At 38.6% G+C, this 72,089-nt stretch overlaps 1 protein-coding gene across 1 annotated transcript; it reads left to right on the top strand.

Annotated features, from left to right (window-relative positions):
- The first annotated feature begins 21,123 nt into the window (after window positions 1–21,123).
- GNAT3 (G protein subunit alpha transducin 3) lies at window positions 21,124–45,153 on the top strand. The gene is made up of 8 exons (XM_062490831.1): window positions 21,124–21,241; window positions 28,747–28,789; window positions 32,728–32,869; window positions 36,277–36,434; window positions 40,237–40,365; window positions 43,800–43,929; window positions 44,120–44,273; window positions 44,963–45,153. The coding sequence occupies exons 1-8, from the start codon at window positions 21,124–21,126 to the stop codon at window positions 45,151–45,153; spliced, it is 1,065 nt and encodes a 354-aa protein (XP_062346815.1).
- Window positions 45,154–72,089: the final 26,936 nt, after the last annotated feature.

The raw sequence follows: 72,089 nt of genomic DNA, 5'->3' as shown, positions 1-72,089 counted from the left end.
ACTCCCTCCCTTTGCTGTGTGACCAGTGCTCCCCCACCTTTTTGAGTGGGATGACACCAAATATATTGCTACATCAAGAAAAATTAAGTATTGCTAAATTTTACAAAGGAAAAGAGAACATGCTGTCTGTGCCTTTCTTTTATCTCAGGTCAGAAGAAACTAACTTAGCAAGGAGAATCTAAAATAAATATTTTTTAATATTTAACTGAGCTTATCAAGAATAGTGAATCTGGTAAGCAACAAAGTGCATTTCTAATATTGCCTGTTGTTATTACATAATGCCTATTACTTTATCATATGAATAGCAAAGATAAATGGAAAATATAAAGCTATATGTAAATATAAAATATATTTTGATTTTGTAAAATAAATATAAACACATTAAAGCTGAATAAAAATGTAAAATATATTTTATTACATAAATATAAGATTTAAATAAATATAAAATATAAGTATAAATAATAAAAATTTAATTGGATTATACAAGTGAGACAATTTATGTGAAAAAAGTTATTTGCATTATATTATTGAGTATGTTCTGAAAATCTCATTACTTGTGTGTTTGCCATGTAAGTGGTGTGAATTGTTTTATGCTCCTCAAGAATCAAAAAGAAAGATAATTTTTTATTATTGTTGGTCAATAACTGCACATGTGGCAGGGAATTCTGAGATTTTTTTGACAGGCAACTGCAAAAAATGTGTGTGCACAACTTTTGGTCACAATCATATATTTAGAAATACTTATAATACATTTTTCATGATTGAAGTGAATGATTAAATATACATAGAATTCAATTTTATATCCATAATTCAAATATCTATATAGTGAACTTCTGAAAAATTTCCTTTGGCAATAATGAGCTCAAAGTGCTGCCAGAAAAAGAGCAGGACACCAAAAAAATGAGCAGCCTGGAGCTGTTCACCTGCTTGATAATAAACTGGAGAGCTTTTCATTTTCTAGCATCAGCGTTTTGCCAGTGCTCTGCTACAGCAGAAAATTATCAGCTTCTCTAACATGTCCTTTAAATTATTAATCCAGTGCACTATTTTCTTTGCAAAGTGACAGAATTAGGGTATGCAAAGGTTTGATTTTAGTGCCTTGTTTGCAATAGTGCAACATGGCCAGAAAGATCCTTCTGCGTTAAGGAGGGCAGAGACAATAATGTTCTGCTACATACACTGAAATACTCTAAATCAAAGTTTAGGTGAATTATTTAATATCGAATGTTTGAGGCTAAAGAACTCAATTCTTCAGTTTCCCAAGAATGATGGATTTCCCTCTGCCATTGGCAAAGGCTTTTCAGAGATCCAGAGGTATATCCATGAATTTTTCAGTGGCTGTGGTGGGTCACTGCAGTAAGCAATGTTTGCAGGGAACTGTAACACGAGTTTACTGCTGAGTCAGACATTTCAAAAAGTGTAACCCAGCAACTGCACAACTTTTACTTATTCTTAAAATAGGTATTTTTTAAAGGAGCACCAACTGAAATTCTCAACAGAATGGAACTGTGGTTATTATTGTAAAGAAAGCATGATAGGTGACTGCTGTGGCCTTTAAAGCAGCTTGCTTTCTGCGAAGCTTGGTGGAAACAGATTGTGCTGGGTCTCTAGCTGTGCCTCTGGGAGAGGCACAGGACTGCCAGCGAGCAGCTGCATTTTGTGCAGTGCTGCTGAGAACAGCGTGTCAATATTTGTGTAAACAGTTTGTCCTTGTTGTTTTACAGAGGGGACAAAAATTGTGCGGTTTCCAAGTGTGTCTAAATTTGAGCCTTCCTGCATCTTGAAGAGTAATCACATTTTTGAGGTAAGTAAGCAGGAAGTGGCTTCTAATCACTGAGCAATCAGGGGAAGGACCTGTGCTCTAGTAATGTGCACTGGGTTTGCTGAGCCATAGCTGAGGGAAATGCAGGGATGCCAGGAGAGCTGCTCCTCTGAAGCACTATGTGTGAGACCATGTGACAGCAAGGATTAACTACAAAGACCTTAAATCCCCTTGTATCCACCTATAGTGTAATACATTTCTCAAATTCGCTGTTGCGTTTAGTTACAGAGAATGAGGGAGAAAACAGAAACAACCGAGTGTTCTGTGACTGTGTTCTTTACAAATACATGAGCATGTTAAGCATAATTAAATAACTTCTGCTCCTCTTGAAGCTCCATCATGGAAGCAACCCTACTGATATTCTTGTTCCTTAACAGTTAAAGGCACAGAAGGATATTCCACACTGATACGGAGCAGATTAAAAGAAATTCCTTGGAGTGACTAAGATAATACAGTGTAGCAGTAACTCAAAAGTCCAGGCCAGGGTCCCATTTTTCTTTTTTAGAAAAGCCCTGCTATATTTTCCTTCAGTATCTTTTCAGACTTCGCTTTCCTGACTTGGACTTTTGTTTTCTTTACAAGTCACAGGAAATCTTATATATATATATATTTTTTTTTTTGGTGTAAGACTGCTTTCAAATGTTACAATGAAATTAGAAAACATAAGAACCACAGCAGCCTCTGTCTCAGTCTTGACAAAGCATCTAAAAAGCCCATAGCAATAATATATTCCTTTCCCCAAAATCTGTGTTACCCTGGGAAACTTCCATATTCCCCCCTTCTAAACAGAAAACCAAATCTTTCAATGTCTTTTTTTGATCCATTTGGTTTGGGTCTTTAGTAGGAAATGTTGTGTAAATGACAAAAAATCAGTGAGTGCTGGACAGAGGACTCTAGACAGCAAAAGGCTGAGTGGGTGCAAGTCAGAGGCAGTGTAAGGATTCATCTTGTCATATTTACAGAGAGCAGCAGCTCCACTAAGCACCATTCTGTAAACTGAAATGTCAACATCCCACATGAGTAACAACAAAGCAAAACTGGGAATTCCCTTTACAGCTGGAAATGGGTTTGGGGGTCTGGTGTTTTGGGGGTTTGTTTCTTTTTTCATTAAATCATAGCATCTACATTGCTGATACAAGAGAGAAGGAAAAAAATTCGCAGGCATAGAAATGAGAAGTCATTTGACTCAAATTGGGAACTTAAAGGGGTGAAAAAAGTATAACCTTACACTCTCCAGTGTCTGTTACTCCTAAAGAAGGTTCTTCAGCCCAGTGATAATTAAAAGACTGAATTCAGGAACTGTAACCTGAAAAACGAAAACTTAAATGTTCCGAAACAATCTGTTTAAAAGAAGCCACTATACAAGCCTGCCTGTCAATAGCTACAATATCATCAAAGTTACAGAATTATTTTGAAGACAAACACAAATACACATTTTTCATTAAAAAAGCAGATGGATAAGAAAATAACTTCTCACAGGAAGTATCTATGTTTTCCAGAAAATTTTAATTACTTCACTGGCTTCCAAGTTAGAAATCTATGCAAATAAATCAGAAGTGAGCAGATACTAAGTATTAGCCTGTATTAGTTTAAATCCAATTTCTATACAACTGGAACACTAAAACATGCTAGAAATTATACATATACATAATTTAAACAGTTCATTAATCTCTTTTGTCATTTTTATTGTGTTTGTAGTAACATAATATGGCAGTTCGTCAAAATAAAACCATCAGGGCAACTGTGTTTCTCTAAGTTAAAGCAATGTAGCCTCTCTCAAAAATACTTAAAGACCTAAACACAAAATTATATTGCTAGCAGAAGATGTAGGCACTGCTTAGGTGAAGCAGTAGTATGAAAAATTTAGATGAATAGCATTTGAAATTACAACTTTCACAAAGCATTTCAGGAATTGCATAAAATTATCCACTGTGAACTAGAAAATACGAATAAGAAGGAACAGCCAGAAATGCTGTTTAGTCCATTAAAGGAAAATTCCCCCAATACATTTCTTTTTGAAGAGCAATCTACAACTGTTGGACATAATGGCCAAAAAAGTTTTAGAAGCAGCATTCACTGATAAAGAGAATCACCACCAAGGCAACAGATAATCATCAGTGGGAAGTGGAAGTTCTTGATTTTGTTTAGAGCCTCCAAGATTCAAAGTCAGTATGTAAAGTGTATTCAACATTTATAAAGGCTTTTAAGCATTTCTGAAAATGTGGATGGATTCCAGCCATGGATGAATGGCTAGGGACACCAGTCATGATTACACTACTCAGACTTACTACAATCCACTTAAGTTTTAAAAGAGTGGGTTGGAAGTGCATTCTGGCTGAAAAATGTGCTGTAGTGTTTTATTTCAGTGACAGCAGTGAACCAGCAACACAGGACATATATTTGTCTATGAAATAGGGACCTTCTGACCATTTCTGGGTGCCAACTTCTGCAGTCAGAGGCACGTGCTTATGCACAAGGGCAAACACTAATAAGCTTTTTATCTTATCTCTGTGAATCCTTATACCCCTTTCTTTAACATAAACAAATCTCAAACTCAGGTACTGGACTGAAGGTTCAATAAGATAAAAAGAGTAAAAGGTAAAAAAAAAAAAATTAAAAAAAGGAGAAAAATGGGAAAAAAATCAAAAAAAGATAATTTGTACAGCGAAGAAAGGAGAAGGTGTCTAGACATTTTGGGAGCCAGTTGTTAAAAAGAGGTGTAGCAGGAACAAGTTCTAGGCAGGGCTTCCACAGTACAAAATGTTCCAAATGGAGCAACACAATGGTTTGCAATTTTTATAGAAATACCTGGTGAACTTCCCAAAAGGAAGCTCTCAACAGATTGGACTAATACCAATAAACCTTGACATAAAGAAGGCTAAATCAGCTCGAATGTAGACTTGCCTTGCCAGAAATATATTGTACTTGAGATAAATCAATGATAGCTTGACAGGCTGCCCACAGCCATTTCTGTCAATGTTGCTCTGTGAAACCAGATTGCCTTGTTCTTCTCTCTGACAGGCAGAGTCAGAAATCACACTTCAGTTGTGCAGGATATTAACTCACTCCCATTGATGACTGATTTGCCCACGGGCAATGTAGGCAGCTGCTTAGAAAAGCAGACAGAGAAAAAACCCCAAACATCTGTAGTTCTCCCCTGCCATGGTTTATGATAGCTGGAGCTTTACCAAGGTGTTTTGTCTCTCCCCAGTGAGTGGGCTGTATGTAGTGCTGGGGAGAAGGAAAAGAGGAGCTCCCTCCAGACCAGTCATCAGGCACCATCCTTTATTTCCCTGTCTCCTGGGAGTGAGCAGTAGCAGCAAGTCCATCTTGACACATTTTCCCACATTTTCCCACCACCTTCCTCTTCCCTCCTCGTAGGGGGAGCTGCTCAGCCCCAACCAATCTCTCTTCCCAGGTCTATTTCTTGGAGTAGCACAATTCAGTATTAGTTCCAAGGCTTGCTCTGTCTTTGGTGCATATATTCAAGTGGGGGAATTGCTGTGCTAGGTAAGGCTAGAATCTAGAAAGACACTGAGAGGCAATACGAAGGAAAAATGTGACTCCAGAAAAAATAAAGATTTTTAACTAAATAAATCCTATGGTTCCATTTCATTTCCTATGAAATACTTTATAGAACATACAAAAGGGGAGATGCAGCACAGCATGAGATGAGAGCAGTGTAATCTTATTTTCTCTGAAATCTCCCCTAGAGGATTGCATTACACTTACCTATCTAAGTGTAGCTTCAGACTTTTAATTTAATTCCGGGTTTCCATAAGAGGACATAACTGTTCTCTTCTATAGGAGACTACTTCTAAAAATCACCCTAACATAAATCTCTGTTTATAAATGTATTTATTATAGATGTGGTTTTGTTTGTCTGTTTCACTACTCTTCCAAACAAGTAAAATAAGTTGGTTTGGGGATTTCACTAGTTCCTTCCCAGTCTTCATACAGAATTTGCTATCCCATCTCTATCCTTTTCTGAGCTGTGTGATTTTGCTTTAACAGTATTTTTATTTTAGAACTATAGGCTATATTGGTGGGCTGTGGCTTGAGGTGTGGTCATATATTCACATCATATTATTCAAACATAAACCTTGGAAGTCCTTAAGTGGACCTGCACAGTGTACCCCGACAAGAATTTAGTTCTTTGTCCTCAACATTGTTCCTAACTGGGAGGGGCCCACATTGAGCACATCTGAACAAACCATTTGGGAGGATGTGGAGAACCCATAACGAGGCTGATGACAGAATCCCAAATTCTGCTGCTGCTGCTGCCACTGCATTGGAAGTCTCTAATGGAATACATGCTGCAGAGCTGGCTTCTCCTATTTTGGCTGCCTAACAAACCATACCAAAATAGTGGACTTGATAGTTATTCTGAGGTCCTGTGAAGGTGTGTACAAAAAAAGAAGTTAACACATTTCCTAGTATTCTTTTTTTCAATACCTAGTATGGGTTTACACTAAACTCCTTGAATTCCTCAACAGCATCATCTGGCAGAGGAGTAATTCTTCTGTGATTGAAGGTAGGGTTTCTAGACTGCCAGCACATCATGTAATTTGACTTACATTTTTAGAATTCCCTCTGTCAGAACACAGATAAACATCAAAGCCACAGGATCAGACTGAACTTGATTCTCTGGTAACCACATAGTTTTGCTGGTTACCTGAATGTTCAAAACATTTGAATGGGTATGAGTAATGGTCCAGCAGAAATGGGATGAGACTGCTGTGATTTGAGTAACTGAGATAAACAGGTGGTGGCCAACATTCTCTATTATCCATTCATGGGTACTGTAATATAAAACTCTTACCTTTCCTTGTGCTCCTTCTTCTTAAAGGAAACTCACATAAGTGGGACTGCTGAGGGAGTCACAGCCTGCAGAGGGTGGACTGACTCATTCTCTATCTTATTTCCTTTTTACACTGCTCTTCAGCCTCATGTTATCTGGATGCTCATAAGCACCAAGTCCTCCATTTCCGATCCAGTGCAGGGCTTTGGGAAACTCCCTTTGGATCCCTCCACTTCCTGATGCAATACCATGGAATTAAGGGAGAGAAGGTGAGGAAAATATATAGAAGAGGAAGCAAGGCAGAAAAAAAACTAGAAGAAAATGGTATGTGCATTTCTACAGCATCTAAGCACTGGGGAAGAAACAATACTGCAAAAGGTTCTGGTTTGTGGGAGCAGCACACAAGGCTGAATAGAAAAGATGTACAGCAATGCACTTCATAAACACTGCCAGTGGAATTACTGAAAGCTTTTTGGAAGCAGGGCATGTATTTATGCTTCTAAATATCTTGCCGATCAGTTAGTTGCCATCAGTGTAAGGAAGCAGCCCCTACATTCCCTGAGCTATTAGGAACCCTGGCATACATCACTAACCATGCTTTTATGCCTGGTGTTACTATAGCACTTAAATGCCCCAAGTGGGTATCAGGCCTTTTTCTGTGTGGAGCTGAGCAGAAATGCAGCACAAGCCAGTCTATAACTGGAAAATCTACTACTATGAACTATGAATATAATTTCTGACTGAATAACACAAAATATAAGAATTGCCTGAAATCTTTTTTGAGCAGCTCCACTCTTGCAAAACTCCCTCTGCAGGCTCTTTGTAATTATCAATCAGTGAAACAATAAGAGATGGAGGGGAAGGAAGATCAGGTACCATAAAATAAGCACGTCTCTCTATATATGAGGAGGTGTTAGCCTGAGACCTCTGTTTTCTATCACCGCCTAAGCAATGTTCTAGTTTTTATGAAATGCTCAACAAAAGAAGGAAATAGGTAGTAGTTAAAGTAGCTTAAAGTAGTTAAACAATTTCCTTACTTTAATAGCTGTTTTTGGGTCTTGAATACATCCTTAAAAAAAAAAGAGTCCTAAGAATTTCTGAAGTAAAGATCAATTCATATCTCCTAAGGCAATAAGGCTCACACAAGTTTGTATGTTCCTATTGTGAAAAACACACAGGATAAGTTTCAGATCACCTACTTTGGTGCCGATGAGAAACCTGAAGAACAATTAAGAATCTTGGGATGAATTAAGAAAATTCCAATATTCACTCTCCAACATTATGTAGCCCTGAATGTGGTCAGGTTCAGATTTATATTTTATGCCATAAGGTCCTTTTAATAATCTTGATCAGAGCAGCCATGGATATTTCCACCTAACTGTCTTCCTCAATCAAAATTTCAAAGGCAAATTTAACTCTCTAAAAAAAAAGGGGAGAAATCCTTATTCTTATTTTACCAGTTGTCAAGTACTAGCTATGAAGAAAAAATATGTACATTCTTGATTGCCTATCCACTACAGAGAACTGAAGCACTGACCTACAGAGCCATCTTACTTTATGATCTCCTTCTTAGCATTTTCTGTTGTTGGTAGAAATGTCTAAGCTAAATTTCACACTTGACACCTCTTTGGAGAGTTCAGGCACTCTTCCAGAGGTGTCAGGCTCCTACCACTGATTGCACCAGGAGCCTTGCTGCCCAACTTGAGAATTCTGACTCACCTCACAGCTCCAGGTCAGCCCTGCTACACACTGGGGTGGCTAATCCAGATGCTCAGAGTCATTTTGAATGGTCATTTGAGTCTGGGTGAAATCAGCAACTACATACTGAGGTAACCAGGAAATCCTCAGTTAATCTGGTCTAATTTCATGCATAGTTTTTTCTTTTTTATCTTTTTTTTTTTTTTAATATTGTTTTGTTTACTCTGGACTCTCCTTTGAGTCCCAGAATCCTGTCAAAAGCAATGAATGGCCACATATTTGGAGGCTCTAGGAAAAAGTCCTCAGCCTTAACAAAGTTTCTCATGTCCTTGTAATTTTCTTTAAAGTAAGTAAAGAGATATGTTCTAATCGGCCCTACATTAAGGCATACAGTAAATATTCCAATCTATCATTCAGAAAGGAAAGAGAAACAATCATGGGGATCTTTGTACATTGCCAAAAAAGACTATTTGGGGAAGAAGTCACTGAGCTAGATAAATTTTGTAAAGGCACACTAAGATTTATGCAAATGAGAAGAGAAATGAAATGCAATAATGCATAGGAATTCAAAAGCTTCAAAAGTTGCATTCTGTCTCCCTGCATTAAATATTCTGGATTTAGTTTGCCATAATGGTGTCTGATATGACACCTGACCTGAGCATTTGATTTCCATTTTCTTGAAAATGCATGTTTGGTATTTTTAGGCTATTATGAGCACTTTCACACTTCATTTCCTTGTTGGTTTATCTTTCAAACTTAAAAAAATCAGGCTTTTTATTTTTTTATTTTCACTGTGACCATCATTTGCATAAGCTTATTGTTTCCTAATGCCTAATGCAATTTGTCTTTGGTTTGTTACTTAAACACCATAACCCACTGCATATTCATTATCAATTAACAACAGAAAAACACATCTAAGCTGTCAAAACTGTTACAAAGAAAAAAAACTATGATCATACTTTCAGATTGCATTTATAACACTACATAAATACTTTAAAAATTCTATGTATTCCTTGCAAAAATGAGATGATAACAGATGTCAGTTGCCCATTACATTCAGCTGGTGTTTATTTAAAAAATGGTAATGTGAGTATACACAACATTTTGGTCTAGAATACACCTGAAATTTTCATTCGGGAAGGAGAAAGAAGACTTCTGCCTCCATTATGAACTTCTGCACTGGGCTCTAAGAGGCTTCTCTAAGAATATGATGAAACTGAAAGCCTTCCCTTGTATTATGAAACTCCACCTGTATTTCAGCCATGTAATGTTATTTCTGGGAAGAGCTCTCCTTGATGATGTTGACTTGGATATTATCAGTTATAATCCTTTCAGGTGTGCCTGTTATGACTGATCTGTAACTCTAAGACAGGCATCATATTCAGAAGATGTCTGTATATGCACTCTCTTCTTGCCCTTAGTATATGTGAAGAAATGAGGCTTTCAACATTTACTCCTCCTAAAGCCTTGTCTCTTTTTTTTTCCCCCGTATGATTTCCATGTACATCCACACAGACTCAAAGCAATTCAGAGCTCAGGCTATAGTAAAACAGAGATTGTTTTCTATAGTGGATCATAATTCAGTGCAGTCAGATACATGGTAACCAATTTTTTTTTGCTTGTGCAGTTCATTTATATTTATTTTTTCTGCTAGAGTAAACAGTTATATTTCTCTTGGTCTTGCTTTTTCGGTTTGGGGTTGTTTTGGGCTTTTTTTCATTCAGAAAGACATGAGTTCTGAGCAAATGTTTTTTATTCAGACTGCAAGATCATGAAGCAGGTAAAATGTATCACAGAGATGGATTCCATTCCTGGTTACCAGATAGATATAAAATCTGACATTAAACTGTCCTTGTAAAAGTGACATCAGGATGAATAGTTAAACTATCCAATTAATCTGGTAAAGGGAAATTAAAAGTGTTTTCTTGCATGAAGAATAGAGAAAAACCCAACCCCCCTACACACAAAGGATCTCTTGTCAACAAAAAGATGAATGAAGGTGTCAACACAGGGACATTCCCTGTCGCTCATTGCCCTTGGTCACCATTTCAGTTTGTGTTCATAGATCAGCCACAGGACTATTTTAACAAAACATGTGACTTTATCAATAAAATTACTACATCTTTTCATTTCTATTACAGCATATTGGAAATTATCACTAGGTTTGGCCATTATACAACCTTCTGTCATTTTTCCAAACTTTTTTTTTTGAGTACTCATGAATTTCACATGGGCCTTTTGCCCAGCAGGTCTTGGAGTTTATCAGGATGTCTCTGGTGTGGCAGCCTCCAGTAACCTCTGCAGGCAACTGCCAGTAACAAGTCAGATGTGTTCATGCACTGAAGTCTGGAAAAGCTCCTAACTTCAAGATTTTTACCCAGTGTTTCCCTAAAATGGGAAGCTGACCTTTGTCTCTTGGAGTCCTTCTGGACTTTGCTGACATTGTCATTTGTCCAACAACTTTGAGACAACCAGTTCATCCGTAGCTTCTGCACCAGCTACTTGCATGGGAGAAGGACACTATTAAAATTCTCCCTGGAGAGATGCTGAATTTAGACCAGTGAAAAAAAAAGCCAGGAGGCTTCTGAGGCAAAGGATTTTCTTTTGTGAGAAATATGTTCAGAAGAACTTTTGTGACAATATAAGAGAGACAAGAATTTTAGTATCCTTGCTGAAGGATATCCTGGCAGCAAAGGATGAGACCGCTTCATACTCTAAGTATGAGAAAAAAACTGAACTGTGGAAGTGTCTATTATTTTTTATTGCCTATAAAAATGACTGAAGATGACTTGTTCAGATGCAAGTTTGTACACTGTAGGCATCTGCAAAAAGTTGCAACTCATGTCAAAATACGCATTTCAAGATTGTAACATCGGGGACAGAATAAAGTTTTATTAACCATTCATTATTTTAATTAATTATAAATAAAGAGTACACATAACATAAAAGTGAGCAATAAATTATTACATATATACCAAAAAACTGCAAAAACTCTCTGTTTAATCAGTAAGTTACACACTTGACATGGAAATTGGTATGCTAGTCTCTGACCTACTGTATAAAAACACAACAGTATTTTTTTGATAAAGGGGTAGGGTGAAAGGGAAGAGAGAAAAGAAGGGTGAATTAAAGAAAGAAAGAGAGAGAAGGAGAGAGAAAGAGAAAATTTCAATAATTTATGCCAATCTCATATATGTGTGTATTTTCCATGTAAGGAGTGTGAATTATATTTATGTTCATCAAGAACCAAATAGATGGTTGGTTTATTATTGTTTGTCAGTAAGTACGCATGTGGCAGAGAATTCTGAGATTTGTTGGACAGGATATAGCATGTGCAATATTTTTGTTCAAAATCATGTATTTAGAAATACTTATAACACATTTTTCATTATTAAGGCGAATGAATAAACATATAAAGAATTCAAATTGATATACACCTTTTCTGAGTTGAGGTGATTTACAGTTTATATGACACACACATGCAAACCTCCCACACTGCAGCTTGAGGCCGTTTTCCCTTGTTCTTACACATTTTACCTGGGAGAAGAGACGACCTTCACCTGTTTGCAACTTCCTTTTGGGCAGTTGTAGAGAGTGATAATGTCCCTCCTGAGCCTTCTTTTATGCAGAATAATCACCCCCAGCTCCATCAGCTGCTCCTCAGTAGGATTGTGCCCCAAACCCTTCCCCCACTCCGTTGCCCTTCTTTGGCAAGAGAGGTTTACAATTTACCCTTGATGTGTAAGAGCATATTTCCCAAGATGATGATACAGAGAGGTTGTGAGCAGGTGGCTGATCAGAGCCTTGAGCAAAAAATGCTGGTTCTGGATACAGACTACAGGCAGGTCAATAATTTCACATTACCAGGGACCACATCATTGCCTGTTCTCTTCTGAACACAGGAATTTCCAGGTGCTAACCTTGAGAATTCTCCACAAGCCAGAGAAGAATAATAAACTGGTGAGAAAAATGGGAGAACAGCTTGCTCTCCTTTTCATTGGATAGTACATAGGATTTCATCAGGAGTGGAAGGGATCTGCCAGATGCTCACAGTACACTGAAGGATCACTTTGCTGAATCGGTTTTGTCTTCCTGAGTCACACAGGTATCGCCTTCCAAGCGCATAGATCGGGATAGATGGTTCTTTAAAATAAGCAGGATGCTGCAGGCATCTGAACAGAAGTGCCATGTCAGCTCCAGAACGTGTGACTCACGCCTATAGGAACTGAGAACAATTATCACAGTCCAGCTCCAGTCTATTTATAAACTGTCACTCTTTAAACCAAACAGTTGTGCCTTTAGTTGTGCCAATTTTGTCTGGCCAAGTGTATAAATTGTTCAGAGAAAATCATAAACACATGAAATTCTTTATTGGGACTGTCCTAAGACATACAAGCACAGAGAATCCAGTTCCAGGAAAATTGCCAGGCATTTTTGAGTTTACTAATATAGCAGATGCCTATAAATTCAATGTATAACTGAGGGCAGGAGGCAAATACTGAGTAAGGAGACGTTTCTTTCTGTCACATGCCACAAGATAATCCATGAGAACAGGACATGTGGAAAAGCAGCATGCATTGCTGAACCGTGTCTGTGAGGAACAGTTTAACTACAAAATGGAAATCTGAACAGAGTATGGAATTGAATACATGCCTATGAGACGTTTGATCACAAACACAGGAGCTCAGTCCTGTGGCATCTGTGCTTCAGTTTTAAAAACTGAGCACAGTTTTACAAACTGAGCAGGTACAGATGAAATATAAGACCCAAGCAGAGCACCACACTGAAGCACGAGTCATGACTGCTTAGCCAGCAGGACCGTGACAGGTATGTGAGCTGGAATCACACAGGGAGTGCCTGGCTTCTGACCAGCAGCTCAACCCAGAGGTGACTTTTCATCAGAGGGCAGCAGAGGGCATGCAGATAAATAGCCTGACAGAGTTGTGTGAAATATCAGTAACACAGCTTGCTAGCTGCACAGCACGTTAAAATGAGAGACAGGCACTGCAGTGACTTCTGAAGAAAATGTCACCCTGCATCCCATGAAAGGGATACCACAACAGATTTAGTAATACAAAAACACAACATCAATTGCCAGAAAAAACAAAACATTTCAGACATTGCACACTACAAACTGAGGTAATTCAAGTTATCCTACAGAGTGTCTTAAACACCTACAACCTTACCTTGCAGAATCTCTAATGAGAAAATTACTCAAACAAGCAAATACGAAAACAGACATTGTACAAAGAACAGAAAACATCTTTAGCTGCCAAGAGTACAAGATCTCAAAAGACTAGAATTTGTAACTTGGAGAATAAAACAGGAGGGATATTTAATTCTGGAAAAGATAGTCTGATTTGGAGAAGCAAAAAACATCACCCCTGAAGGTACAGACTAACGTGCATTCTGAAGTTATGGTGGTGCTCCCCATCTCAACATGACATTTTATAATTACTCAATTACATCTCTTTTTTTACCCTTTGTTGAAGGCATAGACCCACTCCTGTCTGTGATTTCTTAAGGAACAACACTTAGACACTAATGGCATTCACAAAGTGTTTGGCTAGTCTTGTAGGCTCGACCCTTTCCTTTGCACCTAAGTCCTGACCTGAATTCTTGTGAGAGCTGAGGTTTCAGAGGTTTACATTTTTCCCATCAACTTATTGTATGTAGGTGGAGTTCTTAACATATGTGCTTAGGATTTTCCTTCCCAAATACCCAGGGAGCCTGATCTGTGCTCAATCCATTCAGGAGAGTCATCAAAATATTTTGTTTTTGTTTTTCCTTCCCTATCTAAGAATTGAACATTTTGGGGTGGAGGCCAGCCTAGCTCAGGAAGAAATACTCAGCTGTTTAAAATTTCTCTAAGGGGAGTGGGAGCTGAGAAGAATGAGATAATTTCCCTTTTCCCTTGAACTCTTCCCAGGACATTGCATATTTTTTCTAGGGAAAGTGTCAGCTAGAGTTGTATTAATTAGAACACTGCTTCATAATTAGAATAGAATAATAATAAAAACATTATTAATCCTTAAAATTCCCAAAAAGTTGCATTCCCAATATTACCTCTATATACTGCATGGTTTGGGATGAGGTATGTCATGTCACCATCTCACAGTATTGCAGGATACCATCAAGACAGAAAGTCGTTTAGGTATTTAAAGACCTTTAAAAGTTAAGGAGATCTGACCATGGAGAAAGGCAATGTATAGGACTAAATCAGAGGCTAAAATGGTTACAAACAATGAAGATGATAAGGGACAACTTTTCTTCTCTGGAGAAGAAATAACTTTTCTTTCAGAAGTTACACTGAGCAAGATAGAAGAGTTTTCCCAGAATTACTTCAGTATTAAACATCCCTAGGAAATCTCTCTCTTCTGCCTTACCACATTTAGATGCCATGCTCTATCCTTTAAAATATTTAAATTTGACAAAGGTTTACCATGAAATGGATCTTTAAAATTGTAACAATTTTAAAAATTAGTTTAAATGATCCTCTCTAAAAACCTATCAAAATAAGGATCTTATTTAATTATTGTGTCCTGAAGTGTGAATGAAAGAGCAAATATAATGCAGATGTCAGCCAGCTTCCGTAGGTATGTAATAAAAGATTCCATGCAGAATAAAACAGGTTTCTTCAGATGAAGTGCATTAGCTCAGCAGCAGAACAATCTCTTCTACAGTAATTTCTGTAGGTATTGTTGCAATATGGTGACAGCTCTTATGGACATTTTGTGGACACTGTTCACACAGAATAGTTCAATTCAGCTGACATCCTGGAAATCACTCCAAGCTCTGCAACTACACACTTACATCCTTGTTAGCACTCGGAAATCAGATTTTATCCAGCCACCACACAGCTGTCAGTACAGAGCTGCATGCATTCTGATGAGGGGACCACAGTCACAAGTTTTCTTAGCTGGAAAAAGTCCGCCAAAAAGAAGAGAAAGAATGCTAATCTGCTGGGGGAAATTGTCTTTGTTACTCCGTAATTTCTGTTGCATGTTTGTTTAGCACTAAAAACAAAGGTTAAAATATTTGTTATTTAAAGGGTTCTATAAGTCAAATCAGAATTGTGTTTGCTTTTACTCTTCATTAATTCCTGGCTATCAAGGAACAATGGGACTTGATGAGTCAATATATGGCTCTACTGGGAATTGGAATTGTTCAGAGTGGGATGTTGACAAAATATTTCCCCATTGTTTTAAGCAGTTTTTGTTTTTTTGGTTTTTTTAACGTACCATGTTGACTGTTCACCTTGTACTAGCAGACATCACCCATTTTCCTATTAAGAGTCCCTTTTCCTTTTTTATCCTTTTTCTCCCCCTGCAAAAAAATACCAGATGCACCTCTTACAGGAATCAGCAGGAGAGTCTCGGGCAATCCAGTGGAACTACATGAGTACAAAGACCTCAAACCATTTTCTAATGCACTAAATCTTAGCTGTTCTTTTCCATTTTCTTGTGTGAATCAGGAATAAACCACAAGAAAAATTAAACTTACCATAGCAGAGAGATCATTTGTTAATCTTTGTAGAAAGGTCAGAGCCTGAAATATTTGCTGTTCTTATGTGAGAAATCAGGGGAAATTGCCAAGCTCAGTGCAGCTCTGTCAAACACGTCTCAGGCATCCTCTAAGCACAGTCTGGAATAAGGGGATTGGTTCAAGAGACACTGAGGGGTTTGGGCTTTTATAGCTTTGCACTGGATGTTGCTTTTTTTTTGCACTAGTCAGCCAATCCTATATATCAAGCTCCAGACTTTAGGAATGACCAGTTCTTAGTCTGAACACAGCAGCTCAGCCACACATCTGCTGTCAAAAATTGGCATAGGTTTCCTGATAATGCACACAGTGTTTCAGCTGAAGTACTGGCAAACTTGTCAGAACTCAATGGGTCTTACTTGGACCAAGACTCAGCCAGTGAGTCCCCCCTAGTGCTCAGTAATCTTTTCTCACACATTCCATTGAATCAGCATAAGCTGCAATTACAGGACGAAGGATAATGAGTGTACCAAAGCCAGAACAGCTCACCTATGTCATACTGGGACTAAGATTTTCACAAAAAAAAGGAAAAGTATTGCTGCTTATATCAATATTTGAGGAAAAATGTTTGACAGGATTGAAATTGTGGGAACACTTTATTGTTTTTAAAATATTTTCTTTTGACATCTGTAATGTTGTTTCTATCCTTCATCCTTATTTTACCACCTCATGTAAGCAGTGAAAATGGATGACGACATAATTCCTTTTATCTTTCTTGCAGAACTAAATCACTTTGACAATATTACTGTACTGTATAGAGCTAAGGGCCAAGATTTCCTTTTGTTTCTGCTATTTGGTAAGGTGTCTTGGACAGAAGATGACAAACTGGGGGGTAAGAGGCCAAAATGACAAAAAAGTCCTAGATTTCACTTAGATTTTCACATTTGTAATCTGTGCAGAAAAAGGAAAGAAAAAGCTTAAGAAGAGGCAGAGCAAATAAAAAGAAAATAATTCATGTTTTATATTTTTGCTAATATTGATGGTAAGAAAATAAGCAAAACTAAGACCTTAGTAACTCATAGACAAGCTTTATAAAATAAAGCTAAGGTCAAACAGGTTGAAATTTCTCTAACAAATAGAACTATTTTTGTTGGGAGGCACCTCCTGAGGTCTCTAGTCCAACCCTCAGCTCAAAGTAGAAGTTCAAACTTAAAGTTTCCCTGGTCTTTTCATTGCTGAATTATTGGGGCTTCTTCTACGTCCATCTTGCATTCTTGTACAAAGCTCCCAGGAGGACTAAAATCCACCTGGCACTTCTGTGACAGCAGCCAGGCAGTGCCCCTGCCTTGTCCCACGCAGGTGACAGTCCAACCTGCTCAGGTGACAGTCCAGCCTGTGCAGGTGACAATCCAGCCTGCACAGGTGACAATCCAGCCTGCACAGGTGACAGTCCAACCTGTGCTGGTGACAATCTAGCCTGCTCAGGTGACAGTCCAGCCTGCACATGTGACAATCCAGCCTGCACAGGTGACAGTCCAACCTGTGCTGGTGACAATCTAGCCTGCTCAGGTGACAGTCCAGCCTGTGCAGGTGACAGTCCAGCCTGTGCAGGTGACAATCCAGCCTGCACAGGTGACAGTCTAGCCTGCACAGGTGACAGTCCAGCCTGTGCAGGTGACAATCCAGCCTGCACAGGTGACACAGCACAGCCCTGGATGGGGACACTGCCTCAATCCCACGAGCATTCTGACCCCATGACTGTGGCCCAGTGCCAGAGATAAGGCTTTTAACTGGTCTCAAAAGGTAAAATGCCTATCGTTGAGCAGGTATCTCTGCACATTGGTAATTACTGAATTCTGGGCGGGTTTCTCAGTATTCCAGGGAGCCTTTCTCCCACTGAAATGTTGCCAGTGTGCAACTGGGAGGTGCATTGCAAGGAATTCAGTAGAGATGACAGAAGAGGTGAACAGTTTCCTCTGATTGTAAAAGGCATTATACTGAAGATTTTCCAAGTTTCCTTTACTTAGAAGCATACTGAAAGATTTGTATTAAAAGTTCCTAAATTTAGAGAAACCTTTCGAAAACTTCCTCCTTTTCCATCCATGTCATTCCACTAAATTTTATCAGAGAAAAGGCAAAATATTCATTTTAGTGAAAAATATAACCAAGTTCTAGTATGAACAAAATGTAAATGCAAAGACCTAGAGAGAAAGTAAGAAACAAAACTTAAAAGGTATGAATTTCCTAAGCTAGTCCTCTTTCTTTGATTGGGACATGTTTAGTACTTTCAGAAGAAACTGAAACTGAAAATGAAAATGAAAATGAAAATGAAAATGAAAATGAAAATGAAAACCTAAGTTATTTGGGAACACTATTACCAGGACAATCTATGCTATTTGCCAAAAAATCCCCACCCTGTACAACTCTAATATAAAATAAAAATTTGCAACTGGAATCCAAAATGCCCCATCCATGAATTCTGAAGAGATCACTTGAAACAGTCTCTCAGACAGTCTGAGTGCTTGTACAGAATGCTTTAGTGAACATTCTGTATTATCAGCACCACCTACAGTGAATCACCAGAAACAACTCCAGCCCTAAAACTAATATCCTTTGCAAAGCAAAACTTCATTTCAAAGGAGTGTTTTCCAGACTTACCTTCAACGACTTCTATACCAAATAAAGGTGGTTGAAACAATAGAAGAGAAGCAAGGGAGACAACATTTTTATTATTGCACCTAGAAAAGGTTAAGAAAGTATATCAAAAAGTATTTTAGAATCAACTGAAGCCTATAAGGCATTGTCTGTTAGTTCTGGCTTAATAATCAGCAGAAATTTTCTCAATCAAAACATTGTTAGTGATGATGAGAAGGAGGAAGAGGAGGCATACGTCTGAAGCAAAACAGAGTCCTGTTTACTTTCTAAAGAAATAGAAAAAGATTGTTGTGGTGTTTTTTTTAAGCAAACTATTAAAAGTTTGAAGGTAGAACTGAGTAAATAAAGTGGATAATATAGACAATGCAAGTGTATGAAATAATTGCTTTTTTCTTTATTTATGCACATTCTCTTCATAGTCTGCTTGATTTAGACACCTACTTATTTAAAGCCAATTCCTGTACATATTCATAATAACAGAGAATGTTAGGAAACTTCTTTTATGGGATGCACATTGATTTTCCATTATTTTCCGCCTAGGAAAAATTATGTAAATGAGGATTAATTTACATCCATCCAATAAACTGCGTGGTTTACCCTTATTCTCTTCCAGCTTGATACCGCAAGTATTAAATGCAAAATTAATAGAGTTATACTAGTAAATATGTAGAACAACTCAGTAGTGAATTGGATTTTTGTGACTGTGATTTGATGTTCATCTCCATGATTTGTGACACCAGTTTATCTTTAGTTCTGTTAGTTTTCAGAAATGCTGACTTTTCAAGCCCCCTGAAATCCATAAGAACACTGTACTTGCCTTCAGTTCTGATAAACAGACACCTGGCACGGATATCACACTTACAAAGTTGTTTATTTTCATTCATTAAACAAATCAGTTACTACTATGGCTGTGTAAAGATCTTATGATGGCTTATTTTAAACAATAAACAAAGTAGGAATATAAGTTTAACAAAACAGAGAATTTCCTTGCATTGTAAATACATATGCAAAAATTCAGCCATTAATGAGCACTGATTGTTCATTTCAGGCAACTCAATGCGAGGAGACTGAAAACTTCATGGCTTCCTGTTCTGCTGGCTGAGGAATATACTGACAAACCACAGCTTTGTGTCTTTACTGCAGCTTGTGGTCTGAAAATTAAGCCTGAGAAGTCATTCAGTGCTGGATGGGACAGGCACAGCAAAGGACCTGTGTTTTTTCAGAAGACAGCTCTCTCCAGCACTGACAGCTCAGAGTCATGAGTGCACTGGTGATATTTATTCTTCTCACTCATCTTCCCCACCCAGTAGCAGCTGCCTTCCTGTTTCATCTGAGGTCCACACACCTCTGCTGGGGGGAAGTTCCTTTTCACTAGGGTGGGATGAGTTTGCCTCTGGCCCTCTTCCTCATCTTTCTTGTGATCTAAAAATCCTTCTAACATAAATCAAAACAACCTGCGTGCCTCTTTTGCCCTTAAACGTTAGTTTTATGCTGAACCTTATATATTTACATTCTGTGAAGTTAGAGCATTATTAACTAGTGTTAGTGAATAATTGGAGAATTGTAATATCATTTCAAGTTTATGCTTTTTATATAACTAAAATACTTTATAAACTGAATAAGTCTAGAATGAATTGTAGTCTTTCACACTGGTGAGATTTATTTCATTTAGATCCTTAATCTGAAAAGAAAGGGCAAAGAAAAAAGTATTTTTATCTTTTAGTTCTGACAGTAATTCTACCCCTTTTCACTACCACACTATTGCAGTTGATATATTTTCTCAGTATACTGCTGATTCCACATGCTAAGTAATATTTCCATCATATCACATAAAATATTTTTATAATACTATTGCACTATAAAGAAAGTAAGATAAACGCATTACCTCAGTGAGGAGAATCTGACCTGTGTCCTTTCTTCCCTAAGGAAAGGTATGGTGTCTTCAGCCAAAACTGATAACTGCTGATAAAATAGTATTAAAATATGGCAACAACTCTGACATTAATCAAGGAATGTCAAAATTATTACAAGGACATTACAAATTACTGTAAGGTGTCCTTTACCATTCCAAGAATACAAATGTGCTTGCCATAATATGAAAATGCAGCAAACATTCCACATGCTAGTTAATAAATCAAAAATAATAAATAAAAAAATGCCTCTACTATGTAAATTCAAATCCTGTCATTTGAAAATATAGGATCCATATATTTAGAGCTATGACCACTGAGAAAGATGAAAAACAAAAAATGTAAATGTTGTGGGTTTTTTTACTTCAGGGCATGCATACTGCTTCACAAGCTGAAAATTTCTGTCTATATTTCCTGTTTCAAGAACATTTTACACATTTTTTGAGTGTGTGAAAAAAAACCCTCCCTGAACAAGAAGAGAGGTCTGTGCATGCCTTGATTTGATCTCGAATGGAGAACTTTAATTCTATGATGTCATAACACTTCCTTTTGGTTTTCCTATGTAAATGCTTGACTATAGCATCTCCAGGTCATGTGACAGGAGAAAAAAGACCATTTGATTTGAAGGCTGACCAGAGACATCAAATGGGACTTTAAAATTTTCTTTAAGCATTGATGGTTCTCCTTCTGGACTAAAGCAACTGCTCTGATAAGAAGTATATCAGCTGCATAAAGAGAATTTTTAACATCTCAAGATGGGCAGTGGAGCCAGTTCGGAGAGCAAGGAGTCAGCCAGGAGATCCAGAGAACTGGAAAAGAAACTCCAGGAAGATGCAGAGAGGGAAGCCAGGACAGTCAAACTACTACTGTTGGGTAAATAGAATAAAAATTATTCATAATGCTTTTCCATTGAGGGGTTGTTTTTCTCTGGAATTACATTTCAGTACAGTGACTTTCTCACCTCTTACTATTTTATTTGAAGACAATTCTGTAATATGTGTTTAAAATGTTTTCTAGTTGTGGCCACTCATGAAGTCAAAAGAAATAGGCTGGAAAAGGCCATGTATTCAATTTTAAATGTTATAAATCCTTAACTTTGAATATGTTTGAGAAATGAGAACCTGCTTTTAGAATAAATGTTATGATACAAACTTAGACAGAAAATAGCCCACTTACTTCTTTTTTTTCCATGAATCTATAAGCATGCATTTGCAGGAGGATTAAGCCAGATAAGTGGTTACGTAAAAATCCACAGGTGTCAAAAGATATTGATATTGTTTATCTTGCAAAGTGTTTTATTCCATTTTTAAAGAAGCAGAAACTGATTTAGAACAGCCTTTTTTGATGTATAATGGAGAGTAGAATGAAAAACACTCACATGAATACAGATAAACATTCTCAAAAACTACTACTTCTAAACCCAGCTGTGAACAATTTGTAAGCAGGCAGAGGTTGTAATGGCAAAAGAAAATATTTTTTTTCTTGACACAGCTTTATTCTTGTCTTTTTTTTTCCCATGGTGCTGTGCAGCTTGCAAGAAATATGTGATAGCACATTAACACCCCCACTGTCTTAGTATTGTTCTTCTAACGACCTCTTGTAAAAGTTAACAGCGGTTTCTCACAATTAATAGAAAAACAGTCTTTGATCATTGGAGTGTTTCTCTTTTTGTCTTTCTTGTAACTGCAGCTCTTCCAAATGCTTCTAAATTGACATTTATTCAGACAAAACTAGATCCCTTAGATAGAGTATGTCAACTCTGTTGTGTTGTGTCTTATAGAAAAGGTCTGTTTATACCTGTTAAAAATCAAACATTTATTATTCAATAATAAATAAGAGAAGAATATACAGGTTTCTCAAATAATAATAGGAAAGCAGCAGTCTGACACTCTTTATGTATCATCAGTATTGGGATTGTGGCTTACAAAGGTTTTCAGTCCAGTTAATACAAAGATATTCTGTGAAACAGTAATATAAAATATTGCTCTTAATGAGGAAAGCTGAAGCTGGCCAAAAGAAACCCAAAACAATATTTTCATTCAAAACTCCATAAATTTAAAGTAATTTATATGAATTGTTAAAAAAAAAAGAAATTGAGACACTAAGTTAGAACCAGGATCCATCTAATTCAGCATCCTGTCCTTGACCTTATCCAACCTCATCCATAAGGAAAATGTAAGAAATCCTTTAAGAGGAATGTACAGGATAAAGAAGAATTTTACAGATAAAGAGGAATTTATAAGTTAAGCAGCTTTATCTTCAAGCTTTTACGCCCTTGCAGTATTACTGAAGGCTCTTCTACTGCAGGACACCAAGTAAATTTCCCTGCCCCCCACTGAACATATGTATCTATTTAGTATCAAGGACTTTAGTTTTCAGTGTTTACTAATGTATATAATCAGTCTTCTTCTGACACTATTAATATCAGCCTTGAGATACTTTTAGTAAAATACTTTAAAATTCAATGCAAGCTATGTGAAAAAGACTTCTACTATGTTAATTTCCAACCTGAACATATTTCAGTTTCATTTGCTACACAAGTACTCTCTTCATGTAACAAGATGATAATTTGGATCTGAAATACTTCTTTATAGGTTTTTACAATATATTCCTTTATTTACTCATGTCACACATGATAAAAATTCAAATTTGTCAGTGGGTAGTGCTTTGGAAGGCTTTTTTTTCTCCTGAACAACAGATCAGAAAGTCTTTGTAAAAAACACATCAAAGAGATAAAAAAAAAAAATTCTTAATAACCTTAATTATCTTGTTAAAATAAGGAGAGGTGATAAAAGTGTATTTGGAGACTACAGAACCACCAGGGTGAAAGTGTCTCTCAATCATCTGGAAGCAGAGACGCTGAAGCTGTGCAGAAGAGACACCATATCATGCCTTCCACAGGGGCTGTGTGAAATGGCCATATAGGAAAGGATTAAATCTACTCTGTTCAGATGTGTACCTGTTCTCTTTCAACACCTCTGAGGTGATATCAGAAATTATACAAATTTTAGACTTCATAAATCAAGGGCAGCTCTGTTCAAGCCAGCCCAGTACTACCTAGTCCTAGCTTTCTGTTTCACAGACTTTATGTTGCTTTTATACTTCAGACCAAATGTTATAATTTCCTTTTGCAATAGGCAGGTTGGTAGAAGATACTCGGAAAAAGAAATGAGATGCATAACATGAGCTTTTCAGTGTAATCAGTTTTTCCCTTACACTTAAAATGCAAAAAAACCCCCAGTGTATTCTGACTCTTTTCTGAGAGGATTATTTAAAATCTAGTGTGGTGTCTCTACAGCCTCCAGTAGATCCCTTTAAAAAAAAATAGAAATTATATTCCGAAAAAAGGCATTTTTTTTTTTTGTATCAAGTTCTATGACCCAGGCAAACACACTATTTGGGTTGAGATGATTTACAGTTTATATGACATGCCCATATAAACTGGGGGAGGAGGGAAATTGTGTCACTTTCTGATGTTCCTCACAAGCTGGCCAGGAGCCAGGAGGGTTAAGTCCCCTGTGCTAGGTGTTCCCATGCTCTCAGAGCCATCCCATCCCCCAGCACGTCCACAAATCTGGTCTCTACATATCTATATTTCAAAAAGATCAGGGTGTTTTATGAGTCTGGAACAAACTCCAAGGTGAAAGTTTTATTTCCTTTGTATTAGGTCTGTATCTGGCCTGCCACATCACCTGCAGTTTGTTTGCATGCTTTGCAGGATGCCAAATTTCAATTTATAGGTGTGCAAAGTACAATGCACGCTCCAAATATGGCCAAAATAGCTGATACTCACAGTGATGTTTCAGAAATAAGAACACAGGTTCAGTTTAAACAATAACTAAAAGTTTAACTTATTTATTTTCAAATAATTACCCCATGTCTCATTTAAAATAGTTTTCAGTGTCAGAACAAAAGCCACTCTCAACGGAACTGGTCATCCTCATCTCACTCTACCCCTTTTTGGATCACAAATCACATAATTTAATTTAAGTATGTGCTTCAGGGAAACAGAAATTGAAGCTGTTTGGTTTGGTTTTTGTAGTAAGTATTTCTCTCCACTGGCTAGAGAAGGTCTCTGGTAAGTAGTCTGAATATATAAATTTGCAGTATAGGTACTTAACACCAGTTGAATGAATCAGCTACTGTAGTACTGAACCTTAACTTCCTGTAATAAACACCTTACCTGGAAACACAGGCTTTGAGCACAAAAACAGCCCAATAATCTCGTTGTGATTTGCTTTTTTGGAGGGTGGGGCAGTATTTGAGGACTTTATTCTCTCAAGAGGGTTAGATCTTAGATTTTTTTTTCAAGTTTCTTCCTCTCATAGGCTAAATTTGTTGAGTCTCATGAGAGGACTAAGAAGTCATAATTTCCATTCTAGGTCCCAATATCCAGAGTTCTGAATAGCACAGACAAAGCTCAGGCAGGGGTGTGAAACATTTTCTGACTTTATTTGAATATTTTCTTTTCCTGATTTTTGCTGATTTATGTCATTGTCAGTGGGTTTTCTGACAGGCTTTAAATAAAGTATTCAGCAGGGGGTTTTTATTTCCTTATTTTTAATTCTGGAAATTTTTCTAAACTACACCTTTGCTTCCACAGCGATAATAACTGTAAAGAGATAATAATTCTTTATCTGAAGCACAAAAGCACCTTAATATATAAGAACCTTTCTCAATGTCTCAACAGATGCTAATCTTTAAAGCTTGTATTCTCCACAGCTGCTCTAATAAATTCTGCTTAGAAAAACAAAAAAGTCAAATCACAGCTGAGGGCCGGGGCTCTGCTTCCCCTTGAATTTGTGAGATTCTCACAGGGTTTCAAGACACCTCTGTTGTTTTCTCTGTTTCTGCTCTGTCTACACGCTGTAGTGTCCTGCAGGGAAGAGGCTGAGCTCTCGCAGAGCAGGATGGAGATTTGTGTCAAGCTACTGGGGCTCAGCTCCTTTGCAGCCTTGCTGCATGACCATTCTCCCTGAGCCTGCTCTTCAGTCCCAGGATGCCCAGGACCATGGCAGGCTGGAGACATGGAAGTCTGTTCTAGAATGCCCAAAGCAAGAAGAGATGCAGGTTACAGCCAGCCAGAGTTCAGCACCTCACTGAAGGTGAATGTGGCATGCCCTGTGACATGGTGGAGGTGATCTCTGGGAAGAAGTGTCAATGTTACTGCCACTGGGGACATCTTTCAGCTCCCAGGAACAGTGCCACAGTTTCAAGCATTGACTGAGGCTTTTGCGCCAGTATTCTCTGTGCAGAGAATTTATCTACATCAGGGAAATAGAGACAGAAATGAGAAGTAAATTTAAGCTAGATCTTAAATATGCAAAATATAAAATATGGAGATGACATTATCACTGGTACCTGTCAGGTGGAGATATAAATCTTCACAGCTGACAGAGTTTTTCAAAACTCTAAGTTCTTTCCGAGCTTCAGGACAAGACTCTTTGTCCTGATTTCTTGTCTATGATTCAGAAAATCTGGGCTAGAAGAAGATGCCTTCAGCTCCCTGTGTAGTTACGCTGGTTCTTTTGTGATGCACTTTTGCACTATTTCTGCAAGTAGAACTCCACTACAGCAGGTGGAAATGCAGCCCCATCCCTGGTCCACCATACCAGGGACTGGCCAAAGGAGAAAGCTACATGGTGAAGGGAAGGAATTAAAAAAGCAGGTGCAAAAAAAATTATTCCTGACCCACTTCTGGGGTAAATATGCTGCTACAACTAAGATGCTACTCCACGGTGAAGTCAAAGTCTGAAAGTCATCTGTGGTTTAGATAAAAGCATTATTGGATTATAAATTTAAGACAAGCAGAGGCAGAAAAATGCTTCCAAAATACACAAATTATGCCTCTCACTCTCGTTTAACAGCATCCTTCAGATCTGGAAGAGAAGTTAATTTCTATATTATGTTTGCTGGATCTTTCCATGTGGTGAATGTACAAAATCTCAGTACAGCCTCCTCTCTTCCCTACAAAAAGTGCAGCAACCACTACCTTGTTGGCAAGGCTTTACCAAGTTCATCAGTAGCTCACTGAAAGGATAATAAATGATCTACAACAAATTTGCATTTTTTCCAAACTGTGGCAGATGGCAGCATCAGCCCATTTTGCATGGGCTTGGTTGTCTCTCGCGCTTTTCACCATGAACATTATGGGTTTCAGAAAATGCTTTGAGTATGGTTTGCTGTCTTTTGTGATTCATTTGAGTAAATTAGTCCTTGTTGCTTGAATACTGTTACCCTTACAGAATGTGTTTAAAAAGTCTGTAATCAATTTGCTCCATTTATTTAGAAGTCCTTGGTTAAAAAACCTAGACCTTGGATTTTGGCTTTTTCAGAAGTATTTGTCACCATACCATGAGGGAAAAAGCATTCTACAAAGGCAAAAGCAGTGATGAATCTTTTGGGACTTGAGCAGAGCTTTTGATACTTTCTCTTGCAGGATCCTTCTGGATAAAATGTCCAGCTCACAGCTGGATAACTGAGTTACATGATGGGAGAGCAACTGGCTCACAGGTCAGGCACAAAGGTTACAGGGAGTGGGGGGACATCAGGCTGGGGACCTGTCACTGCTGGGGCTCCACTGGGCTCCATCCTCAGCTGGCTCTCTTCAGCATCTTCTTGAATGACTTGGGTGCAGGACTTGAAGGAATGCTAAGGAAGTTTCTCAGCAAAACTAAATTTGGATGAGCTGTCAATTCCTTCCTGGGCAGAGAGGCCCTGCAGAGAGATCTCAATAAATTGAAATCTGCAGAGAGATGGACAATCATCACCAACCATATGAAGTTCAACCAGGGAAAGGGCTGGATTCTGCACCAGGGATGGGCCAACCCTGGTTCTGTGCATAGACTGGGGAATGAGAGGCTGGAGAGTAATGCCATGGAAAGGGACCTGGGAGTCCTGGTCAGTGGAAAGCTGAACATGAGCCAGCAGTGCCCTGGCAGCCAGGAGATTCAGGCACAGATTCAGGCACAACATCGCCAGCCAGGAAAGAGCACAAATTCTGGTAATGAATAGTTCAGTTTACTAAAACTATGATGAATATTTGTCACCTTGGGTCCTGCATGCAGTTTTGGGCAGCACAATACAAAAACTCATGAAGTTATTAGAGAGTGTCCAAAGGTGGGCCAGGAGGATGGTGAAGGGTCAGGAATTATTATGATGAGCAGCTGGGACCTGTTCAGCCTGGCAGACTGAGGGGAGATCTCATTGCAGTCTTCAACACATGGATCACTTCAAGATCAGTGGCAGAACTCAAAGAAAGAGCATGAAGTTGTGTCAGGGAGGTTTAGGTTGGATATTGAGAAAAGGTTTTTCCCCCAGAGGGTGGTTGGGCACTGGAACAGGTTCTCCAGGGCAGTGGTCACAGCACCAGCCTGCAGAGTTCAAGAAGTGTTTGGACAATGCTCTTGGGCACAGGGTGTGACTCATGGGGCATCTTGTGAAGACCAGCATATTCTCTGATTCTGTGAATCCTGTCCCATGGATTCACAAAGTTATATCCTTTTTTCAGGTGCTTCCAAAATCCATCTCTTCTTTGGCAGCTCTTGCCAACCCTTATCATTCTCATTGACCAAAGATGATAGTCACTCGTGCTGATTTGCAATGGAGACACTTTGCATTGTGATTACTCATTTTCCATGAGATAAGAGAGCAAATTAGCAGTACATAATGTGGCCAAACCTCTGCCCTAGTTGCTCAACTGGCTGTATAAGCAAATGTCTGCACCTCCTCAGCAGCTGTGGGGTTTTCCTGCAGAATCATTCCCACAGTGAACTGGTACAGTGCTCTGCATGTTTCCCACATCCAGGCACAATATTTCATGGCAAAGGAGCTAACAAAAAAAAAAGTGTCTTTTGCTCATGTGTGTGCTGCTTTTGCATCATGAGCTGGACCACATGTAAGTCCTTACACTCTGATTTTCCAGTTGCTCATGGAAGCTGGCTAAAGGGCATGGAGCTGGATTACTTGGTTTACAAAAGGTCATAATACACATTGAAAGAGCAGTTACAAATCAGGTAATAAATAGGACACTATCAGAGACTGTACTTAGTTCATGTTTTCCTGCCCATCTACCAGAGATGAAATCAAAATATTATCCATATTTTATATACTTGCTAATTAAAATTTGTATAATTTTCTTTAATTGACTTAATATTCACTTAAAATGTCTCTTTCCTTTTCAGTGATAATACTTTTACCCAGCCTTTTTATTTTTAATCCAAATGGACATTAGAAGGGTTTATACTTATTACGATGAGAAACTAAGACACATCTACTTCTCTTCATAGACAGAAAATTCAGTGTTCCAGAGAGTTATTTTTAATACTTGCTTCTTATTCACCTATCAATCATATTTTCTCAATATTCCCCTTCTGCAGGTGCTGGAGAGTCAGGAAAGAGCACTATTGTAAAGCAAATGAAGTAAGTATCTGAATATGCATATCAGCTGTTGAATTTGGCATTTGTAGTATAAGCTGTCTAGCTAAAGTCTAATTACAATGTTTATGCTTGTTTGAATAAAATGCAAAGAAACATCATTCAAATCAAGTTTCCATTCAAACGTGCTATAAAGAAAATCACAAAGTGTCTGAGACACCCAGGTGGATTGGTAGTCAAATCTGAATGACCAAATCATGCACTGGCCCATGCATGGAGACCAGGGAATCGGCTTCCTTGGCTTTGGTGGGACTTGGGAGAGTGGGAACAGCACTGTATGAGACAAGAAGTGATGGCTGATCCACCTGGCAGACTCTGTCTCCAGCAGATGCCAGCTAAGGATGTTTGCAGAAGATCGTCAGACCAGCCACACCAGAACACTTGTGCTGGATACCCTGGCAGTATCTGATGATTCGTGGCTTGGGAGCCATCCTGAACTGGAGACAACACCACTCTGTCTCTATAGGAGCCCTCAGTAAATTCACCTCATCATCAGTAATTACCCCCAGATCTTTTGCTGAACCAATGTAAACTAACAACACCTGCAGCATTCTACAACAAGTTGTTTCATAGTGTACTTGCAGTTAGTATGAATCATCTCTACTGTTAATTTCATTTGATTTCACTGTATTTCAAAAGCAAATATCAAAATATTCACATTGTACCAGAGAACTGAGAGGGATTTCCTCCTGGGGTTTTTTTGGGGGGTGGGGTTATTTTAGTGGGGTTTTTTTGTTTGTTTCATTGGGGTTTTTTTCCCCCAAACTGGCCTCTAGAGATCATTCTTGGTCTCCAGATCTCCTGCCAAGGTAAAAAAAGTCTCCAATAAGCCAGGGAAGAGCACCCACCAGCCTGCACACTGAGCAGCTGCTACCCACCAATACCATGGGTAGGGACTGATGTAAGAACTGCTTTTAGTAAAATAATTATCAACACAAAAAGTTTTTATGCAATAATCAATCTGGAAAACAACCCAGGCTGTACAAGTTCCTATGCAGAAATCACTGTTTGAATTTGGACTGACTATCTGGTTACAGAGATATTGGGAGTGCATCCTAAATACATGGCAAAAATACTTGTAGGTGTTTGTCCAAAGTGCACAAGGTGCCTCAGATTGAAGTCAGGAACTTCACTTTCGTTGGCTTCAGAGGAAGGTCAAATCTGTCTATTTGTGTCTGCTGATTTACAATTTGGTTTGATAATATTTTCATATATAGTGAAACAGGTTACAACTAAATTCATATATGTTTTTCTTTTAAGGGTAGCCAAAATGTTAATTTTGTATCTGGTTTAAATTAATAACCCACCAAAATTCAAGGGACCTGGTGATAAATGTCTTCCTTTACTGCACAACCCAATAAATATTGCTGTCTTGTCTAGTCTTATTTTCATAGAGAGGTCCAGGTCTGATTCCTAAACCCATCCAAATACAGAAAAAATTACACAGAGATTGCAGCTGCTTAGATTTGATCCCACTTTGTAAGCACCAATCTCCTCCTGTATAAAAATCAAGCAACCTGTTTATGAAAATCAGTAATAATGTTCTGAACTTAAGTTCCCTCACCTACCTATTATCTTCACCAATGCATTTTAAAGAGCAAAGTAAAAAATACAATGTCATAAGAAAAAATATCTGTTATTTAAGCAACTCATTCTGTAATGAAGCAGATTCAGAACCATCCACTGAATACTTTGCTAACCTTTTTTTCCCCCAGTTAAATAGTAGATAAATTTATTTCTGTTTTGAGCTCCATTCAGGAGACCCTTCCAATTCAGCAAACCATTGAGGTGTATTGTGCTCAAGGCTTCCCCAAGCAGGAGCAGATTAAACATGCTCCTCTGAACTGAGCACTTTAAGAAGGCTGATGAGCTTTTAACAGTATGGAGCAGGGGGAGAACACTGCAAAGCTGAGAGTTAAATTTAAAAACTTGTACATTTATGAGCTGTCGAATTGATCACAAATATTAATTAATTTACAGGGAAAGTGTTCACGAAAATTGTATTTTTTCTTATAAAATATCACCTTTCTGTCATAACGAAGGACTTTAGGGGATTTCTTTTTCTGTTAAAACCTCCAATATTAGTTAATTTTTTTCAATGAAGCATAACATTTGCTAAAGAACACTGATAGCTGCTTACAAAATAAATAATTTTGCTGAAAGTACAGTTTCCAGCAAAATCACAGTAATTTTATGACTAATAAAATAAATTTGTAATTAATATATCACTTTTTTTCAGTCTTAATGAAAGTTGTATCCATCCACTGAACTTTACAAAATATCTTCGGATGCTCAAAATATAGGTATGCTGCAAGACCTTTACAGCATGAAAAAGATGAGGATGGTTATGAGAGATACTAAAAAGAAAAAGAAAAAAACAATCTCTGGAACTCTGTGCTTCTAACTGCATAATTTCCAGTGTGCAATCTTTTTCAAAATCAAATTTTGTATCTCTGTGCTGTGCTCTTATTTAGCAGTATGAAGTTTCTACAAATATATCAGTGAATGAAAAGCAGGAAGCAAAATATTTGGTAACTCATCATGCCTGTTGAGACTGAATCAAAGCCACCTATCTGATGAGAAGCCCTGCTTCTGTGAATAAAAGCCTCAGAAGACTGCACCTTTAATATGGGGGGGGTCTCTGCTCCATGAGATCCTCTATATTCTTTCTCCCAAGTTCAATAGGACTCCTTTGAACCTTGCAGAATTTGAGTTCATGATGAAAACAGCATTAAAAAAAAAAAAAAACAAACAAAAGCAAAGCTTCAAAAGAGAGTTCATAGAGTTGCCTGATCTAGAAATGATTGGGAAAACATTTTAGAGAGTAATTTTTTCCTACAGATTCTATTCTTATAGGCACAGGAATGCAACTTTTGAGTTTTCTGACATCTATAAATCAGAGAGATGTTAAGAAACATCTGTTGTCATCTGGGTTTAGTGTGTGTGTATATGAGTGAATTATTTTCTGACAGGATTGGCTTGGCCACTTAGGCAGCTCTTCCCAGAACATATCTCAGGCAAGATGGGGTAAAACCCCAAAGCCCAGAAATTCTGTATTTAATAGCCTTAATCTCTGCTCAACTGAGGTGAGCAAGAATAGAGTCTTGGTTCCATCAGCCAAAGCAGTTCAGTGTCTGTTCATTGAGAGCACACCAGGCCAAAGTGGGTGAAGATTTCCTCCTTTTTCACAACTCATGGAAAAAAATGTCTCTAAGCCATGGTAGAATCTATACACTGATTTGGAGAACTTTAACCGCATGCCATTCTCCAGTCAAGGAGGATTATGAAATTCTAATTCCTCTGCCAGATTACTGAAATGGATTAGTAAGGTTCTTTACCCTCCTGAATAAAATGTATGTCTCCAAAGCCTGCAGATAATAAGACCTTGCTATAACTACAAGCTGTAGCTGATGCACAAAAGAATAATATTTCTTTTTCTTATTTTCCTGATAAGTGTCTTACAGCGTTTAAACATTTTTCTGATAATTTTTCTATCTAGGAAAGATTGTGGATAAAAATCAGAGTGACTGAACAAGCAACGACAGCCCATGACTAATATTGTCGTTTCCAATAGTAAAATATTTCAGATCTAAGTACAGAAATGCATCTTGCCCTGTATCTCTAGGGATGGGCCTGGCTCCTGTTCTAGATTCATAGCTTGGTTTAGATTAACCTGTGAGGGAAAAACCCAGCATCTATTCACTCAGACTGGGTGCAGACAATTAACCTCCCACAGACAGGAACTGCTGCTTTCCTGTTCTAGCAAAATTGGCAGATCAACCATTGACAAATGCTTTTCAAGATCCAAATGTATTTGGTTCTTTCTCACAAAAAGCACCTGACCTACCTTTTCATTACTTTATTTTTCATGATTTTTTTTTTTAATGTATCCCAAAAGCCTTTTGTTGTTTTTTTTTCACCAGGATCATCCATAAAGATGGTTTCACCTACCAGGAACGCATGGAGTTCAGACCTATTGTTTACAGTAATGCCGTGCAGTCTATCCTGGCTATCGTGAAGGCCATGTCTAAGTTAGGAATCAGTTATGAAAACCCTGCTAGAATTGTGAGTATGACACCCTTTCTCTTGAAATAGGCATCGGAACACTTTTTTCTTTATTTTTTTTAATATAATAGTAAAGACTAGTAGAACAAAGAGGATCCGGTATTTTCATTATGACAGTGGAAACTAAGTACCATTCGAGTTACATGTGACAAAATGTCCTTATTTCTTTTTATTTTCTCAAAACTGATGCCTGTGGTCTAACCTTTGTCTAAACTACCATTTTGATTGCTATAAAATATATGCTCAAGTTGCAAGGACATTAAAAAGAAAACCAACAGAAAAAGGAAAAAAAAAACAAAAACAACTGAACCTTTTCTTAGCTGCTTAGTCACTTATTTATTGCTATTGAGAAATGTAAAAAATATTTTCCTTTTCTGACCAAGCCTTGGGGTTCAGCCATGTAAGGAAAGGTCATGTAGACATGTTGGGAGCATTTCAGTCTGTCAGTGCTCCTGGAGCAGAGACCTCCCTGTAGTGTGGAGGCAGTAATGGCACACTGGCACCACAGGGGAGTCCAAAATTGCTGACACAATCAACAATCCTCTGCACAGGCAGAAGACCTGTTATCTTCTGTCAATCATACTGAATTTAAAAAAACAGAAATAAAGGAAAAACTTCCTTCTCTGTGCAATGGTTTAGTCTGTTAGCCTGTAATTCAGATCTTGCTGAGAATTTCTGAAATGCCGGTCAGAATAGCAGTTGATTCCAGTTTTGGCAAATTCTGCCTAATCCCTAGAGGTTTGTCTTGGAGGGAATAACATCTGCTTATCTCGAAGAGCTTTACTTGTTCCAGAAGTCTACATTTCATTATCATGACATGTGGTACTTTGACCTAAAAAATGATAAACAAAATCTTCAGAGGTTACTAAGGCTCATACTGGCATTTGACAAAACAGAAACTAAGTCTTTTCCACAAATTCAAGTCGTTCAAACAAACGTAACAAAAGCAGCACACAGAAACCAGGGCAGTGTTAACGTGCTGTACTGCATAAGGAGCCATCAACCACCCTGCATGGCCCAAGCCATGGCTACAGCTGGACCTTGCAGCACTGGCCACAGGTCCTGCCTGGCTCAGCCCATGGTATCGACTACGTGGTGCAGACTCTGACACCTGTTACTGAGATATGTTCTCCCTGTGCCCCAGTATTTCAGTCTCTTTTTCTCAGCCCTGACAAATTTTATGAGATATCTGTACAGGCTTACTCTGTGCCAGTTTTGTAGACATCGTTTTCATGGGGCTTCACAGCAGGGAGAGCTCATTAAATAGCCCAGTCCATTTCTTTAGAAAATACATAACCAAATGCAGAAAACACAGGTTTTGTAAGTTTATAATTTATAGCACAGTCAGCTCACTCTTGCTGTCATTGTAGAATAGGCCTCTAAGAGCACAGTTGAATACAGCTGTATGGAATGCTTGCAGTGCCTGTTCTCTTTTCCCCCAGAATGACACAAGAGCAACCTGGATGTGATTTTTAGAGAAAATAGAAATTTTGGTCACATTTATTTGAATTGCTACTAAACATTGCCTTTTCTTCCAAAAACCTCCAAAAAAACTTAGCTTACATTTCCCATAAAATCAGACGCCATCAACAAGCTTGAGTTGTTTTGATATAAGCTTTGGTTTCAGCTGGACTTTGTTCTTGCTGTGTGTTCTGGTCCAGATTTAGCAGCTCAAAGTCATCTAGTTCAAGGACTGGGATTATCTTGGTCCCAAAGGCAATGTGTTTATCCATGTTCCAGGTGCGCCTGCAAATAATCTCGCTGTTACGGAAAAAGGCTTAGCACTTAATTTAAAGATCATCTGTTCTGGGGACCGAGGTAGATTTTTCTTTCTAAAACATCATTCCAATATATTTTTAGCATGAAAATCATCTGAAGTCTTTGTAAATGCCAGAGAGAAACAAAAAATTGTACAAATCAGGTCTGTGATAAATTCAATCTGCTGCTATCTCCCTGTATTATGTAAGCACCAAAATCCACACTTGCCCCTTTTTGCACAATAAGCAATGGACATTTACCCCCTACACCTGGAGACTCTGAGCTCAACACTTCTCACTGCAGGCTGTGCAACCTACAAATGCAGCCCAGTAGGTGGATAGCTGCAATCATTCCGTGATATGCCATATCTTGAAGCAGAGAACATTCCAGCCCTTATCTTGCAGCTGACCAAGTGTGCACCCTGGAGGGAAATGCGGGGCACACAGGAGAGCGTGACTGGCTTCTGCTGATCCCAGCACTGCCGAGGGCACCGGGGTAGAAATGGAGCTGGTGCTGTTTGATGTACAAGGGCAATTATTCTGCTGTCCCCCTCCCTCGTTCCAGTGAAAGCAATTTTCTAGTGGTTATTTCCCACGTTTTTGTTTGTTTTTTTTTCCTCCCTGCCTACTCAATTTCTCTCCTTTTTTTTTCTCCGTGCCTACTCAATTTCTCTTTCAGAAAAAATGAGGCGTTTAATTTTTGATCTGACTCTTTTATGAAGTTTTCATAAACTGCAACTTGTCTTGAGACATAAAGATATAGCACATTCCTAAAATAAAACTGTTAAAATTTTTTGTAAAGATGCTTCCTGCTTTTGAATAAAACATACTCCCTGCCAAAACAGTATCTGTCAGAATTCATTTGTACTTTTGCAATTATTGACTGCAACTATTGTCTACTTCTACTACTAGGAAGGCATTATATTTTATAATTATCCCTTGCTGTGGCAGTGTATCAAATTACTCTTTTAATCATGCTCTTTATCTATAGCAAATTCCTAAGTTGTTAACTACTGAAAAGAAATATTTTAAATTAAATAGATTATTTAAATATTTTTATTTGATTACAAAGGAAGAAATTTCAAAATAATATATTTTAAATATTTGGAATTTTCTCCTTACAGGTTTCTTCTTCCCCATATATGGGAAATGAATTCACTAGTTATTTTCACTTAGTCACATTTCTTTCTGGGGTCAAAAAATAGAATTTTTTTCTAACAAATACATTCAAAAACACCTTTAGATATAGATTTCTGCATTGGTATAATTATAATAGGTTTTAACTTTAAACATCCTTTTAAATTTATTTTTTGATATCCATTAGTCTCTCTTAATATAAAAGCCTTCCATCCAAGTTGGACTATTTGTGAATGCTTATGGTGAGATGAAAGTGAGCCCTCATATGAGCTAAACCAAACAATAAAAAGATGAAAACCCTGTGTATCACAATTTCAGCCTAACCTTGGCACTACCTAAAGGGAAGTAAGCTTATAAAAGGATGTTTACATGCACAGGTGAGTACAGCAACCTGGAAAAAAACAGTGAAAACAAGAAATTTTGCCATCGCAACTCATTATAAACCAAGCACATCCTCAAGGAGGTGAAGGGGCACAGCGCGCTTGCAAAATATTTACCGAAATTTCTCTTTAGGAGGATGAAAGGAAGCTGTGTTCCATGGCAACAACTCTGGAGGATGGCAGCATGTCTTCTGAGCAGGTTGAGCTGATGAAACGAGTGTGGCGTGACGGCGGGACCCAGGCGTGCTTCTCCAGGGCAGCAGAGTACCAGCTCAGCGACTCGGCCGCCTAGTAGGTGACACCAGCTGCTCAACAAAGCAGCTGGACACTGCTGCAGCAACGACTGTGCCCCTTGCAGAACAGCCCCTGGAAATCACTGCTTGTTAACATGAAAAAATGGGGCGGTTGCTAAGGTTTATAATATGTCAGAAATGTTTAGCTGGAGGAAACAAGTGAAAACAAGGTTTCAGAAATTATTTGTTTCTTTGAGTTTGTTTGAATGGTTCAAAAAAAAAATGTATTCTCCCACTGAGTATTTCTAAGATTGATAAAATGAGGGAAAGGTGGCTTGAAACAACATAACTTGTATATGTTGCAAGATGGTAAATATAATTCCAGAGGAAAGTATAAAATCTTTCCTCTAAACTAACCTGGCTGCATGGACAGATGTTCCCTGGGCCATCACCACCCCAGCTGAACCAGTGGTGCTGCAGCTGCTCTCCAGCCCCACAGCCCAGGTCCCTTTCTGAGTGCTGGGAGGTGCCAGACAGATAAGCAGGGCTAGGGCTGCTCAACCCCAACCTCACAAAGGATCACCACCCAGCTGGGGCATATCCCTCACTTCAGATGTAGTCAGTGACTTTAGACTTTTCAGGAGTCCCTGGCTTGGCTTCTTCTGCAGCTGCCCTTGCAGACTCCAGTCCTGCTCTGCTACCGTCTCACTCAGCTCATGCACAGCCATGGAGGGAGGTGTCACTGGGTCAGACCTGGGGCAGAGGTTTGCAAACCTGGGGCAGAGGTTTGCTCCAGCTGAGGTCCATCTTCTGAGACCTGGAGCTGGAGGTTTCCTCATTCCTGGAGCTCCTCCTACAGGCTGAGGGCACGTGCAGGGTGAAGCCTTCCAAGGTATTGGGTGTCCCTTCTGCAAGGCAGGAAGAGAAAGGCATTCCTGAATGTTGGACTTCAGGAAGTAACCTAAAGGCATCAATAGTTCAATAAATCTAAATATTGTCTGTATTGATTTGTTCCTGATTTGACAGTATTTTATAGAAGCATTGTATTTTTCTAAGAACGGTACAGAGCAATTATTTTCTAACATACCCCTTCTGACAGGTTCCACTGCCATTCCCACTAAAAGCCCATAACAAGGTAATCATATTAAGCAAAAGGAAAACTACCTCTTAAAATAAAAAAAAAGACAAACCCTGTTTACCAGTTAGCACTCTTCTGTGTACATTCTGCCTGCAAATTAGTCTTTGCTGTCCACAGAGAAGATAGAAGAACCTAAATTATTTCCCTTTCAATGTTATTGTTTGTATCCTGTTTTAACTTGCAATAGGTTTCAGTATTTAAGGAGGTTAATATAGAATAGTCTGTAGTTATTGTTTATTTCTAAACTTACATTAAAAACAACTACAGTGATATGTTTTTCATCCACTTCAACATTTCTGCTAATTTCTTGAAAATCCCACTTCTCTATCTTCATCTTTTGCTACCTGATGCTTCTGAAATTCTAGCCTTTGGCTCTGAACCATTAAAATCAACTTAATAATTGCTCTTGCTGCTGGGCTTCTAATGGTGTGTTCAAAGTCAGCTACAGTCAATCAACCATCTAATGCTGCAGTTCAATTCCTTTTAAACCCAAAACCCTGTTTCTCAGTGCCTGTGAATCAGCTCCTACAAAGAATATTCCTTAATGCTGTGTAAACTCTGACTTTCTGAGGTTATTGTCTCTGAGATTTTTCATTATTAATTCATGCTAATGAAGTTTGATCACTGCTTTTCTTTGTGTGCTTCCATTGATAAAAAGAATTGAGATCTTCTGAATAATAGAAAAATTCCCTCTTTGTCAAATTTGGCTGGAACTTCTCCCTTGGAATCACCTGAAACTAATTCTGTTTTAAAATGGAATGGTGGGTGTGCAAAGGGCAAGATTGGGATTATAAACTGCGACTTTGCACATCATTGTACAGCTAGCAGTAGTACATGATGCATCTTGCTAGCTCATTTTCTGCTCAGGGTGGGAGTCCTGTCACCTCGTCTAAACCAAGGAAAGATCAGCATTTACTGAGCTACCAGTTTCCATTCCCCCTTTCCCAGAGCAGAGATAGTCTGCAGTCTCCTCTTGGAGCTGCCTAGGGCTCTAGGAAGTGCCTGAAATTGCCCCCTGCTCCTTTAACTAGATAATTGACTTGGTTTAAATTTTTATGCAATTACAATTGGCTGCGTTGAATTTGATTTAGGCATTTGTGGCTAAGAACTATCAGAACTTTATTTTATATTCAAGTGTTTATTTTAGTGCTTACATGCTTTATAATTTAGAAAATGTCTTTTGTTTCTGCCTTCCACAAAGGTGAGCTCAGATGAGTTTGCCTCAGGCCCTATTCAGAGAAACAGAGCTATATTGTTTGTTGGTTCTTTTTTTCTTTCCCCAACAGATTGTTTCCTGGCCTCAAATAATGGGAAAACGTTGAATTACTCACATCAGGTGCAACACCCTTTGCAGACTGGATACTGTTTATTCAAATTAAAATAAGCAAATCCCATTTCCAAACATTACTTGGAAATATCCAAATGAAAGATTCTAGCTTGTTAAATTTTTATTTTATTTAACTTAATTTTATTATTTTTTTTTATTTATTTAGCTTAGACATCTATTAAATACTCGCACAAGGATGATGATCTGTGAGGTTTCTTTTGGAAGACCTGGTTAAACAGAGCAGCAAAACTTCCTGTTGGGCAAACTTAGTGTAGAGAGGAAAAAAGAAGGAATGGATCCTAAAAGGCATTAGAGACACAGTGGTCAGGGACACAAGGCTACATGTAGGAAGGTGCCAGCTGGACACTGAAAATTCTTCATCTATTGTGTGCTTTCTTGCTTTTGGCTTTGGTCTTTATTTTAATATTAGCAGCTGAAATGCAGGAATTTACGCAGTGATCACTTTTTCTTTTCTTTTGTCAACTCACGACCCCTCTACACAGATTCCCAGACTTGCCAGTAGGATTCAGAGGCCCTGCCCAGCCATTTAAAGAAAGCTGTCTGCCCCTAGAAGCAACAGAAGTGTTGGACAAAAACAAGCTTCAAGGATCTGGTTTGGGTTCTCATATAATGCAGATTCTATATCTGTATACCAGAAATAAAAGCAGATAACCCATAGTTTTTCAAGGGCTCGTCAGAATACCCACCTAGTTGATCCTCAGCTTCATTGAAGCATTTGGTTTTGACTAAAAAATATATTTTTTAAAATCACCATGTTCCTTCTTGCTGCAAATTGAGAGGTCTACAGGGAAAACAGGCGAATTCCTCCAAAATATTGTGCCCTCCCTTTCACTTGGGAAGCAAAATGCTGTTGCAACCAGTCTGACAGGCTGAGATGATTCTTTACACATCTGCTTCTGCAGGATGCTTGTGGTTCTTCTCCTGAGGTAGCAAATCCCACTTGCTGAGAGAAAATGGCCAAAATCCCTTTGCTGATGGGGTGGTTTTCAAGCACCCCTAAAGAAAACAAGGATTTTCCTTTGCTGCAATTCTCAGAAAGATGTTTATTATGTGCACATGAAAATGCATTTGAACGTATTATTATAATTTCAGAGCTCTATAATGCTTTTCTCTGTGGAATGAAATCCATTTAATTTACACATCTATGTAATAAAAAAAAAAAAAAAAAAAAACAAAAAAAAACAAAATAAAAACCACCCAAACCATAAAAAAAGGCTCTGAATTGTGGAACTCAGTTGTATAAAAACCATCATTATTGTATTTAAATGTGTAATATACGTAACACATTTAAAAGTGGCTCAGTGGGAAGAGATTATGTATGGACATTTCACTTTTTGAAGTCACTAACCAGCATTTCTTCCTTACTCTGCCCAGTTACCTCAACGATTTGGACAGGCTGGCAATGCCAGACTATGTCCCTACTGAGCAAGATGTCCTGCACTCACGAGTGCAGACAACTGGGATTATAGAGACTCAGTTTTCTTTCAAGGATTTAAACTTCAGGTACGAAAGTCATATTTTACAGTCTTCTTGGGGTTAATCTTTCTTAAGTATTTTCTTTCACAGGTATTGACTTATTATAACACAGCTGATATCATTGTGATATCATTGAATCCGGTCTTATTTAATATTTTTACACAAAAAAGCAAAATATTTTGTTATCAGTACTCCAAATTTGAGCCTATAAGAGACCATTATAAATAGGTCACAGAATACCAGGCTCTGAAAGGATATTTTTACATATGTGAATGTCTAAAAAGCTTTAGTTATATCCTGCCATTTGAATAATGGTGACATTTATGAAATTTGCCTACTTAAATGTCCTTAAGAGCACACAAAAACCATTTGATGTCTACCAATTTGCACACAGTCTCAACCTTTGACTCTTCTTTTGAGAATGGAAATAACAGCTTTTATCACTGGAATGCTCTACAGTTGGGAAAAAAACAACAACAACAAAAAACACACACACGCACAAAAAAAACCAAAAAAACAAACAAAAAAAACTCTGTCCTGTGGGAAATTTCAGTATTATCATGCTCATTTAAGATGAAAATCAGAATGTTCAGAAAAAAATTTCAAAAATAATGCCTCTGAGAAATCCAACTGAAATGTTTTACACTTTCAGATATCCAAGACCTAGTTATGCTCAGTGAACCAATTAAAAACATCTAATTGCACATGAAAATGCATTTGAACGTATTATTATAATTTCAGAGCTCTATAATGCTTTTCTCTGTGGAATGAAATCCATTTAATTCTTAATTTAAAGGCTGGGGCGCGTATTGAGGAATGCAGTCTAGACAAGAAACTGCCTGTAGAGACAGACAGATTTATAAAGCATGAGGATCATAACTTTTACATTTTTCATTTGGCTTCTTTCTTCCTCCTCATGTGCCAATTAAGCATTCCCCAAACTATCTATGCTACCACACATATGCTTTAGTACAACAGAGATTGCACATACAAAATGAGATCCTGAAGTAGATGTCTTACAAACGAATTGTTATCATTTATCAATATCCTGGTCACTCATGAAAATTCATGACTTGCCTACAAATGCTGCAGTGCAATGTCACAGTCATCATCTTCTTTTTCCCTGATTAACATAGTTCCAGACAGCTTTGTACACTGGAAATTTGAATGCCTTTGGTTACAATCATAGTTCATGTTAGAAATAAATTCAAGGTGGAGAAAGAAACCACCAGAGGGAAATCCTCATTGACATGGACACTATGTCCTGATATGAGAATATCAGCATTAGTGTTTGTGTCTAGCTGAAATGCAGTGAAACTGGGAATTTAGTTACCCAAGTGTCTGCAAAAACGAGGAAGGCTCTTAATGCCACCACAAGCACAAACCTCACTGCTTTACCCCTCTCTGCTGTGCATCACAGCAGTGTTTTATGAGTAAATTCATTGGTGGTTTCAGGCAGTTGAGTAATATTAGGTAAAATCATCACAAAGGAGTCTGAGGAATTTGAGCTGCTAAAGTGGTGCAGAACAATTATAAATCCATTTCAACCAGCCAGGCACTGCTACTTTGCATTGCCATAGCAATGCAAAACAGCTGGAGGATCCTGATATCTCTGCACCAAGTTTGATAAGTACCACAGAAACATCTATAGAGAGAGGGACACTTCCACATTCAGAGTGAGTCTTGGCTGATGCACTGATGGGGCTTCAGGTCACAAGGCCTACAGGGATACAAAAAACCCATGAGCAGATGCCTCATTTACTAAACCCTCGTCCCTTTGCTGAACTGAATGGGACAGAAAACATTTTGTATCTGTGCAGGAAAAGTCTAAATCCCAGTACTGCTCGGGGGAACTGAATTACAGCTGCACAGAAAACATTGATTTTTATTTGCTCCTTCCATAATGGTTACTTTGCTAGTTTAGTGCAGCTTGGCTTCCATGTGCTCTTCTGATTTCAGAGTTATAGGCCACAAATCAAGAAAGGCATGTGGTTATAGGTGACTTTTGAGTACTAATCAGAGACAAAAGTCAAGATACTTTATTTGTGCTGACCCCACTCTTCAGTAGACCTTCTGAACTCAGTGAAGATATGCTAGGAGGAATGCCATTACTATTATCAAAATCTTGCTCAACAACAATTTCTTGATTTCTAAAATAATTCACTTTTATAAACACTCAATTAAAAAAAAATGAAATGTACCAGAAAAAAAAAATAATTGAATACTCCTCAGCTACAGGAACAGTTCATTGTGAGCATTGGAAAGGGTTTCATTTTTTTTCTAAGAAAGGTGAAAAACTATAAAAAATAACCTTTTTTAACATGTACTGCACTGCTGATGGTGAAGGAAAAAAAGGATTAAGAGACTGCAAAAAGCAATGTTTTGGTCACAAATTATTCTTCCTCTGTTTATTACTGACATGGTTGTTTCTTACTGAATCCTGTTATATTCATTGCTGTAAGAATTGAGTTGTGTTTAATTTTCAGATACTGCAGGATCCAGAGATCTCATGCATATTCTTGAAGGAAGATGTAATCCAATAGGGGATTAGGTTTTACAGTATTAAGTTCAACAGCAGGCAGTACAGGGAAAAGTCATCATGCACACTAGGAAACAGAAAACCTAAGGGCAAGATAAATTTCATTTTTTTATATTTTCCCTGCTTTTTAATGCACTTGAAAAATCTTCAGAGCTGGCACCTGTTGTTTCAGGAAAAGAGTGCAAAGCAAGCCCTAGCCCTTATCACTGAAGAACTGCAAATGTAAGTGGGAGTTTTGGAAGTTAGGGCTAAGGGCCCTGACCAGGTCCCAGCTAGGTGTGCCCAGCTGGCTTTGGAGCCCATGGAGAGTCCCTATAAAATTCATATGACAATACCCAAAGGTAGCAGCAGTTCCTGGCAAGGGTGGAAGGAAATTATTACAGAGAAGGACAGCCCTAAAAAAATTCCCAGTGTACAAAGGAAGGGATTCCTGCTCTCCAGGAATTGCTGCTTCAGAGCGGCTAATGAGATGGACAGGGAAGAGACCCTCCAAAGGTGGGATGCAGGTTATGAAGGGAGCTCATGAGTGAAGTTGGTTCACTGCAAGCAGAACCATGAAGTAGTAAGCGACACTGAATTTGAGGGACTTCTATCCATGTCTCAGAACTCTGCCTTAAATAAATCCTAGCCTGCAAGTCTCAGCCTGCACTGAGACCCACTTCCTCAACACAAAGTGCCACATGGAAATAATGAGTATTAATCCTATATGCAGGTATAGAAGCCCTTTTATTTCATTTTATAACCACTACAAAGGCATGAGTAACCACATTCAGCACTCCTTGACCTATTGGCGTAGAAACAGACTAATACTTGGAAAAGCTGGATATTTTTAATTCATCTCCATCTGAACTCTGTGCATTGAAAGCATGACTACATCCTTATTAGTGCTTTACATTGTACATATGTGATTGTTTCTGCAAAGGATGTTTGATGTGGGTGGACAGCGATCAGAGAGAAAAAAGTGGATTCACTGCTTTGAAGGAGTTACTTGCATCATATTCTGTGCTGCACTCAGTGCCTATGACATGGTTCTGGTTGAAGATAAAGAAGTGGTGAGTCAGAACAAATAGCCCTTTTTGCTTCTAAGTTTTAATGTACTCTCTCATGGTACATTCCCATTCTCTGATAATTATTTAAAGGCTATTACACTGTAGTGTCTCTTTCCAGTAAAGAACATCAAGTAAAAATGACATATGAGGATTAGATTTGTCAGTCTCATGTTTACCTTTTGCACCTCAACAGAACAGAATGCACGAAAGCCTTCATCTGTTCAACAGCATCTGCAACCATAAGTGCTTTGCAGCCACTTCCATTGTGCTGTTCCTAAATAAAAAAGACCTCTTTCAAGAGAAAATAACAAAAGTGCACCTGAATATCTGCTTTCCTGAGTATAATGGTAAGTTTGGAGCGTTCAGGGGAAAGCACATTCAGATATTTAGTGTAGACCATTCATTAAACACTGAGACCTTGATTCATAACACACACACACACACATATATATAAGCCTTTAAATACTAAACGTCTTAGCATCTTCTTATGAAAGAATGGTATGAGACAGACACAGCCAGAATTCAACTCATCTCACCTACTCACCATGGGTGGGTTCATTCCTCTCTCTGGAGATGCTTATTTCTGTCCATTGGTGGTAGAGGAAGATGAGCAATCTATAAGTTTCAGGTGGCTGAAGGATGCTGTGATGCTGTGATGGACTGAGAAAACATTTCAGTACAAGTCAGTGTCTTATCACTCACATACATACCACAGCTGCATCCAAGATTTTTGGTCCTATTTTAAGAACCCATTCCATAAGGGAAGTCTGTCTCTTTTTTTATGCCACGGTAGTGTCTACTAGAAATTAAAAAACACCAGATGTTCCCAGTTGATGCAAGAGAATATATAAGGCCAGGTCAGAAACTGCCAGAGAAAAACCAGTTTAGACACAAAATTTTCATACCTAATGCATGAAGGTAATTCAAATAGAAAGAAAAAAAAATATCCAGAAACATTTTTTTTTTTCTCTTTGCAGTTGTGAGGATGTACCAGTTGAAATGTGCATTCTTTTGCTTTTACTTTTCTTTCCATTAGGACAAAACACATTTGAAGATGCTGCAAATTACATCAAGAAACAATTTCTAGACTTGAACATAAGGAAACAAGATAAAGAGATATATTGTCACTTGACCTGTGCCACAGACACCCAGAATGTCAAATTTGTCTTTGATGCAGTCACAGACATAATAATCAAAGAAAATCTGAAAGACTGTGGGCTTTTCTAACCATTCATTCCCTTGCTCAGAGCTTCAGTTCACTTTCCTCTCTTCATCTGATGTGCTGACTGAAATAAAAAAATCCTCAAAGTAAGAAACAATATCAATTAGGCACCTGTTAGCATCAGTAGAAGCTTTGGGTACAGCCCAACTGCAGACCAACACAGACCTTCCAAGTACCATAAGAAGATTTTAAGAAATTGTTCCTGTTCTACAAAGATTACAGCTGCATATACTGATTCAGAGTGACATTCCTATTTAAATCAATATAATAGAATTCTTTGGTTTGGAAGAGACCTTAAAGATCATCTAGTTCCAGCCCCCATGCCATAGGCAGGGACATCTTCCACTCGACCAGGCAATCAGAACTTCTCAGGAAACTGGGGACACTCTAGTATACTGTGTTTTCTGGAGATAGGATGAAAAAAGATAATATATATTAGACAACTGACTTATTTATAAATGAGGCCTAACGAAAACTATAGCTTTAGACAGTATCATACATAATTTACCTTCTGTTTTGTATTCGTGTTACATAAACAACAGAAAGTGACAAGCCATTTATTCAACAAAAGAAAACCCCCCAGACTTAGATGGTGTATGATGAAGAGCAGTGAAAATCTGAATGTTTAATTATATTGTTTTGTTAGAAGAGCTGAGGCACATATGCATAAAAACTGCGTACACACAAAATTGACAAAATTCCCAGTCTGAGAAAAATTAAACACTGTAAGATGGAGGCAAGTTTTGTAAATCCCTAAGAAGAAAAGAAAAAATATTATAATGATTGTCAGTTTCTGCATAAGCCACAAAGGCAAGTTTTGCAAATCCTGAAGGAGAAAAAAAAATTATAATGACTGTCAGTTTCCGTATAAACCACAAAGGCAAGCTGAAACGTTTTTGGTTTACAATTAAATATGAGACTTTCTTAAAATGCAATTAATGATCCTGCTACTCAACAGGAATTGCAGCAGTAATTTGTAGGACTGCAGAGCAGATGTAAACCCACCAGTTCTCATGGCACAGAGCACCTTTCTCTACAAAAAGATCTTGCTAATGCAGAACTGCTCTCCTTTTACTTTTGTTGATTTATTGTGACTAACTACAGGAAATATTTCACTATTTTGAATAGAATGGGACTTTGTCCTGGGTTTGTCTGGGATAGAGTTAATTTTCTTCTTTGTAGCTGTCACAGTGCTCAGTCTTGCATTAGTGTAAGAGTAGTGATAGCACATAGATAGTTCAGCTGCTGCTCAGTAGTGCTGATCCTACACCAAAGACTTTTCAGCATCTCAAGCTCTGCCAGTGAGAGATGCCACAAGATGCATGTATAGCAAGGACAACTGACCTGAGCTGGCCAAAGGGATATTCCACAACACAGAACATCATGCCCAGTAAAGAAACTGGGAAGGTTTGATCACTGCTCAGGGACAAACTGGGAATGGGTTAGCAGGTAGTGAGGAGCTGCACTGAGCACTCCTTGCTTTTCCTAGGTTTTATTCCTCTCTCTCTCTTTTTCATTCTCCTTACTGTTATTATCGTTACTATTGTTGCCATTATTATTAAATTTTACTTTTTTTCCAGTTATTAAACTGTTCTAATATCAACCCATGGACTTTACCTTTTCCTCATTCTCTTCCCCATCCCACTGCAGGTTTTGGTGTGTGTGTGAGTGAGCAGCTGTGTGGTACTTATTTGCCAGCTGAAGTTAAAGCATGTCAGAGTTCTTAAAATATTCAACTGAAATTTGAAATTTGGCCTTAAAATAACACTTGCTTTTAAAATAGAATCATTTATGAAGGGTTTTTTCCCACTTTGGCTTTTTTTTTAAATACATTTCAACCTAATTTTCACCAAAGACTCTCTGAGTTCTGGTTAATCTAGTTAAAACAGGGAACTTGGCCACTGAACAGCAGCACTCTGCAAACTCTCTGCATGAGCAAGGCCATTATGGTGTGTAGGTCTCCCAAAAAAGAAGTGGGAAATGAAGAGCCAAAATATATTTTGCACTGCCTGGATTTTTTCTGCTGCCTCACTTGTACTGCTTCACTTGACTGATTTCTTGTTTGTATTGAAAGTAAAGATTCTAGATTCATTTCCAGCAATAAATCCAATTTGAAATTACTAATTTGAGCTATGGTGACATCAACATTAATTCATGATGCCTTGATGGCATAATAAAAACCAAGGTCTTTAAGAAAAACAATCCACGAATAAACATATCTCAAACACATTCTTCAAGCAAATGCCTGAGAAGTCAAACAGGCTTTACAGCACAGCCTCAAAGCTCATACAGGTAAGAGTGCTCAGACTGGGTTTCCAGCTCATGTGGAAGAAGCCTGGGAGGCCTAAGTGTTCCCAGTGCCAGGAGTGAGCTTTCAGCTGGTGATGCTCCCAGAGCAGGGGCTGCAGGCAGTGTCCCCAGGAGCCCAGGGTGCTGAGGGACAAGCCGGGGGCTCAGCACAGGTCAGGCTGCTCAGCACCTCCTGCAGCTCCACCTCCAGTGACACCACAGGTGCCACTGCTGGGATGGGTGCCCGTGCCCAGAGCCTTGGGAGCATCTAACCGTGTGCCTCTATCCCAAATAATCCCATTGCAGGGGCTGCTGCTGCTGCTGCCACCCACAGCCCCGGGGCAGGCAGGAACAGCAGCCCAGCCATGCTCAGGTGTGCAGTCTCATGATACCTGCGATTTCTTCCTACAGACACAGAGGGAGGCAGGGAAGGGGCCCAAGGGTGGCAGCTCTTACCGCACGGGGTGAAATCCAGGTCCTCTGCACCTGCTCGGGCTGAGTTACCCCAGAGAGAGAGCAGGACCACTTTCTTCTCAATCCTGGCTGCTCCTTTAAGGTCATTAAATATTTCTGAATGTACCTTGTGGGGTCACTGGGTTTCTGGATTCAGACACCCACCCGCGGTCAGCAATGCCAAACCTGCACTGACACCAAGCTCTGAACCTGAACTTGGCCTGAATTCCCTGTAATAGCCAAAAAGTGAAGGGTGAGGAGGATTACAGTGAACAGGCTGCATTGAAGCACAGGAAGAAGAGTGAAGACTGTGATATCTGCCAGGTGGGTTTAGTACATGGTGACTTTTTATCCTTTTCTCTCTATGTACACAGCTTGTTGTTGAAAACAGGAATTTTTCACAAGGAAAATAAATTTTCGAGATGAGATGGAAACATGAGATATGACTTCCAGAGAAAAGATAGCCAGAGGTTTCTGAAAATCTTCCCAGGAATGTGTCTGCAACTAGAACAAGCACTAAATAATAGAAACCCTGCCAATCCCTGACCCTAACTGCAATTTTTGCCTTGGCTAGAAACTAAGCTGATCCCATACGCTGAGAATTATGTAGAAAAGGTGTCTCCGACAGTCTAAAACCTGCTCTGTGCACACCAGCTGTACTGGGGCAAAATGGCCCAAAAAGCCAATCAAGAAACAACAAAGGTTTATTTTTCCTCACTGAGGATTACAAGAAGATTTTCTAAATTGGCACTAAGAGAAAACTAATGAGGAAAGGTCATGCTCCTTCTCAACTCTGGGTCAGCCACTTGTCCTAACAGATTGAATTAAAATCTATACAATCCATCCCTTTATCCACTGGGACATATAAATCTGATTAATGTGAATCAAAGTAGCAAGACACTCAGAAAAGGTACCATACCCTTTTTACAATGTGCATCTATGTGATGCATTACATGTTCTGAAACCACTTTCTGTAACATCATAGAAAACCTGCCATAAGTACAGTCCTTTTCTGTAACATTCTAAAAGCATAGGAGTGGGGTATAAATCACAGGACAGTAAGACTCTGAGGATGAGCATTGTGAAAGCTTCTTATTCTTGCTACAACCCATTAAAAACAAATCACAAATTCTGAAGTAGCACATGTGAGGATCCTCTGAGGCCTAAGATCAAAGGGTACTTACATGCTGAACAGGCATGCATCAAACCTGTTAACTCTGTTCACCCTTGAGCACAAATCCTGTCCACGCAGGAGCAGGGAGCTGTAAAAATAAGATTATTCAGCCACAAGAGGCATTCACATGAGATCTTACTCAAAAGAACTAAACTACAATTTGCTACCTCACAGGACTGTTCAGTGGGTGGTTTTGTGAAAGCAGGATGCATAGAGAGGAGTGAGATAGACTGATACTCTATTTAGTTTATGGGGGAAAAGAACATAGTAGATCTGAGGATATTTTTACAAGTTGTGTGTGTTGATTGAAGCTGTGGTAAAGAGCTGCAGCTAGAGGGAACATCATGTTCATTCCAGTTAGAAATAGAGATTTGCAAAAAGGAAGCCTTAATGTCTCTCTTAAGTGTATTTTCCCCTCTGTTATTGGGGGAGTTATTTGGCTTTGAGCTACACCCACCACATAGATGTGATACTGAGTTTTGGTCAGAGCTCATCATGAATTAAATGTTAGTGGGTTATTCTGCATAACATCAACAACATGATGTACAATAGGTGATACATTTCCTCATGATTACTTTGATTTTATAATTTTTTATATGCTATTGTCCTATTTTTGAAAAGCCAACATAGCCTTGTTTAGGAGTTCTACTTACAATTAGTACTCATTGCATGTTGTATTTGTAATAGAACAGCAAATAGTAGCTAGTTTTTATGTTGGCTCTTTCAAAATTCCCACTGTATTTTTTATGTACACGTGTGTGGAAATGACTAAGTTTATTTTCTTGTCCCTTTCTCTGTTTTTTTACATTTACATGGGATCAGTAATGACCCTGTTGAATAATGTGTCTTTTTGTTTACTTTAATGTAGTTTCATCAGAAATAAAGGAAGCCATTAGGTAAATAAAGACAGCATAAAAGTAAAATGACATCTAGGTCTTTATGACATACTTTAGAAATTTTCTTTGTAATAAACAAACTATAATTTGTTTATCACTGCTCTTTCTCAGCCAGTGTTTTTTCACACTACAAGTAATCTGAATTTCTAAATAAATATCTCTCTGAAAAGCCACATTAGGTGCAGAAAATACTTGTACAATAGTTTTGGGGCTTCAGAGAATAAGAACTATGGAAAGAAGGTGAAAGTGGCCAGACTCAGAGGAAAGGAAATTAAATGAAGGACAGGTATGTTTGAAGACTAAACAATTTTCTTCCTTTCAAATCAGTTGTGGGTTTGGGTTTTTGTTGTGTTTTTATTTATTTATTTATTTATTTATTTTATATATTATAAGATAAGAGTTTCAAAGTTCAGTAAAAACAGCTGGTTTTATTTTTTTTTTAATAGAACATTGTGATAGATGCCAAGTGTTCTCCTTGTCTGGTGTGAAGATATTCCAGCATCTATTAAAACCAGAAATAAAAATAAAGGCTGAAAATATCTGAACCTACCTGATAGAGAACACCCAGTCTTTGCACAGCTCTAGGCAGCAGCATTTGTTTTCTCTCAGCAGTGTTTTCCCAAGTCTGACTCTACACCAGCAGAGAGCAGTAGTAGCCCCATCATTAAGAGCTAGACCCTGCCAAATGTGGTTTTTGCTTGATTTAGGGACACGGCGGGGTCTGTGGGCACCAAGTGACAAGTGGCACCCAGAAAACTCTCATAATCTGGTCTGCTTGCTGTGCCTCAGTTCTCCCAGCTCAGGGGCTCCACAGGTACAAGTATTTTGCTGTTCTCCTTTATGCTTTTGTTCAGGCTGACAAGAATAGTTAGGAATTATGCCCAAAATATTTGCTTGCCATCTCTGAGCTCACAAGCATGAAGGAGCTGCTGCTTTCTCCTTTCAATGTTTAATATGCAGTTGCTTTTAACTTCTGCTTACTGAATTTAGGTTTATTAAATTTTCTTCCATAAACCAATGTTTATATGCATATACATTCATGTTTATACTATAACAAGATTTTTGCTTTTTATGAAGACTTCAAGCACACACAGACTTTCCAGTTCCACAAGGCCTGACTAAATGCCTGTTTACATTATATCTGTGATCTGTGACAACTGAGAGCCCAGCTGAGCCCCTACAGATTTACAAGCCCAATGAATCCTTGAGGTTAAGATATCAAACATCCACTTGCTAATTGTGACATTAATCTCACACTGTGTGCTGCTGAGATGTTATTGCTGCACTAGTGCCACACTGCCATTTAAAGTCATTTCATCCTGTAGCTCAAGTCATGTGGTTCTGCCTGCTGGTACAGATCCAACAGATGGATTGAGGAGGAGTAAGAAGTAGAAAGCAAAATGCAAAGAGTCTCATTGATTTTAAAGTATAGCATATTCAGAGGTAGCCTTTGCTTTTTGATTTCTTGGTTCCTAAGAATACACCTTAAAATAAGGTGTGGGCTCTCATATCCAGGTAGTTCAGGCAGACACCCAAACCTGGGTGCTGGGGAATGCTGCAGTTTACACAGGGTGAAGGGATTTAGGCATAGACAAAATTTTTGAGACAAAATCCACTCCCCTGAGTATAGTGGCAAAGTTCCCTACAAAGTGAGAGGGAAGAGTTCAGCAAGTGAACATAGCTACCAAGAATAAGCATGCAGCAGAAGGAGCTCAGGGCAGTCAATAGGAAATCCTGTACAGAGGCTTTTGCTGCAAAGATTGACTTTTCTAAACATAAGTGGGAATCCAAACACCTCTTTGAAGGAGAATCTGATACCAAAAAAGACCTTGCTATGTAGGTCCTCTGTGGAAGGACTCAAGCGCTTTGCTTGGAGTATTTGGCACTTCATAGAACTGGAATCTGAAATGTCACTTTCTTCATAAATGGGTTAGGAAAAGAAGAATGGTATATAATTGAATTTGTGAAAATAATCAAAATTGCCAATTCTGAATGTACCCGTATGCGTCCATTTCCATTAACTGAATGTTAAAATCAAATAGCATCCACCTAATGGCAGAGAATAGCAACATATCCTGGAATTCATATATATAATCAAAATAAGTAAAAAAGCTGCACCCTCAATGGCCACAAAGACGATATTGTATAAAAGGTATTACAGAAAACACATTTCTGAGGCAAAAGAATATGTGGTGTCTTTAAAGATTATTGCAAGATTATTTTCATAGCCAACAAAAAACGAAAAAGGCTTCCATATATGTTTGTAGTGCAAATTTTTATATCAAATTCTGACAGACATGAGGCCAAGAGAGGAAAGTTGGGAAAGCTGTAGCCCATTCTGGGGAAGCAGCTGCATTGAACTGGAATTGAGTGAGAGTTGCCATGAGTAAAAAAATGTTAGCCAAGAAAAAACTTCCACTTGGCATCTTGTAGAAGGTTCATCCTGTTCCCTCTCTCCTTCTCCCTCTCTCTGGATAGTTTATTAGCAGTGGATCTTTCCTGCTCAGGTTGAAGCTGCCACAAGCCAGAATTTTTTGCTTATAGAGTATTGGATTCTTCTTGCTAGTCTCCCTCTTTAGCTTCTACCTTCTCAAGGTTTCAGTGTTATATAGCATTGTACAGTACAAAAGAATGATTTTAATGCAATCAGTACTGTGGAATGGGATTAATAATGACTGTTCAATCTGGCAGGTTGAAACAGTAGCTTCCTCATAAATAGGACAGATTCTGTATTGCTAACACCAAGTTTTCCTTTCTCAGGTTCATCAGCTTCACTTTCTTCCTCTGAGGAAAGTGATTTGCAGGGAAACCTTTTTTACTCTGGCAATTTTGTTTGATGAGTGGGAAAAAAATGCCATGTACTGGGGGCTGAACTTGACTGCAGCATTTCCCAGAGAAGATTGCAGCCTGGCTCCAGTTCATTTTTCCAAAGATCTCTATGAACATTTTCCAGTAACCCTTTCTGTTGCCTGTCTGGGCCGGGTCACCAGCACCAGCTGACCACCAACAAAAAAGAAGCTCAAGTACAGCATTAGGATAATGTTTGCCCTCATGCCTTGTGACAAACCATCCAAAGGATTTTGGATCTTCTGGAAAGCATTTCTTTTTTCCCATTTTTCACAGGAGCAAGATGGCCTGGATAATTTTGCTGACTATAATTGTCTTATTATAGTTGGCTGTACCTAGCACTGATTATATGGTCTCTGGAAATTATGTAACCCTAACTTTGACCTCTCTGCAGGCTAGCTGACTGCAAGTGAGGTGAAGATGTTCAGCCAGGTCTCTCTGGAAAAGAAATTACTGAAGAAATCTTGGCCCACAAGACCAAGCTCTGTCACTGGACATAATTCAGAACAGTGTTGTGCCAAAATGTGCATGTGTGCATATATGAAAGCATCTTTATATGAGCATATGAAAATTTTAAGGGTTGCTTTTGATATATTCAATTTCACAGAGCTCTCCTAGGGATAAGAATTCCCAGTCTCTCCATCTGTATGCAATATATATTTTCTCCCAAACAATTCAAGTGCAACATGCCATTTTCTGCAGCTACAAAAAATACAGCACAGTTAGGAGGCTGCTAACCCAGCAGCATATACAACATGAAGCTTTAAACTCATAATCATCTGAAAGCTTTTCTTAGCTGTAGCAAAGTGTTTCTTGTGCTTCTAGTAACCTATAATAAGGATTCAAACTTTATCCCCCAAAATTGTGAAGCAGGCATTTAAAGTGATAAAGCCATCATTTGCTGTAAAATTTTCTATTAAAAGAAAAGCACAGATTCGTGTTTATCTTCCAGCTCGCTGAAAACTGGGATTTTGTGTGAGCTTGTGTTGTTGGGAGAGGTACTGTTTATGAGTTTGTCTAGCTGCCACTATAAACACAGGCCTGCCTTTGTGTGCATCAGGTCTTTATGTAAGCTCTGTGAAGGATGTGGGACTCTCCTTCAGAAAGCAGCACAGGCTAGGGCTTTGTCTGGAAGCGTGGGGAACGGATCTGGGTGATCTTTATTCCTGGAAACTGATGGGTTTTTGAGATGTCAAGATGACACAGTTCTCCCTCATCCCTCCCTTGCAGGCTCTTCAAAGGTTCCCTGCCATTACATCGTCTGCCCACAGCAACATTCATCACACTACAGACCTAGTGGCTGAACAGAGCATCTGATAAATTCAGCCTATTTTGTCTGCAAAGAGACAGCTCACAGCATGGGAGCACAGGAGAATAGTAAAGGTGGTGAACGAAGAAATATTTCCTTCCAAAAAGAAAAGCAAAAACCTAGGAAAGACATTTGTCCTTCCTCCTCATTTCTCCTGAGTGCACACAGGTGCTGTGGGAGGCAGTAAAAACATCTCAGCTCCTCAGGAGCAGTGTTGCACTCCATCTCTTGAAAACTCCATCAGAGGAGGTAGGCTGGGGCTGGCAACTGAGCCTGTGGGGTCCAGAGGCCATCTCAGGATGGCCACTCTCAGGAGGGTCCAGGTCGCAGAGCAGTCCTTCAGCTGATCTGCAGCCCGACACAGGAGAAGGCTTCCACAGAATGACTCCTCCACCTTGGCCTCTGGCTGCTAATTTTAAAGGGCTGATTCAGTCGTGTTTATTCTGATACACGAAACAGAAGTATCCACCAAACATCTTCATCAGGGCTTCCTTCAGGTCTAGCACTGGGTAAGGTTAGTCATGCTGGAAATTCCTTAGAAAAATAACTTTGACACAGAGGAGACTGCTGAAGGGAGAGAGGCATCTTCTGCTCATTCTCCCTGTTTCAGTGAATCACGGTAATTTTACCATTGTTACTTTTGAGAACAGGGGAGACTCTATATGCTCATTATCCTTTAGTGATTAATGCCTCACACTAACAGAGGATTTTATTTCAAACTTCGTAACTACATAAGACTGATGTCTTGGATAACCTTTGTTCCATTGGTGTGATCCCTTATCACAGAGCACTGGTCACCACCTGTCCTTATGTTGCAATGCCCACCACTGCTGAAGCTGATCTTTTCAATAGAAGCAGAATCAACAATTCACAAGATATTTCTTAGGCAGTACAGCTCCTTTCATCTTCCCTGATAGTTGCTTCAAAAAAAAAAAAAAATAGGAGTTTTTTTGTAAGTCCAGATGAGCAAGAATGACAACAGTACATCAATAGCACCAATCTGTAGTTCCATGCAGCTGAGAAAAAAAAAAAGTATTTTTTACTGCAAAAGACTGGCATATCATTTGTCTAAAGGCAAGATGAAGTAATTATGTGCTTTTACTGTAGCCTGGGGTGTTTAGGACGCAGAAGAAGAGATTTTAAAAGTACACACCAATCCTGCCTGCTCATGGAAGGGTGGTGATCAACAGCTTCTCCCAAAAATAGTTTCCATGAATCTACTTAGAATTCCCTTAACATCAGCCTCAGATGAAGGAAGACAGTGAAAGTCCAGGTCAGTACACACTCTAGTACCCAAAAACCCTGGTACAATTCTCAGCAGTTCTGGGATCACAGCATAAATCATAATGGTGTGGAAGCTGGTTCTGAAGGATAGACAGACAGAGCTGGAAATGCTTTTGCCTGATACCAGTAATCAGTGCTATTCCTGTCAGTGATTATACCCAGTGCTGCCATTAGCAAAGGCAGCATCTATCAAAAATATCTTTAAATTCCTGATTTAGACTTCTGCAGCTGAAAACATTTTAAGCAATCAATGCTTCTCCCTCTACAGATTAAGTCTGAGAATGGAAGTGGTTTTTCAAAAGAATTTCAGGATTTCAATGTTTGACTTTATTCTAATAGGAATCAGTGTTACAGATTTTTCCTTGAAGATAAGTCTCAAAAGCACAGAAACAAAAAGCTTGAATCATTCTCAATGTTTACTTTTTAGAAAAACTGAAATACTTTCATACTGACTTTTTATGATAAGTTATTTGAGTATTAAAAGATAAAGAAAAGTATTAGGAACTAAACAGAAATCCAAATGTCTTGCTCCAAATCTTTCCAAATAAAATTACATTACTAGAATCTTTTCCATTGAAGGAACTCTGGAGAGACCAATCTGATTTTACAATGTGTTTTAGATCCAGTTGAAAGCATATTCAGATGCAAATTCAGTCCATCAAAATTGCTCTCAGCAGTTCTACTTGGGATACAAAAGTTCATCTAATTGGCATCCACCAGGATGCTTATTTGCTCATTCAAGATGAGAGACCAATTTTCAAAGCAAAATTACATCCTTTGAGTAGAATAGGAACCCTGACAGGACACTCAGCTTTTCAATAACTATTTTCAATGCAAATAAGGTTTCCAAGCACTGTTCTGAGAAAAAAGTACTCAAAAACTGAACAAGCTCCTTCCTGTCTCATTCCTAAAGTATACAGTATGACAGTATGAAGTATGAGCATAAAATAGATTTTCTTAGAATTATAAGGACCATTACACATTATCTCTGCCTGTTTCTCTATTCAGTGAAAATGCAAACAAAATATTGTTGGTAGCTTCATTCATTTTGAAATGTGAATGGAAGTAAGAGGGCTCTACCTTCTTACTCTGGCCAGCAGCAGAGCAGGGGCTGACTGCGGTAAAACTTCAATCAAAGCACTGTCAAGGCAGCATAACTTATTGTGAACATTTTAAAAATGAGTTTTACATCACAAAATGTGACTAAAGCATCTGTTACACAAGGACTTGTGATTATTTTGTCACTTCTGGTCAGTGTCTGTCTTTATGTGTATGGCAGACCTAGTGCTGCAAGCAGTATTGCTAAGTATCTTACATTTAAGTGGCATTTGCAATAAAAATGAAGTAGACAATGCTTTTCTGGGAGGGGGTACTCAGCTGTCAAAAAGCACTTCTTGAGTTGCTACATCACACTTAACCTTGTTGCTATACCTAAAGAACCATTCCTTTTACAAGTACCCTATAAATATCACAGACATCAGCTCCTTCCCATTGTCACAGAGAGACTCAGAGCAATCCATAGCAGACTGGGGAATGAGGTGCTGTATCCATGATAAATTTCCATGATCCCCTTCTCAGCACACTGATATTTTTAGAAGACTTCATGCTAGCTGATATAAAGTCCATATTTTGTTGATGGAAGAAAAAAGAGTTACTATTTCATCTTGCTTAGAAGACATTCAGACACTGTGTTGACAGGCATAATAGAAATGCCCACATAGATTAGAGCAAGAGAAAGAGGGAAAGACTGCAGAGCTCGAGCTCTGCAGATAATCATAACATAAAAGGAATATTAGATCACTGCAAATTTTTCTCTCTGTTACTATTTGCTTGATTCTTCCTTGGGGCAGAAGATTTTAGGATGTGATTCTGTTTTTCCTCTCTTCAGTGTGACACTGTTTCCTGAATCACTTGTCAGATCGTCACCCATCATGCATAGTCACCCGTCACCTTGGGGATGTAGGTTGTGCTGCATAAACTACCCTGCCTAGGAGGGGTATTCTGGGTATGGTGACAAATGAACAGCTATAAAGTCTGAGTTCATTGCTGATGTTGCTTTAGAGACAAACAGGAGAAAGAATGTGAAGCCGACCTTGCATCAAGGTATTTCAAGTGTATTGATGGTTTTATTTTCATGCAGTGTAGCAGGGAAACTTGCTGTTGCAGTATTTTCCTTGGGCAGAGGATGCTGTGAGCACACTCTGCTGCCTTTTCTCGCCAGGAGCAGCCCCCAGGGTTGTGCTGGAGGCACAGACCCATCCCAGGACCTGGCACCCAGCTGACTGCCCACCTCCACTCCTGGGTTTTCCCTGAGCTCCTCCTGCCATGGGCATTGGCAAAGTGCTGCCATTTTCTGAACGCTCTGGTGTATATCCCAGATGATTCCAGGGGATTTGGGAGATTTATTTTGGATTTGTACTGAATTTACTGATTGGTAGCTCTTAGTCTTTGGTATAAAAAAGGGGTAAAGGAAATAGATTTCTGAGGAAAGCTGAAACAGGGGACATACTTTGCATAACATTTACATATTTTCCACTGATTTTCATGGGTTGGCCCACATGTACAAACATAGATGAACATGCATTTGCAGGCATAATCTCTGATGTGTTAGAAGCATAGTTAAATGTTTAACTTTCTATTTGCAATACAGAAAGCAGCTGATACTAACATTTCAAATCAACAAAAGCAGGGCAAATAATAAAAACTATTTTGTAAATTGAGAAAATATTTTATATAAAATTATCTGAAATATTTCAAAGTATTTTTATATAGTAAATTAAAATATATGTGACCTCCTGGCAACCGAATGCTTTCCAAGCTTCTGCAGATCTCAAGCTTTAACCTCTGTTTTTCCATTTCAGCTATCAGAGTTTCAATCATCCTGAGGTTTCAAAGGTTTCTGCCAGCATCAAGGACTTTCTATGAGTTATTTCTTGCTTTCCTCAAGAACTTTGAAAGCTCTTTTGTGAGTAAAAGGATTTTTTGTATGTTTCTTTTGTTTAAGGCTATTGAAGCTTGAGAAAATAACAATGGAAACAGAAGTGAACCAGCCTTACTTCAGTTTAGAGTATTTAAAAAAAAAACCTCTGTTAAGTTGTTGTTATCTGTTATTGTTAACACATAATTCTGTGTCAGAATTCTTTGAAAGCATTATTTACAAATAATACTTTTGTAGAGAGTGTGATACTGACTTCCAAAAGAACAGAATGAATTACAGAAAATACATCATAATAGAATTTTGTCACATTCGTATTTTCCATGACCTCCAAACTGCACAAGAAAACACACGCACACAAAAAAGTACAGGTCACAGACAACAAAGTGAAAACTGCTCCTCTGCCTGTTTTATAAGAAGGGAAAAATGAGTTGAGTCCTCAGAAGCACTCTCAAAACTGGCAAAATTTCAATTGAAAATAAACAGTGGAACATGTAAATGATGTAAAAAATATGGGCACACAGGGTGTTTCAGAGACCAAAAGTCACACAGACATCCCTGAGGTCATGTGGGAAGGGTGCAAGGGAGAAGGGGTCATCTGTACTCTGGACTGTTATGATAATACCATTCATCTACTAAAATTCCCCTCTAGCTTGACTAATTAGGTCACACTCTTCAGCAAATTATTTCTCCTCACAAAGTTTCCAGATTTGAAATTGGCTTCTGCCTGCTTTATGGGTGGGGAGCTCTGTCCACTGCAACTGCATATAAGAATATACCTTACAAGTGAAAATATTTCTGTGTTTTTCTGAAAAACAATAACCTATATTATGTTTTTTTTAATGATTTTTAAAAGACAACGTCAAAAAATCAAAATCTGGGAGAGGATCCAATCTGCTTTGTGATCTGCCTCACTGGGGACACCTCCAAATATTAAAGACTAGAAGAAAGTATGCCATGGGCTGCGTTAGTCGTGCTGTTGTCCTTCATAGTTCTTCTTTGACTTTCTCTCAAGGTTAAAATCAGTATTGAAGTCAAGTTTCTAATTTAGAGAGAGGCTGGTCTGACCCAGAACAGCCCTTCTGTTTCCCAGCATGAAGCCTGGTCCAGTCAATGGATCCAGCCTTGCTAAGTCCAGCCCATCTCAGAGCAGATATCCCACAGGAATCACTGACTCTGCTGTCCTTCCTACAGGCCAAAAATCACTGAATGAGACTTCAGCTGCTAATTTCAGGTTTTAAAAGTTCCATGCCTGAGGCTCCTCTGCTGTGCTGGTGAAACCTCTGCAGCTCAGTGTTGATGCTGATCCCTCGTGCCATTCCCCTGCTCACTGATACAAGACAAAATGTTTCTGGGCAAGGAATTGATTTAATGATGAGTCAAGAAAGCACTAGGAGCAAATTCTAATGCAAATTGATACCTGCCATATCTGTCTGATGAGTTATGACTATCATGTTTCTCATTAACTTGTATATATATGTATATATGCATATATACATATATATAAATTAAAATTTTCATTGGTATAAATGCATATGCATCAATCATTAATGTAACCGAGAAGATAGAAAATACATATTTTTATATGCAGGTATCTGCATATCACATGGTTTTATGGACTTTCTTTTCTATTGTGGTAAATTTCCTAAAGTCCAGTGCTCATGAGTAAATTTTTTAGAACATATAATGGAATGTCTTCATGTTCACATTATCCATTATGAGGGAAGGGAAGGGAAGGGAAGGGAAGGGAAGGGAAGGGAAGGGAAGGGAAGGGAAGGGAAGGGAAGGGAAGGGAAGGGAAGGGAAGGGAAGGGAAGGGAAGGGAAGGGAAGGGAAGGGAAGGGAAGGGAAGGGAAGGGAAGGGAAGGGAAGGGAAGGGAAGGGAAGGGAAGGGAAGGGAAGGGAAGGGAAGGGAAGGGAAGGGAAGGGAAGGGAAGGGAAGGGAAGGGAAGGGAAGGGAAGGGAAGGGAAGGGAAGGGAAGGGAAGGGAAGGGAAGGGAAGGGAAGGGAAGGGAAGGGAAGGGAAGGGAAGGGAAGGAAGGAAAGGAAAGGAAAGGAAAGGAAAGGAAAGGAAAGGAAAGGAAAGGAAAGGAAAGGAAAGGAAAGGAAAGGAAAGGAAAGGAAAGGAAAGGAAAGGAAAGGAAAGGAAAGGAAAGGAAAGGAAAGGAAAAAGAGAAAAGGAAAGGAAAGAAAAGAAAAGAAAAGAAAAGAAAAGAAAAGAAAAGAAAAGAAAAGAAAAGAAAAGAAAAGAGCACTTAAGTAGGGCTAATATAAATATTTAACAAAGTTTTAAATGGATCTCTGTTTATAAAAAAGTGGAACAGCTTTCTCTCTTTTATGACCACTTTCATTTGGAAAGTCCTGTTTTCACTCTTCACAGAGTGATTAGTAGACTTCAGTAGAAAACAATACTACTAGTGCATATTAAATTCATAAGATATGACCTTAATTTGAATTTAAATTGGTTTTCTAAAGGTGAATTCACTTTGCAGTCTGATACATTTGGATCTCAGGGTGCAAGAGTTTGCACACTTCATTTCTCATTACAGAACTGAGGTTTTTAGTTAGGGATTTTTTTCCTTTGTAGATGAAAAGAAAGAAAAATGAAACAAAGCACACTTCACTAGAATAACTACAATGATGTGAATGATGCCACAGGAGACAGAGATCAGAGATCATAGTTATAGTAACATTTCACTTAGGTCTTACATCTTTATTATGTTCTACTATTGAAAAAAGCCTTTCATGACTGTGACTTCCTACCAGATGAGTTTTTACCCAGTGTATTTAACATTTTCTCCTAATTATTGAAGAGCTACTGTCATTGAATAGTTCCTGATGTGTTTTTAGTTCTTTGAATATCAATGGCAGGATCTGTGTGACAGTTTTTATCAAAGGTTCATTAATGCCTAGTTTTCAGTCACTGCCAGAATTTCAAGCTGTGGCACAGGCACTATTAGGAGCAGGTATACCAGTATGTAAAGGGCCATCTGAAGAGCTGAATTCCTCTTTCAGGGCAGGAACATAACTGCTTTATCATTATTCATGTTTCAGCTAGGAGAAAAGGTGACATAAGACACTGATTATTTCACTTTGCTGTAGTCCAGATGCAAAGTGGTTCAGTTGCGATAAGAAGAATCAGATTCTCACTCTTCAATTTCTAATAGTAAGAGCAGGGCTTAAACTGTTTCTTACTTCTCATCTCCCTGCAAAAATATGGAGACCTTTCATTCTTATCAGCAGGCTAAAATCAAAACACCAAGATATTCTACAAAGGAAGGTCACAACCTAAATGTTTTTATTGACTAAGCAAAATCCTCTTGAGCAAAGCAAAATTAAGTCATCAGGTCTCTTGTAACATTTCTTGTTGGAAAGATAACTCACTTGAGCACAATTTCTCACTGGAAAAGGAAAGTCTTTTCAGACACAGTAGGGTTTTTCACTCTGGCAGGAGGTGCCAGTGTAGCAACAGTTGCAAAGCATTCATCCTGAAGAACCCTAGACAAAACAAGGCAATGAGGAGGGACAGTAACAGTGGGATATATATCACATTGTTTGTGCTAGTGGGAAATACTGCTCTGTCCATAGACACCTTCTCATTCCAGTGCATTTCTCATCAATACCATGGGCTCCTTGGACAGAGATAGAGACCTGCAGCTCCCTCCACAGATCCCTTATGAAGATAAATCCCAAATTTATGAAAATAAAAGGAGTTATGTCTTTGGGTGAGTTACATTCTATGCCTTCTTAGGTCTCAGGAAAGGGGGGGGGGGGGGGGGGAGATGCATCTTAGATTTAAGATAATCAAGCTAATGAGTTCTCTGTCTCCATGTGCCCATCTCCCCCTGCTAACACCAGAAAAATGTACAGATCTCTTAGGTTTCATCTGACAACGTTCTAGCACCAACTCTGCAAGTGCAATCCTAAGTGATCTATGCTTTTGGAATGCAGCACCAATGCCAGCATATCAGTGAACTAGACATGGCAAAATCACTGAGTCTGTGGTTTCCAAAACAAAACAGGGTAAAAAGCACAGTATTATCACCCAGGATAAAACCAGGATGTAAATGGAACATACTTCTAACTTTTGCACATGGAAGTTAAGAGCTTATCATAGAAACTAACAGTGATTTCAGCCACTTTTAATTTACTACCAAGAAGGAAGCACAGTATAGGCTGGGAATGAATCTCAGTCATCTTCATGTGGCTTTTCATGCCATCAGATGAGGAGGACAATGGTGTAGGATTGCAATGAGGACTTTGGAGGTCAGGGTAGGTGCAGTTAGTGTACTCTAGTGGACTGTGACTCTTTCACATTCACACCCAGGTTAGCTTGTCAAACTCTTGAAGCTGCTGAAGGAATCTTGTCTACCTACTCTGAAATGCTTTTATTTTGAATTGGAAAGGATTGGGTCACAGTGTACAGATTATTCATACATATTCTCATTGTGCCTGCAGAGCAAGCAACAGATTTACTGAAGGGGTTTGGTATTATGAAATGAAGGGAGCAAGCAAGGAAATGGTTAAAGTTGACTGGGAAAACAAGGAGTCTGCAGCTGATGAATTATTGCATGCAGAGAAAATGAACATACAGTGAATAGCTCTTCCCTTGGAGCAGTTCGCAGAGGTAAAGCTGTGTTGCTTTTATTGCCTGCATTATCAAAACACTGTATCTTCAAAGCTGTACAGAAATAGATGAAACACAGATCTTACAAATTTTAAAATCCCCTTTGATTTTTACTCCATTTCTTAGTTCTATAGGAGAGCTTCATGGCAGCACAGAGACAAAACAGACTTTTAATGAACCTTTGTTTACAGGCCTGTTAATCAGCACAACTCATCTACAAATCCATTCCTCCAGCAGTTCTTACCCCTTGATGGTTGCCATGCTTATATTTCAGACCAGCACACTTTTAAATGGGAATGGGAGGTCCTTGATTGCATTTCCCAGTAATATAATGGCAACAGTGGTAAAATCAGGTTTTCTAATCCCATCTCCTCTAGCATCACCCTGGACTGCTGCTAGCACTTCCTCTTGGCATTCGAGGGGGAATGTGCACACCTATAGGTCAGCACAGATGTGTACGTTTTTAATTCACTGAGTACAGGATGTTTCACTTCACAGTGCTCCCATAATCACCTACCTTTCCTCTTTAGTCAATCAGTTATATGCAATTCCTTCTGCACCATGCTAAATGACATTACATATCTGCAGGCAAATCTACCACAAAACTCCATTTGTTTTGGTACATCAGAAAACTGGAGAGAAGTAATATATTTTCCATCAGTATCTTAAACAAATCTTCAGTTCCACTACACACATGGAGTCTGGGAGGAATTTCAGATTCAATCTAACAGAGTAGAAATTATTTATTTAATTCAAATTTCTAATAAGTAGCATGCACACTACAAATAAAGCTCCTTTTCCTTTCACTGCCTTATATTCAATATAGCAAATACTGCAAAAGTTTTTAGAAAAGAAAAAACATGTCATGAAAACATCTCTTTACAAGATTGGGTTATAGTAAGGGTCTCAATTGTTTATATTACAAAACTGTTAATATATCTTAACTGATGAAATGCACTATAACAAAGACTGAAGGCCTTTTACTCTAAGGAGGTTACAAGTGAGCCACGTGAAGATGACTTTTTCACTGCTGTGTATAATAGGTTAAGCTAGGTTTTGCCATTCTCTCTTATCCCCTCTAAAGGCAGGGTCACTGCTGGGCACAGGGAGGAGCAGAGAGGAAACGTGGTTAGAAAACTGCACTTAGCTAACCCACAGCTCTGAATTTCCCAGTGGAAAGTTTGACCAGCAGATGCACTTATGAGCAGTGTCAAGGCTGCCCAGACCAGCTCAAGAGCCAGTGCTGGGCAAAGGACCAGGAAGGCATAACTTTCTGCTTATGGCTTTTGCTGATGAAGTAAAAATTTGGCCCATTATAATAAAAGATGAACTATGTACATTTTTGGTATCATTATTGATTAGAAAAGTTACTGATGAAGCATGTTTGATTCAGTTGGAGGAGTCTTGAATAGCACCCTCCATCTCATTTGTCTGTACAGTTTTCCTGTGGGTTTCTTCTATAATATATTCTCTTGATTGCTGAAAGGTCTTTTATTTGTTTGTTTTTTGTTTTTTTCCTGAATTAAAACTAGTAACATGCTCATGTGCTTATCCAGGGTCTATGTGGTTTCCCATAATTCAGATAGACCACAGGGTAAGGCTGATTAGAGGCTTGCAGTGCACCCCAAGACCTTCACGTCCAAATATTGAGTACTGAAGTTGCATGCTACACAGCTTCCCACAAACATAGAAATTATGGCAAATGGCATATGAGTGAAAACTCCTTCCTTCTTGTGCTCCAAAGCTGTAGCTTTCAGCTGAGCTAAGGTGGCACTTTGGGTTCCATATAAACTTTGGGCAATGTGCCCTGAGACCTGGTCCTTAAATCAGAGACAGCTGTCACACACCTAACAGCAATGTTGTAGTCCCCCTAGCTTTACAAAAATGGTATTTTAAGTATAATAAAGTCATAAAATAATGGTTTGCGTTGGAAGGAACGTTAAAGATCATCTCATTCCACTCCCCCTGCCACAGGTAGGAACATCTTTCCCTGGACCAGACTGCCCAAACCCCTTTCTAATCTGGCATTGAACGCTTTCAGGGTTGGGGCATCCACAATTTCTCTGGGCAACCCATTTCAGTGCTTTTCCAATCTCATAGGAAAGAATTTCTTTCTAATATCCAATCTAAACATTCCCTCTTTGAGTTTAAAGCCCCTCCCCCTTGTCCTGTCATTACATGCTCCAGCTTAATTGCATCCCCCGTTAATCCCTGGAGACTTTCTCCAGCTGAACAATCCCAACTGTCTCAGCCTTTCCTCTTGAACAGCTGCTCCAGCCTTCTGGTCATCTTCATGGCTTCCTCTGGAATCACTCCAGAGGTTCATGTCCATCTTAATTTTCATTAATATAAGGTCCCAAGGTCTTGGACTGGTCAGAATAATTCCTTGAACATGCACCATACATATTTATATTGTTTTGAAAGCTTTTTCATTGTGACAGTGGTGTCTCTAGAGACTATTTTTGGGCTTGCCAGAGATGATAATGATAGTGTTTGTTTTAGATATCTGGCTTTCTTCCAATTAATTATGGCTCTTTATGAATCATTTTGTTTGGAAATCTCTTGTAGAGATTACATGAACATGACAGAAGGTATTCAGAAAGAACTTAGCAATTATAAATTGCCAAATGCTATTACAAGGAATTGTCAACATCTTTACTACAGACAGATACAATCTTTTAAATGTACCTCAGCACAGCAACAGTCTGGTAATAGTCCACTTAGTGTGTGATTTTAGCCTTGGTGAAAAAGTATTAGGATTTTAAATGACTGTAATGTAAAATGCCATAAATGTTAGCAATATCAGATTCAGGCACTTCTGGATGGGTTGTGACAGATGATACAAGCAGTAGCTGCTGTAGGAACAGTTCGTGTGGACTTTGGTACTATGCTATAGCACATCTATTGGTGGTTTGGGGGATCCTTTCAAATTCTTTGAGTAGCATATTCCATATTAATGGGTAGTTGAGCAAGAAAAATGAAAGTTGGTTGATGCTTGAATGTTACTAATGTGTAAAAACAGAGAGGAGATAGGTCTTTCTTATCAGGAGTGTGGTATATATGAACTGCAAAGGAATTCAAATTGTGATTAATCTCAACTTCAGGCTCATGATAATCTTTATTTATTTACCTTGTACTTCACTTCATATGGCCAACAACATCTACTTTCCTACCCATTTTGAAATTCAGGGACCAAAAATATTAGAATCTCAAAAACAATTATCATTACTAAATTTGGCTTCTTTTTCTGAGAAAAATTAGACAAAAAATAATATCATAGGCTTTTTTGATTATGTCTTTTGGCAGGTAGGGGCTGTGAACAGTTTCTGTACATCAGCCTCCTCTTTAGGACACTTCTTGAAAAGGGGCCGGAGTAGGTCCAAGCCCTACTTGTGCAGCAGTACAGAAATGACAGAAGGTGTTGACACAATTATTTTTAAAGCCAACTGTCCCCACTGCACATCTGCTTCCAAAGTTTGCTGTCTGGATATCACACCAAACACTTCACATTTGTTCACTACACCTTCACTGAAATGTATATATAACCAGATCTCCCTCTGGATATCTGCTGAGGAACAAAATTCACCCTGTGAGAACACATGGAAATGAAATATGCTCAGTCATAAGGGAAATGCAGGTGGGAATTGATCTGAAATTACAACATCCATTTTAAGCTTATATTTACCACTACCAAAATATTCTCAACAGATCTTTTAATCCAATATCTTAAGACCTTTATGAGGGACTTGAATTCTCTGAACAAAGCACTAGGATCTAAAACAACACATAGCCAACAACTCTCTTCTGTTAAAAGCCCAATTGAAGTACAGCAGGGGTTGATCACAACTCACTTTTAGGAGTTTTATTTTCAGCCACTAGTGCCCTGTCAAACCCCTCGCCTCATGTTGCTTTTCTGGTTTGAGGAAGCTCCTCTTGGCATTCCTTGAGGCTTGCACTTGGATGTGGCAAGGTTTTATTCCTCACTAGTGCATCAGAGAAGCTTAAGAGCCAGAGCCAAACAACTTTTTTAAGTGGGGGACTACCTCTGAGATTCAGAGACTTGTTTTCTTTTCATCATGGCTGGTTACCTATAGCTGGTCCGTACACAGAACTGCAAATATCTGCCTTGCTTCAGCTCATATTTTCCTGTGATCAAGAGAAGCAGATGCAGTTCCAGTTAGATTTCACTTTTAGTGGTCTGGTTCATCTGGTCTGAGAAACCTTTTGGCTCAGATAGCTCCTCCTGCCTGTCTCCACCACTGAGCATATCCTAGGGATGAGTGTCTGAGCTCCTGATGGCTTCTCATGTTAATGACCCCAGCCTGGAGCAAGAGTTAGAGCAGCACTCAGCATCTCTGAGAGGGAGCTGCAGGATTCTCCTCTTTTGCATTTACATGCTGAGGGAATCAGGAATAACAAAATACAACAAGCACTTCCTTTCTCAGTTGCTTCTTCCTGAATATTAGTTTGTCCTTTGGTAGCAGGCCAGGAATTCCTACATGTGAAACAGAACAATGTCCCTGCTGTCACTAATTTACAGTTACAATTCCTATTAAATTGAGCCCTGTACTTCTAGCCTGGGCATGTGGGTGCCAATCACAGACTGTTTTCCATGCTATCTGTTCTGCATTATCTACATCACACACATGCACCATACCAATGCTCAGATATGCCATCCAATTTACTATCTGTAGGCAATTAGAGCAAGTACAAGGCAGAGGACAAATTTAAACTAGATAATTTTAATGTGACTAGCACTTGAAGATTCATCAATCCAATTTACCTCCCAGGAACTTTCACAGGGTAACAATTCTCTGAAGAATCTGTCTGGATGAATTAACTTCAGGAAAGCATCTTCAGGCTATTGATCAAACAGCCAGTCATATATTTCTCTGTCAAGTTAGGTTTTGGCTGCAACTTTCAAGACACTAAGGAGAAAGGTTTTTGCAAAATATCTTCTTTTCCAAGATTCTAATTCACCTTCTTGTTTTTGAAACCCTCCTTTGAAACCCAGGAGGCATTCTCCACTGAATGAAAACTTCAGCTGATTCACAATGATCCACTAGTGAAACTGGAATGTGGGGCTGATTAAAAAAATTTAGGAATTAAAAAAGTCTCTGAAAATTGGAATGTTATTAAAACATACTGATTTCAGTATGCCAGGAGCATTCCCTTTGGCTATGGCAACCAGGTCAGAGCCTGCTGGGAATGAAGACTACTAATATTAAAGACTTGTCCCTGCATACAAACTATGGGAGTGATTCTTCTCTGACATTCCATAAAAAATACTGCACTTGATGTTAATTGGGTAGTACAGAAGTTCTCTGCAATCTCTAGGGCACCTTTTACATTGGACAAAACAAAACTTAGAAATACCTTTTGTCAGGTTGACTAAATCCCAGGAAAATTCCTGCCTACAAGTAGGTGGCAGGCTCTCACCTATCTGCCTTCCCAACGAATTCCAAAAAAAAAACAAACCAAAACCAAAAAAAAAAAAAAAAAAAAAAAAAAAAAAAAAAAAAAAACCCACACAAAAAAACCCAAAAAACAAAACAAAAAAAACCATGGATGGATTGTGTCCAGCCAGGAGGTAATGATTCACATGCAGCTGGGACCAGCTTGTGAGCTGTGAAACAAAAGCCTCAAGGAAACCTTTCTTTCCTGTCACTTACACTCTGAAACAGGATTTTGTTGATGAGCAACCAGCAAATATGAGAGAATATCTAGTGAGAAACAGTGTAATTTGGTATTTCAGAGAACAGCATCAGGTATAGGGAAGAATAGGTAACAACAGGCATCTTAATTCTGGAAACCATGTTTGTGAGAAATTCTTATAACCATTCAGTTTATTTTCATGCTGTGTTTTAAATTTTCTACAATTTTGACTTTTCTGCATGTGTGTTTTTCTGATGGGCATAGGAAGGTGCAAGATGTCAGACTGATGCTGACAGAAATACAAATCCTCTGTTTATGCATTGCTGAGTGACTTCCCCCCCGCCCGCCCCCCCCCAATCCATCCTTACTAAGATAAAATTCCCACAGCACTTTTCCTAGTAAGGCATGCCTTTTTGGTCCAGAAATAGCATGGAGAGTGATCACTTCCTCCTACTGCCTGCTCACAGTGCTTCACGGCAATGTGGGTGACAAACAGGTACTGGTGTCTCTGTTCCATTAGGAAAGTCTTTATTACATGGCAAAAAATGTCAAAAACACTGGAATTTATCAAATTTATCAAATTCCAGGCATCCAAGGCATAGAGCCAGTCATCTAGGCTGTTTAGTTCATGGAAAGAAAGAATCACTTTTGAAGTAGTCTAATAGATAAAATATAAAATAGGCCAGGTGGCAGCTAAAAAGGTGCTTATTTTCCTGGTTTGGTTTTTGCAGGAACTCCAAGGGTGACTAGCTGTGATGGAAGCAGCCATACTGAAGGCAACAAGGGTAAGAGGATACAAATCACATTGCTTTTCATAATAATTTGAGATGAGATGTCTCCTTATTTTCTCCTGTCCCCTCAAATACCTCTTACTTGACTTAGCTCAGTCTGAACAGTGGCTGAGGAAAAAAAATGTATTTAAAGTCAAGACACCTTTTTTGTGGGAACATATTGAGAAAAGGATGGGGGGGGGGGGGGAAGCCCCCACCTTTGTTCATTCCTCTGTACTGAATATTTCATTCCTCCAAAGGAGGAGGAGAAGCCACTGTAGAGAGCAATTGGAGCAGAGAACAGCACTGTGGGTCCCAAGTCAGCATCCTGGGAGAGACTTTGGCAGTCCAGTAAGATCCAGGAGGACCACATACAGTTCTGCTCTGACCACGGGCACATGGCCCTTTGCAGACCCCTGACAGCAGATGAAGGACAGCAGGAGGTCTGCCTGGACTTCAGTGATTACAGCAAGTTAGGGCTCCACTTTTGATGCTCTGAAGCTGCTGCTCCGGTTCTGTCACACAGTAAAAACCCATCAGAGAGAAGATGAGCTTTGAGATTTGGTTCTTAACCCATGATGGTGTATAAGAAATCAGTATCAGAAAAAAAAAATAATGGAGGAAAGGAAGCAAAAAACAGAGGACCATAAAAGATTAGTGCAGGTCTTGATCTAGGTGGCACTCTGCATGTTCTTTCATTGTGCACATTGTCATTCAGGAACCACCAGTTTCAAGGCATCAATTTGCATTTGAATCTTGGTCCAGAAAATTACTAATGTAGATTTTCTCCTTTCTGACAGTTAGTCTTATTTATGTTGAAATGTTTGGAAGTTCATTTCACTGCTGTGTTGTTAATTTGCTGCTGTAGTTAGTCTAGCATTTTACATCAAGGTATTTCAGCCCTCTCTCAAAGCATACCCATTAATTCCACTTTTATCTTTGAAAGTTATTTAAAAATCTAAATAAGTCTGTGCAGCACTGCCAATATCTCAAAGTCTGAAAGCAGCATTTCCATAGCAAAAGTCCCCAGTTGCCCCAGTAACAAAACTATGAGGTGCAAACAATAACAGAATTTATTTCTAAGCCACTCTGCAATATGACATGATTTGAAATTGAGACTGAAAAAGCATGTAAAAGAACAGATATTTTGTGTGTACAAGCATCCATATTTTTACATGAACAGTATATTAGGCTCAGCATCACTCACAGGCATTAGTAAGTCGTAGAAATCATAGAAACATGGAAGATCCTCAGTTGGTAGAAACCCACAAGCATGAAAGTAAGGAAGATGCAAAAGTATACTGTTGACATCAGTGACAGAGTGTTCACCTTTTACTGGCGCCTATAAGTGCATAACTGAAGGTTTCCTCACATACACATATTCCACATCTGGTTTTCATAAACACACCATGTCTACACTGCAGGTACGCTCATAAAATGTCTTACTTTGAGAGGCCAAGTGCATATGTGAAGTTTGTGTTACCCATATGTTTTTTACAAATCAAGATAAGACTTAACCTGTATTCTGGAAAATACTGATACCTTGATCTTTAAGAATCTGGACTCCATTAAATTTGAAAGTGGCAATAGATGCCTTTGAAATACAGATGTGCTGTAAGTCTTGATTAACCTGGTTCCTCACATCATAACTTGACTCCCTTTGCATCCATAAGGCCATCCCAATACCCAAAAAAAAGGACTCTGGAAGGGAGTTGAAGACCCCCAGTAACTTAAAGGTCTCCTATTACATGTCTGTGAATAGACTAATCCTGTCATCCTTTTCTTTCCAGCCCCATTTCAGTCAATGCCAGCCAAAGCAGCCAAGTTTTAGGAGAGTGCTGGGTGCAGATCTGTTCCCTGTGCTGGGGTTGAAGTCATAGAGTGCCGGGAAAAAAATCATGTTTCCTTGAATTGTGACACAGGCATTTTCATCTCAGTGTGCTACACAGGAGAGGTCAGTGTAATTACCATAATCTACTCCACATATCTGCATCATGACTACTTTTTGATAATTTCTCCCAGACCACCACTGTTGTATCATTTCGGTACTGAATTGGTCACTACCTGCCATTTACTTAAAAATCTCACAAATTCAAGGCTGTGAGATCTTGCTGATATGTTTGCCTGTTTGGGAAGTGTCTTTCTGTAAAAGACAGGATCCCACTCTCATACTGACTCATTACCACCTTCACATTTGTGTTTACATTCTTGAGGCAACCATCAGAAAACAGGCTGAAAAACTGAGGCCATAAAGAAGGACAAAAATCTCTCTGTAAAATTATCTGGGTTACAATTATCAGCCTCAACATTTTATGTTTTATTTCTAACCTACAGTACCAGTGCAGAGCCTGGAGACGTCAATATTTTATACCTTTTATTTAATCTCTTCCTGTGCACTGCATTATATTTTATCTCTTTGTAGGCTAGATATTAACAACAGCAGAATCATTAATTAATACTTTCAAATAAGATTTAATTCAGACTTTTGTGCCTTTAGAATAAATAAATATCTTCTCATTATAATTATCTTATTATTAACAATCTTGCTTTTTAATATAATTAACTACATAATTAACAATGTAATATCTTCTTAAAGGCACTCATCTATTAAAATAACCAACTTCAGGTCAGAAATTTGGAAAAAGATCCATGAAAAAAAGCTATTATAGAACAAGCAAAAATTACATAAGGAGCAAGAAGCT

Source organism: Cinclus cinclus, chromosome 4, assembly GCF_963662255.1.
Source record: "Cinclus cinclus chromosome 4, bCinCin1.1, whole genome shotgun sequence".
Taxonomy (NCBI): domain Eukaryota; kingdom Metazoa; phylum Chordata; class Aves; order Passeriformes; family Cinclidae; genus Cinclus; species Cinclus cinclus.
Note: the sequence above shows the minus strand (reverse complement) of the source record. Positions and strands in the feature narration are given on the sequence as shown.

Excerpts from the sequence above, each read along its gene's own strand:
- GNAT3 (XM_062490831.1), top strand. The coding sequence starts at position 21,124 with ATGGGCAGTGGAGCCAGTTCGGAGAGCAAGGAGTCAGCCAGGAGATCC. Across the intron at positions 28,790-32,727 it reads ACTATTGTAAAGCAAATGAA|GATCATCCATAAAGATGGTT; the intron begins GTAAGTATCTGA and ends TTTTTTCACCAG. Across the intron at positions 44,274-44,962 it reads CTGCTTTCCTGAGTATAATG|GACAAAACACATTTGAAGAT; the intron begins GTAAGTTTGGAG and ends TCTTTCCATTAG.